At 41.7% G+C, this 72,089-nt stretch overlaps 3 protein-coding genes across 3 annotated transcripts in view; 2 read left to right on the top strand and 1 right to left on the bottom strand.

The window, feature by feature from the left end:
• TMEM273 (transmembrane protein 273) overlaps nucleotides 1–8,781 on the top strand; it is a 17,084-nt gene extending 8,303 nt beyond the window's left edge. Inside the window, exons 5-6 of the mRNA XM_026050523.1 lie at nucleotides 7,032–7,058; nucleotides 8,219–8,781. Of these exons, the coding sequence (XP_025906308.1) occupies nucleotides 7,032–7,058; nucleotides 8,219–8,261 (70 nt within the window). The 3' untranslated portion in view covers nucleotides 8,262–8,781. The remainder of the gene's footprint in view (nucleotides 1–7,031; nucleotides 7,059–8,218) is intronic.
• Nucleotides 8,782–27,278: 18,497 nt separating this feature from the next.
• VSTM4 (V-set and transmembrane domain containing 4) lies at nucleotides 27,279–56,209 on the top strand. Its single transcript, XM_026050463.1, has 8 exons — nucleotides 27,279–27,359; nucleotides 32,213–32,611; nucleotides 37,310–37,378; nucleotides 38,859–38,966; nucleotides 41,617–41,650; nucleotides 46,735–46,847; nucleotides 47,698–47,759; nucleotides 55,064–56,209. The coding sequence occupies exons 1-8, from the start codon at nucleotides 27,305–27,307 to the stop codon at nucleotides 55,187–55,189; spliced, it is 966 nt and encodes a 321-aa protein (XP_025906248.1). The 5' UTR covers nucleotides 27,279–27,304; the 3' UTR covers nucleotides 55,190–56,209.
• A 7,706-nt stretch (nucleotides 56,210–63,915) lies between these two features.
• Nucleotides 63,916–72,089, bottom strand: part of WDFY4 (WDFY family member 4) — a 103,229-nt gene continuing 95,055 nt past the window's right edge. Inside the window, exons 57-61 of the mRNA XM_026050535.1 lie at nucleotides 70,706–70,885; nucleotides 67,865–68,047; nucleotides 67,361–67,448; nucleotides 65,194–65,305; nucleotides 63,916–64,164 (exon numbers count right to left, since the gene is read on the bottom strand). Coding sequence (XP_025906320.1) covers nucleotides 64,098–64,164; nucleotides 65,194–65,305; nucleotides 67,361–67,448; nucleotides 67,865–68,047; nucleotides 70,706–70,885 — 630 coding nt within the window. The 3' untranslated portion in view covers nucleotides 63,916–64,097. The remainder of the gene's footprint in view (nucleotides 64,165–65,193; nucleotides 65,306–67,360; nucleotides 67,449–67,864; nucleotides 68,048–70,705; nucleotides 70,886–72,089) is intronic.

The raw sequence follows: 72,089 nt of genomic DNA, 5'->3' as shown, positions 1-72,089 counted from the left end.
TATAGACAAAGAAAGGAGCGATGACTACAACAAAAGACTGAAACAGAAAACATCAACAGTGTTAATCTGATTTGTTGAGGATGTTTGTATAGCTGTTCTGAAAGTAACTGTTCTGAAGTAGCTGTTCTGAAAATAACAAAAATAACAACAAAAAACGATTCCCCAGAAACCAGTATTGAGGTATTAATTGTATAAGCATTACAAGTACTACAGTATTAAAAGTACTGAGAAGTCTCCTCAAGAACATCCCAATTCTGTTCATTTTTGTCAGATTTATTCTTCCCTGTAGGCCAAGAGAATAGTTTCCCATTTATTGAGGTCACCAGAGAGACAAGTGTCAATTAGGTCTGAACTGATTTTAACTACTTGCTTCAGTTCCCTGTAGAATCTAATTCATAGCATTTTTTAGGGTAATGGCTAGGCCTGGAAAATCCTTTGATGAAACGAAGTCCACCATCTGAAATCACCTGATCTTGGACTTGTAGCCGCCAGTCATACAGGCAAATGAATCCTTCAGTGATATATAATAAGCAAAATATCACCTCTTTAGAACTGGAGACCTATCATCTGCAGACAATTTTCTGCTCAACTAGTGATAGTCATGGTTTGTTCAGAAGAAAAGCTTAGTCCAAATGAAAAAGCACTCATTGAATTCATGTTCAGACAAATTTTGTTTTAAATTCCTTTCCATAATTCATACAAGTGCCTCAATTCTCCCAATAATTTCTCTCCCTGGTTGGGACAGATGCTGAGTTGGTATCACCCAGCACAGCGCTATTGCAATCAGTGTAGTCACATGTGCTTATGTTCCTGGAGGGCCTCGATGTAGACAATCTTCACTTATGTTAGATTCCTCATTAGCTGATAATGATTTAACTAGGATATGATAAGTTCATGTTTACACTTAAATCAGGAAGCATTCTGATCAATCTCTGCCTTGATAGTTTCCAAAATATTTAAAAGAGAAGTGTTTCTAGCCCCACATGACATTGGCAGCTCATTGTGAAGTAATTAACAGCATTTACCACTTTATTTACACAGGTCTATAGCCTTATGATTTAAACAATCAATTCATAATGGGATGCCCTTAAACTCAATGGGGTATTTACACATACTCAAGAAGTGTAAGAGGTTTGAGGCAGGCTGCTGTCAACTAACAAAACAGTAATTTAGATGTCAACTGACAATTATTTAATGTCCCTTTTTTAATTAATAGCTCTTGTCAGTCTCAAATGCCATCTTGGTGTAAGCTTGCTAAATTATAATGCCTAGATTTCATGCAAGTTTAATGTATTAATAAAAATGTCTGGGCACATTTAATGTTAGCAATATTTTGAGTTAACTACAGTGCATGGCAGCCAGATTTATTTTGACAGAAGGAGACAAAGAGAGAGGCATGCAGGGACAAGGAGAAGGATGGAGAGACGGGGACACAGAAGTTTACTAAAGAGGAAAAGGTACAGATTTTAAACCTGCTGCAATAGCAGAAAGGTATTTATTGTCTGAAAGCATCCCAAGTAACAACAAATACCAAAACTGTCCATGAAGCTCACTGGGTTTCCTAGTCACCCTTGTAAATCACTTGGCATGAGATCAGGTTTTAATGAAATGCAGAAGTCATTTTGATATTTGAAGGAGGAGAGAAGGACCTTGGCAGCTGCATAGCGCAGGTGCCAAGCATGTCAGTGATTTTCTTTTGCTAGACAGAGTAGCCTCTAGATATTCTCTTGTGTTTTTCCATTAGATTTCTTCCAAGGGACTGACTTTGCTTTCTTTTGCTAGACTATGCTGGGAAAACACGGTACTCTTGTGAGTCAGACTCCCTTTAGACAAACAGAGGAAGCTTGGAAATAAGCTCAGTGCATCTTTTAGGCTGTTTTCTGCACAGAATCATAACTGCTCAGCTGCACGTCACAGTCTTTGCACTATTCTCAGCTAATGCAGAACTTCCATTAAGTTGGAGCACGCTACGTCTTTTAACTGGAAAAGCCCTCTGATTTTTTTTTCCCCTCATTCTGACCACAGAATATATCTATGCATTCCAGGCATGAGCAATGAACACATGTTGTAACACCAAATTTTTATAACCAAGGGTAATGCCATCGGGCAAGTTCTAGCCTGTAACATACTTCCTAAATTACTATAATTGAAAATAGTTTCCATGGAAGGTAATTCTCCTTTCTCCCTATGCCCCCATGAAACAAGCACAAGAGATCACTCCCACGAACAATTATATAGTGCTATATGTGATGTCCTGGTGAATTCCCATGTGTGCAAGGGCTCATCACAGCTCCCAAGAACATGCAGTGAACTCGGGTGTGCTGCCTACAACAAATGGTGTCTCCACACAGGGATATTTCCCTGGAACATCAGGTCCAGATCAGCATGCGTCATGTTAGCCAGCTTGGCTCATCAGATCTGAGTTAATCAGGAGCATTTTAGTCCAGCCACTTCTGTAGGTGGTGCATATGGTGACAGGCCTGCCGTTCTCTGCCACTGAGCCTCCTCATTTAACGGCAGTGAGTGACACCTGCAGAGCACAGCCACGTTCTGCACAAATCTAGAGAGACTCTCAGGATGCCGGCAAACTGCAAAGGGCCTTCAGTTGAACTTAGTATGGAAACCCATGTGAAATGATAACCTTTGAGGCTGAGACAGACTTCCAAGTCATGGCTCATTTCTTCCATCTAACCGCCCCCTCAAAAGCCAAGGAGAACCAGTCATCCCTTTGTGAAAGCCTCCAGTCTGCACGTTGTCTAACTCTAAAAATAGCACTATGGATTAAATAGGAGGTGAAATCATCCACTTGGAAAATATAAACATCAGAGATGGATGACACTGCAAAGACTAGGCTGGGACTAACAAGCACAAGTTTCAGTGCAGAGCTGAGCTCCTTCCAAGCAGCAGGGTTGTATCAGCCTTCGTATAGGAGCCCCAAACCTTTTTCCTAGCATTTGGCCATGCCTGAGCCTATATCCAGCTTCACTGACAGATAGAGATAGTGAATGTAGCAGGGTCTGATCTAATGATTTCAGAGCCTTCAAGCTGCTTTAGAGTGAGACTGAAAGAACATACTCCTATTCTGGAGAGGAAAACAGTTCTCAGTTTTGTTTAGATCTATATAACACAGACTGGTTCCTAATGCAGCTACCAAACAGGAAGCCAATCAAGCAGACAGATATAAGTCTGATATTGCACTGATTTTATCAGTTGCAAATGAGAGGTATAGCTTTTCTGATCACTGGAGTTTAAACTCACAAATAAATTTAAGAGGAAACCTAGTTTTGATACGGGAATACCTGAAACTGGGGCCAATATTCACACATTCAAATCTGTAGGTAAAAACTCATTTAAACAAAGGAGACCTTGCCCTTAGGAAGAACAGTGCAAAAGGGAAAAGGATTAGGATTTACAGTGCAGACTGCGCAGGACACAGGGCTTTGAAATGCATCCCATTGCCTCAGATAACTATTCACATGTAACTTTATCTGTTCCCTCTCCACCCAGTGAAGGATACTGTCTCAGCCACTCTACTCTCCATTGAAATCATATCTGCTTAAGATGCAAACATATAATGCCACGCTACTACAGGCAAACTCACAGGCAAAAGTACTTGAAATACCAGGATGCTAAAAATACATCTGCAAAAGAAATCTCTTTTTACCAGTTTCTACTCAGAGAAACTAAGATTTGTTCTCCAGAGAAGATTTTCATACAAAAGGAGTAGGAAACAGTGACTGGTACTGGTTGCTCTAACCCATGCTCTTTCTTGGGAACTCATGGAGCAGGCCAAGCAACTTCAGTGCTGCTGGTCCTCCTGGCAGGAGCTGTGACCAAAGCAGCCTTCCCACACACCTTCCTAAAGTGCCTGATAACAACAGAAGTGAAGCATCAAAGAAAAAAGGATTAGCAGTGACCTGCTAGTCACCTGAAGGTTTAGGAACCCGCAACAATCCAGGTCCACAGGGCCACCGAGTGCATCTATCTTTGCTTTCCTAAAGTAAACTTTTTATTTTTCTCCTCTCCCAGAAATATTCCCTTTAGAAAACTCTGGGGGACTGTTTTTCTGGGATCTGGAGAAAGTCAGCCATTAAATTCATCACAATCTTCGGTATGTCTGGTGGCCTCAGATAAATTTTGAATGGTTGATCGTGAGTTTTTATGTTACTTTACATCTTTCTCCCAGGAACTTTTCACAAGGTCATTCATTCCTTAACTAATATGTTATACGAACACATCAACAGATCAGCACGCTTTTCCTAACTTATTGTTTTACAAGAAAGGGAAAGCAAAGCTGGCAAAGACACTCAGTCCCTACACTCTAAGTCTAAGTAAAGGACTTACATTTGTGTAAATGTAAAAAAATGAGCAAATGTCCCCAGAAATAGCTAGCTCATCTTCTTGAACAGATACATTTTCAAAAACAAAGTGTAAATAGCCATTCTATGTAGAGGCAATAATGACAGAGAGAGAAAGCAGTACACTGGATTTTCTACCTGATTCTGTCTCTACCCAGTCTAGTAGAACTTGTTCTTCTGCCCAGCTTTCGACATGTTACTATGTCCAGGTTATCCTTTTTGTAAAATGAAATTCATCTTTATATCAATACTCAGAAACAAAGGCATTAAGCTTTGCACCATGTTAGGGACACAGGGCTTTAAAAAGCAGCAGTAAGCCGATCTACGGGCATCTCCAGGCCTTGGTTTCTCTTAGCACTATTCCTGCATGGAATGAAAACTTCACCTACACACACACAGGCAGTTTTATATACATGCATCTATACACTGGCTGGATTACTAGGAGCAAAATGATTCATTTTGCCCTTTCCAGGATACAGCATGCTTCACTCATGCTAGCTACCAGCCTGAAGGGCAGAGCCACTCTTCTAGCTATTTTTGCTCCTGCCTGGCTGCTCTCCACATGCTCTGGGAAAGCATCTGGCCCAGGATTCCTCTGCTCTCTGGAGAGCTGGGGCTGCCTTTCCAGTTGACCTTTTCACAGCTGTCAAATGCAGAGGAATCCTTATTCCTTCCTACTCCTCTGCACAACTGTTTGAGGCTAGTCTTGAATAGCTCTAAATCATTTGATTGTGAGAGTTGGTCCCAAACTGCTGAGTCAGGGGAATGCATTCGTCCCGATACCCAGACACCTGTTGCAGGCAATTCCAGAGCCATTTGGTCCCTGCTGGCCAGCGGGCTGGTGCCACTGATTCCAGCAATAACTGAGTAACTCGCCCTTTCCCTGGAGCTACTGTAAAACAGAAATGCTTCTTCTACCCACCCTCTTTGCTACTGCCAAGGGACATGCAGGATAATATAGATGCTAGAAGCCACGGAGCAGGTAGACTCGCACCCCCAAGGAGGACCTTTGCCATTCAGGCCAAGTAGTTTCATGCTAACTTGGGCTTGTCAGGAGAAAACAGAGATGATAACAGGGGTTTAGCTAAGAATAAAAGTGCTACTGATGTGTTATTGTTGAATAACTTTAAAAAACAAAATCTCCCAAAGCAAAAGATCCACACTTCCACAGGTCTTGTCTAAAAAAATAAAATGCCATCAAATCAGAGCTCCTGCATAGTCCATTTCACAGAATTTCCTGCATCCTCTTTGAGTTTGAGTAAGCTAATTCATCAGAGCAATTGGCAAGCCAAAACAAATGAGAAAGTATTACAGAAAGTGATGCTGACTTTCACCTTGTAGTAAGGTAAAAGCAAAAGCTTCTACTAAGCTGCAAAAGCTTGGGGATCACTGAGCTACTTCTAAGGATTTATAGAAGTTAAGCAGGGTGAAAGCTGTCAATATGGGTGTAAGATGAGTTTAAAGCCACTTCACAGAATCCTGCAGCTTAAAAAAAAAAAAAAAAAAGGAATTATAAATAGGAAAAAAACCCCCACTACACTGGTTGGAAAGTAGTAGGTTGTTTGTTTCTGTACTTAAAAGAAATCCCTGACACACTGCCAAACCCAATTTACTGCAGTCGCAGAAACGCTTGTGCTGGCAGAGGAAAGGAGGAAAGAAGGAGTTTAACTACTTCTCTAGTGGCAATGCTGCTTTTGAAGTGTCTGTAAACCAGTGTCTTTGGATGAGCTTGCTTTCCTGCAGGCAGGGGTGGAAAGAGTCAATGTAACCGAGGATGGTGCCACCCCCAGCGTAAGTCCTGCTCTGCCCTATCCCACCTAGGCCTTTCCCCTCTCTCCTAGTGCAGTAGCCCTGTGGCACGTCCACAGCCTTAGGAAACGGCTCTGCTGAAAATCTACATGACATAAAGGCAATATATTTTTTAGAGAAATAAGACTATTTGAGAGAGATTAGCACGAGGGGAATGGTGACTGCAGATCCCTGCCATTTCCCCCTGCCCAGCCTGGGAAGGGGACCGTGCTGAGCCAGCATCCTTGAGCCAGTGCTGATTCCCTCCCGCTAGCTCAGAGCGGCTGGAATTGGCATCCTTCTTTCCTCCAGACTCATTGGCAGTTGGCTGCATGTCCAGTTCCAGCTAGAAAGGTGAGACTCAGGTCTTAGCTGTTTCTTAAGAGCACTAATGGTTAGTGCAGTGAATTTCACACTAACAGAAAATTTCAATATAGCTTTCTTCTTAAAAAAAAAAAAAAAACAACAAAACACATGAAACACATGTAACAAAGTTTCGCTCAGAAAAAGGAAAGTAAGGAAAGTAAGGAAAATTACAGGAAACACATCCCTACTCGCCAAATCTCTGAAGAATTCTCTTCTTAGCAAAGTCATCAAAATCACTTCAGTAGTATTGAAGGAAGGGGACTGCAATGAATACAAATTCCCAGCTGAGTCATGAGATCCAAGGATATAAACAGCTGAGGGCTGTAAGGCACAGATGGGTCTTATTTCCAGCCACTGACACTAGATGGAGTAAAACTGAATAAAAGACTCAAGAGCAGTGAAGAAAGGAAGAGAAGTTCCTGTATTTTGCCCACTCTTAACCTGATGATATCCTGAATGTTCATTTTGGGTTAGTGCTCCTGCAGTCATAACTAACGTCTCACTCTCTGTGCGTTGCAGGTCCAATATGGGATCAAGCCAGAACAGGTATGTGCCAGAGGATGGGGGGTCTGGCTTAGTGGGAAGGTGCAGTGACAGCAGACGCACAGTCAGAGTATTCGCAAAGCCAGGATAACAGAAAGGGACAAACAGGGAAAAGGGAGGCAGCAATAAGGGCTGTGGGGTTACCTGGGCTCCTGTGGAGCCCAAAGCCGCCAACTTGCCCACAGTGGCACCCACAGACAGTCCGTGTAGCCTAAGGCAGGTCCCTGTGGGGCCTGGTCCCGCGGCAGACCTGCCATGCCGGAACACAAGGCCAAGGTGTAACGTAAGGCTCTCCGCCCTGCAGCATGGCTGTGCCGTCTTGCTGCTTGCTGTCCCGTGTCAGCAGCGGCTCCAAGGAGGACCCTCTAGCAGGATAGATCCAGGAGCTGCTCCCACCGGGTAACAGGGAAGTACCAGTGAGCAGGGAAAGTGGGAATTCCTCCTCTGTCTGTAACTCTGCTGTAGGATAGAAGTACCAGTGTTTCTCTCCAGGGATTACTGAGGTCCTAGACAAAATCTTGGCACCTATGACAGCTCAAGTTCAATAAGGCAAATCCCTTCTTCCTTCTAAAGTATTGTACAAATTTAACTAACTTTCACAGTCTTCAGAGGAAAGTAGATCAGCCAGTACTGCCACTGCTGGCTGCTGGAGAAATGAAAACCCAGAAGTGAAGCCATGGGGCAAAGCCCCACATGGAGGCAGCTTCAAAGAGATGCTTAGGCCACCTGGCTCCCCCTTGTCCCCCGCCACAGTATGAGCAGCCCTCCCAGGCCTAAAACACACTGCTAGGGTGGGCTCCTGTGTGACAGGGGGGAGAGCAGCTGGTGGTCACCACCACAGCCAGAATCACACTTCTGGTCTGTTAGTTTATTCAGGGAAAAACAAATGCTCCAAAGATACAAGAAACACCTGGAGAAAAATAAAGGTAAGTGGAAGGAACTTCATGAATGTACATACAGTGACTCCAACAACAATTTGACAATTTTGTAGATTCCCTGTGATTTTTATCTCCTTGTCTCCCAATTCTGCTTTTAAAATGGTGCTATAGATCATTGCAGGGGGGAAAAAGGACAGATTTTACTGTTAACTCGCAACACCTTTTCCTTTTTTCTTTTTTTCTTTCCTTTTTTTCCCTTTTTTTTTTTTCCCCCCCTCTATTTAGAGACGTCAACGTACCAGGGCAACAAAGCATAAATGATCAATAATCCTTTTGCAGTCAGCAGTTACCTGGTGTGAGGATCAGTGGCAACCGCTTGTCTGCAGGCAGGACTCTCGCCAACAACAGCTCCTTTGCTTGCTCTCTCACGGAGAGCCTGGCGGACTGATTACAGGACGAGTTTGCAGAGTTTGCCAACCTTCTTCGTCTACAGCAAGCCTGCAGTCCCCAATTCCGTGGATATCACCAAAATATATGAAGAAAAGGGATGAGGTCTGCTCATTAACAGGCCCTGGTGAGCCTCAGATAAGAACGTGATTGATTTCTAAAATCAATGAAATCCAGAGTAATCAAAAAAATAGCAATGCATTTCAGCAGCAGAATTCACAGCCAAACTTGTACTTCCACTAAGGTAAATAATGAAAGAAGTGACTCAGAAAATCAGTGATCTGAGATCAAGCAAAACAAGATTTCCCAAGTTTTTCAGGAAAATATTTAGTGTTGATCTAAATCATTCAGGCTAAAGTGATATCTCTTTTTAGCTTTAGGATTGGCTTTGTTTAACTTCAGGTCATGATACTAATTTCAGTCATTTTAAATAAACTGTGGTCACTTAAAATGAAAAATACCACTTTGCAATAAAATTTTAATGTTTTGGTTTTAGAGTCTTGAAATCAAAACAGTTTTTTATACCCAAAGTATAAAGTTTCTGGACATCTGAAATAAAACATTTCCTCTCAGCATTCTACAAACGAGCTAAGCTAACATTTCCAAAATCCTCCTATCCTTATTTTTAATATAAAACAATTAATCACTAAATTCACTCAGAAGTTGTGCCTAAACCCAGTCTCCTACCCCTCCATTCTTGCCTTAGTTCAGTGTATTATGTGGACTCTGTATTCATCAAACTGCTCTGCCTAGTTCCAATTACAAGTCTCTTATAGGACAAGTGATAAGAAGAAAAATGAGAACATTGTCTCAGAACATTTTAAATAGTTTAAATGACTATAAATTCATTAAACTCACGTTGATTTGTGAACATATCCCAACTCTTACAAAAAGACTATGGTAGAGTTTTTATATAGTTTATAGTACAGAGTTAGACTTATTATGAAAATAACTCTATAGATGCAGATTTTTCCTCTTCTGATTGTTCTAAGCCTCGTTTTTATTTCAAAAATGCAGCAATTCACGTAAATATTTGATCATAACAGACGTTATCACCACGAGGCTCAAGAAAAGCATCATTTTTTTTTGTATTTCATACCAGGCTTACTTTCATCTCCTAAAGACAGGGCGGCAAGTGTCCACTGTGGGGGCTTTGGGAGTTCAGGACTTCTGCACTGAGCAGCCTCTGCTCTTTTTACTGCTCTTCTCAGGAAACCCAGCAGGAACCAGAGGCTTGAAAGACTTGGGCAGATGGCTGGCACATAATTAAATCATGTCACAGTATTGTATAGGCAGAACTGCAACACCATACTGTTACAAGACAACTCCAAAGGGGATGTGCTATTTTATTGCATCTCTAGCCGCATCTGAAGACCACAAACTGTAAATAAGTCTAAATTCTAGGTCACATTGATGTCTGTGGGCATGTGGATTTTTTAATCTGTCATCTAGCATCATTTCCCAAACCAACTCATGAGTCAGTTTCTGCTCTCACACTAGTTTCAAATCAAAATACTCTTCTTTCCCCCCATTTTTTTTTGTCACCATAATATAGCAGAAGTTGTTATTATTATTTTTTTTTAAATAAAGAGAATGTTAAACTGAAGCCCAGCCTGGAAGCTGGGTGCATTATCAAGAAATACGACTTGAAAAAAATGTGGAAACCCAGGCCTGCATCCAGCGCTCAGCTTTCTGACTGTGCTGCAGGCAGAGCTGCTGAGCCCAGCCTGGTCCAGGGTCAGCGCCCTGGCAGATCACAGCAGCAGATATCCCAGGATTTTGTTTCTATAAAGAATAGGCTACTGTGCTAACTTGTTATTGTAACTGAAAGGATTTTTTTTTTCTGAGCTTAGTAAACCAGGTAATTTTCCAAATGTGAAAAGGGAGGTATATTATTTATTTCAATTGTAATTTTCCATATTTTATATAACAAAATGTAAAGTTTCTTTTACAGAAAAGTGATATATTGGAATAATTTGCATGTATTCCCTAGGTGTCTGTTACCCAGTTCTGTAGCACTGCAGTTCATTAGCAGCATTTGCTAACAGATAAACTAAAGCTGTAATGTGATTCTTGTAAGTAATTGTGTATGTGTATATTTGTAAGTGAATAAACCATCTTGTAAGGTATCTGTTAATTGATTTGCTTCCCTTAGTACCATTTTAATTAAGACTTGGAACAGAAGTGAGCATGTGGTCAGGGAGGGAAGCTGTTACCTTGACTTATTTGTGTGAACAAATGCTTCTCTCACACCATTTCAGTACACTACAGGAAATAAAGATAAAAATAAATAAAAATATGGTAAGTTACAAGCAGTAGAGGGGCAAGACCTAGGGAATTAAGGATAATAATATTGATCAGACAAATGCAGTAGGCTGGAAAAGAGCTGATGAGTTCGCCAAACCTTTTTCTGTGTGCCATGGGTGTGGGAACAGCATGAGCAGACGTGAGAGGCAGAGCAGGGGGCCTGGAGCATCTGCACGGCTCTTTCTGCAGCCACGGAGAGGATCTGGCACCGTTGGCAATTGCCAGTGCCTGCGAGGGGCTGGCAGCGCCTACTGCCCCACAGAGCCTGACCCACGTGTGCCCAGCTGTAGCTGCCAGGCTGGCTCTGCACGGAGCTCAGCCCTTCTGCCACGGCACAGCCGGGCTGCGCTGCCAGCCCCCCCAACTCGCCCTAGCAGCACCGCTTGCAGCAGCAGGAGCGCTTGGCTTGGGGCCAAGCCCCACAGCACCAGTTTGGATACAACTGGCAATGGAAAACTGGATAAAAGGGAGGCATTTTGGAGGCATTCAGTCAAAAGACAAAGGATGTTGTTGGAGGGCTCCGCTAATTCCTGAGGGAGGTTGCAGCCTGGGTACTGTGCAGCGAGTGCCTGGGACAGCACCCACCTGCCTGTCCAACGTGGGCTCCCTCCACCCAGCTTCCCGCAGCACGGGGCACCCTCAGCAAACCATGGATCACTGTTGGAACCACCCAGCTTTGCTCAGTTCATGCTCACATGGGGATAAATCGGGTAAAATCCCAACTGACCACCGTGGGTCTGCACGTGCAGGAAAGCAGGGTGTAGGGGAAAAAAGTGCATCTTGCAAATCAGACCTCACTGATCTACATCTGCTCAGAGAGGTGCGAGTGACACGAGAGTGTGGTTTGGCTCTGCACAAACAGGATGGCAAATTTCACAACTGTCAAAACAAACATGCTCAGCCTGAATCCTTCTTTGCTTCTCATCCCTAAGTGAAGAGTCAGACACTTTAATCAAGAGCATTATTTTTCATTTTCTTACAACTACACTTAGTCACATGCAAGAGAAAAAGACCATAAAATGCCTTAACACATCAACCAAAGACGAGAAAGCAAAAGCAAAGGAGGACACACCTCCGATAAACTGGAAGCAAAGGGCTTTTTATACTCATCTACAAAAAGAAACGTAAATGGAGTCTGAAATAAGCTAAGGACAAATAAGTATAACGCCGTATGATGGCGTAGCACCTGGCTGAAGAAACCGTGTTCCTGCAAATGCAACACCTGCTGATACGCACCCCGAAGACCCTGCTGGCCTCCCGCAGGCTTCTGTGGCACCCAGCAGGCTGCCAGAGCTCGCCGGCGCTGCGTCCCTGCACGTCCCTACCAGCAGGGCACGACAGCAATCCACCCTGCTGCCCCTGCGTGAGGGCAAGTCACGCACTTCTGAGGGGGAGGAAAGGCCCGTCCACAATTATAGAGTGCCAAAGGCCATGCAGGAAATCGTAGGATCATTATGGTTGGAAAAGACCTTCAAGAGCATCAAGTCCAACCAGAAACCCATCCCGACCATGCCTGCTAAATCATGTCCTGAAGTGCCTCATCCACACGTTTCCCGAACACGGCCAGGGACGGTGACTCCATCACTTCTCTGGGCAGCCTGTTCCAATGCTTCATCACTCTTTCTGTGGAGAAAATTTTCCTAACATTAAGCCTAAAACTTTGACAGAGCAGAGAATATAGACAGTGTTTTCCAATTCCAGCATGGATAGCAATTATTATTACTAATCATTCTTCTTTAACATTCCCTTCCCTCCAGATTGCTGCTTTCTTATATGACTAGGTGTTATGTATTTTACCCTATTGAATATATGTGCTCTTTATTATTGTATCTAAGGTTTTAAACCCAGAATGAACCCTGTACTTTTGCTCACAGCTAGAACAAACAGGAGTCCCAGCAAAGCCCAGATATTTCTCTGGGGTTGATCATTCTGCGGAATAATAACGCTCCCAAACACTGCACAGGCAAGTGGGCACCATGCACAGATCCTGTCCTCTGTGCATTAAATTCAATTCAATTAAACCATACCTTCCCTCCTACAGGCCACGCAGCCCTCACAGGAGGCTGGCGATGCTTCCTTTGCATCCCCCACACACCACCTGAGTGTCCTGATGCAGGAAATCCAGGGCCTTTGATTTACCCATTCGATTCACCTCTTTGCTATCAGGAATCTTCCCGAGTCAATAGGCAATTAAAATAATTATCTTTAACCATATTTTTCAATTACTCCACAAAACAGAGAGAAGACTCACAGGACTGGGAGCAGATGCGAACATATTCTGCTGCGATAAAACTGGATCAGATGTGCCAGGGAATATAAAACACTGAGCGTTCACCTCATTTGGGAGTAACTCCGGTATTTTTTAAGCTGCTCAATTTTTAAACTTATTAGAGTATTGCAAGAGAAACAATGAAAAGCTATGGAGAAGGTACACAGGTTCATATGGGGACACCCTCCTTGAAATAGATGTAAAACACAAAATCGCTGCTCCAAGGACAGGCTGCTGCCTGTTCACCGATAAATTAGTGTGTTTAATTCATATTGATCACTTACCAGGCTTTAGAAGCAAGATGATGAAAACAGGTAACATGCACAGAATTCACACATTAAGACAAAAAAAGTAATTGGGCTCTGTGCTTGTCAGGATCAGACAGAAAGATGGTCAGCTCAGCTACAACCTTTGGGCATCTAAATGAGGAAAAAAACATTTTGCACTAAAGACTCTCCCTCCCGTTTACAAGCCCAGCTCAGGTTCTCCACAGGGAAGGAGTGAGAGTCTCCAGAAGACCCTTAGCCACGCTCTGTTGCGGAGATTAGACAGCTTCCCAATCAGATCCAGGCAGGGCCACAGCTGATTTTAATTTTTCCATTGAGTTTAACTGAAAAATAAGTTCAAGCCATGGCAGCACCTTCCACGAGAACCATAAATGCCTTCCCGTGACTAAGGAAAAAATGAAAAATTAATTTCATGTCCTTGATGACTCAGTAACTGAGACACAGTCACTGGCCTAGAGGCACGTGGCCTTTGCAGGCATCCTTGCCGGGAAGGGGATGCTCTTGCTCTGAAACGGATAGAGGCTCAGGGAATAGCCTAGGAAATAGGGGAACGAGCTCATGCTGGGCTGCTGCTTCTGCTGGATGTTCCATCCACAGCAGGATCCCAGGAATCACACATAGCTCAGGGTGAGCCCAGGAACAGTACCTGGCCTCAGAGCAAACACCAGCTGCTAGATCTCTGCTCCCTGGCCTTCCTACTGACTTATTTATTATCTCCTCCTGTATAATTTGTCATAATCTCTGACTCGTCAGGCCAATTAATCATGCTTGGGAAAAAATGAGTTTTCTCACAAGGAGATGATCTGTCTCTGACAAACAAGGGATAATTCAATTATCCTCCTTTTCTAAACATTTATTAACTGGTTTTGGAAAATTAGTCTATTTTGTAATTTAGCTATAATTTAGGAAGATTTAATAGGTCATTAAGCACACCAAATTCTGTGTTAATATAATATTATGCCTGTGATCTTAATAGCCCCAGAGTCAAGAACAGTATACATAATTGGCCTGATTCCCACATGGAAGCAGCTGACAGGAAGTACACAGGACTCTAGAGAAAATTTCCTTAAAATACCCTATTTCTTGAGTTAAGTACATGCTTAAACTCAAGTGCAATAGTGGGATATGTTCCCTGACTTGGGTAAGAATTTAAAGAATTTGGTCAGAAATAGAAATTTCTTTTTCTGCAGAACTTTTACCTCCCATACAGTTGCATTGCTAAGATGGGTTTTACCTCTTCTCATAGTTCTCAGGCTTCCTATTTGCCATAATAATTCTGTAATTCTCAAGGAAAATCCTAGTACTTAATGATAATACCTAATTTTGACCTATCAGCTAAGAATCTCTTCTCTGTTTCATTCTGGAGGAAAACCTAAAAGAGGATTATGCCTTTTAGTCCTTTAGGACAGTGCCAATTGACACTAATGTAATAGCATTAATGAAATCAATGCGACTTTACACTGAGGGTAAAAATTAGCCTCTTTCATGCTGAGGAAAATTAAGAGCAAATTAAGTCAACTGAGTTGTGTGGATTTTAAATGGTATAAGAAGAGAAGCAGACCCTGTTTTAAAACAATATTAATTATTGTACTATAGCAGGGTAATATAGACACTTCATCTACACTGAAAGTGAAGGGTAGACTTGAGCAGAATGAACCTTATGACTTGGTGAGCTTTCCACACATGTTGCTGGCAGTAGCTCCACTGTAGTTTGGGTTCAGAGCATCTTTGTTCTTTGGAAGAGCTGAACTCAGGATATTTCCTGGTACACCAGGCACTAATCTGCCTATGGAAGATCCTTCCACACTTTGAAAATGAAGGCATGGAGCCACCATAAAGTGCTGGGACCTCCTCCCACCAACTTTCAGATAGACGGGCCAGTTTCAGCCAGGATTTGACTGAAGGGCAGAAGCCTTCAAGACAGTTATGATCCACTATGTTTTATGCAGACAGGCAGCTAGGGAAAGACCATATTAGTGCCATCGCTGGTTGAAAGAAGGTTGTGAGCATCACCATATTAGAAAACAGAGAATCCAAGTGGGAGATCCTAAAGAACTTGTTGGAAACACTTCAGTCAGGTGTTGACCCCTATTAGACACCAGAGAGCCCACCTTTCAGCTAGAACACCCTGTCTCATGGATCCTAGTGTCCAAGACAGACATAAAATTCCAACCAAGGCTTTTTCCCAAGGCTGGGGCAGTCTCCTGACTGCTCTCATTTAAAGACCTAGCTGTGGTCATACTTAGCTAAAAAGTCCATCAAGCCCATGATACAAATTGGTTGGGACCAACAGTTCTGCAGCTCCCAGGACATATTTGTTTACATGCAGAGCACACATCTCCTAGCATATGTAGCAGTAAAGCAGCCACAAATTAGACAGGCCAGTACAGCCCACCAGTTTGGGGCAGCCAATACATGCCAATCCTCTGGTAAATTACATTTAAGAAAAATGAAAGATTTTTATCACATGCAGCTGCCTTTCTGACCCCCTCTAGCTGGAATAACTGTATCCATCTACTCTTGGGCTGACCAAGAAAAGCCTTGAAGAAGTAAGATCTGATTTTCTACCTAGGTTGAAAACATTGATCGAGGAAACTCACACCTCTGGTGAAAAGCCAAATGTAGTAACCACACTGCCATCACATCCTCATTTAGGTGGAAAAAAGTTTCCTTAATTTTATTTCTTGGTTCAGATACTCCAAGAGTCATTAGATGTCATGCTGTTCACTAGTTTAAGCCATAAATTTCTATTTGAAATAAATTGCATAAAACAGAAACTTTTTCAGGCATTATTTCAAACAGCAACAGAAGGGATGATTCTGCAGACAGCTATACCAGCAAAGACTAGAGCGACCTGGTGGAATTACTGCAGGAAAACTCAGTGCAGATAAAAAGGCAATATAGCCTATTTATTTTTTAATTTAAACTATTCCAATATTTAACTAGAAACTCAAATTCAATAATTATTACCACTAAGGGATCTATTAGGCAAGGAGTGCCCTGGAGAAAGCCCAGCCGACCTCAGCGGGAATTCTGCCCAAATAAACTTCCCTTTGAAGAAAGCAGGACTACTCATACGCCTGCACTCACGAGCCAAGGCACATCTCTAAGATCTCGTTCATTCATACCCCAGGGTGTCATTAGCTACAGAAGCGAAGCTTTAAAAACTACTGGGACTGATTCCTTCTGTCCCTTCACTGCCGGTACAGTGTCCATTAACACTCTGCAGGCATCTGGCTGGATATGGGTAAACTCTCTGTTTCTTTCTCCTCTTCTAACCCAATGTAGGGCATAGGAAAGGGGAATGGAAAGGTAAATGTGCTGGGCAAAACGGACTGCTCACAGCGTGTGTGGGGCTGTGCCTTGAAAACGTTCTGGTACGAGGCGTCCGGAACAAAACGTTCACTTGGACAGGGGCTCCATGCAGAGCAAAGCTGTTGAGGCCGGATGTCACCCGGAGAGTCTGTCCGAGTCCCAGGCTTGGCATGACCTGAGATCAGAACGTGGTATCAGGAGGGAATCAAACCAAAACATCATTCTGGAAGAAGGAAGAAGGGAGTAGGTCAATTCCCGACTAGTGAAAAACTACTGGAGAGATCTACACAGGGCTTCACCCTACAACTGCAAATAATGCATGCTATTGGAAAGATACTAGGCAGAAAGTCAGTTTATTTCTGATAAAAGTTGGATCTGAAACACATGGGTTTTTAAACAGTTTTCAGTTAACGTAGCCAAGAGCCTAAATATGAAAATGGATTGCAGAAACCCAAGCAGTACTGTATTCCATGCAAAAATGGAATGCATGGCCAAGATTTTTAAATGCAGAGGGAATAAGGAGATTAAAATACTAACAAATGTGCAACTGATTTAAAACTTGAAGGTAAGTTCTTTTTTCTCCCTGGAGGGATTCGCAAGGGAACTGGGGAAGACAGGAGGTCACCAACGAAGTCCCTGATAAGAGAGCAGATCTCTCTGGCATGTAAGGGACACACACCCACGTGTGCATGTGTGCATGTACACACACATGTCAGAGACAGACTCATGTAAGACTCACAAATAAACTCTGGCAAATCTGACACTTGGAATCTGCCAAGTGAAGGAAGTCACGCAGACTAGGTTGGAGCTTACAGAGTGCAGCCTGCTCTGATACCGTGACCACGATGGGAAATAAAACACACTGTAAGAGAAGAAGGCAGGACACAGACTGTCTGTACTGCCCAGAGTCCAAAACATCCGTATGTGACCCAGCACACAAGCCAAAACCTTGCCCAGAGTTTAAAAAGATGCAAGTGCCATAAACCCCCACAGATTGGCCATCAAGGCCTGGCAAGTTCAACGGTGGTAACAGCCACACTACAACTTCTGTGGAAGTCTGGTCAGCAAGGCTACAGAACACGGCTTGGCTACCACGTGTGACGCTTGCTAATTTTGTCTCTCGCACTTAAGTGAATTTAATGCCAGAAACAGTTATATTAACACAACATTGATGATAAAATAGGCCAAAGGCAAGGCTCATTAAAGAGCTGTAAGAATTAGATGTATGGACAGTTAACAAAGTGGAAACAGGACAATTTTCTAAGATGAAAAAGGAAAAATTTATTGCTGCCTTCATACGGCAAGTCTGATGAAGACAGAGCATCCATCAGAGAAGGATAGAGAAAACCAAAATCAAACAAAAAACAAACAAACAGAACCCAAAAACAAATGAAGAAGTCTTGAAGACAATTTTTAGGGAAAAAATAGAAAAAGGGAAGAGAAAAAAAAAATAAAAACTCAGAAGCTCTCAAGAGTAAAGGAGGGCCTCACTTAGGCCAATTTCTCTGGTAATGAGGGCACGTGGAAGAACCAGTCCCGCTGGTGGATGTGGCTGCTGTGGGGAGGGGAAAAGAGAAGAACTTGCAGGAAGCCCCTGACAGTGCACACATATTTGAAACCATAATATGGCTGAGGGCATTATTACTTTTAAGTACCTTCACACATTTATTAATCTACAGAATGTGCAGCATTTAAAAATGGAAAGTGCATAACTGCAAAGAACTGCAGATGTTAGAAATTAGTGGCACATTACTCATGTTTCATCATAAGAGAAGTACGCATTATTTTAATTATAATGGCTAATAGAACATATGCCTTAAACATATATAAAAGCATAATGCTTTCTGTGAGTCAGTGCTTTAAGTATGGTTTTGATTCTATTTATTTTCCTAAGTTTAACATTGGAGAAAGAAAGTATAGTTGTTACACGCAAATAGATCAAAAGAAATGGAGAAACTCTCCATGTATTATCAGAAACATGTGTTTTGATGGTAGGCATTTGAAGTTGGCAACTGGAATGTTATGATCTCCATCTTGACTCAAATTGTTCCTTTGAATGACAGCATTTCCTTACCCTTGGGCTATACCATGTATAATTATGGAATATTTCGGAGCTTGCACTGAGTGCTATTTCTTTTAAAAGACAGTGTCTTATCCTCCCCTTTTCTCTACAAATTTTGTTTTTTTCTTTAGAGTCATGCTAAAATCCACTTCTTGAAGATGACTTGCAAATGCCATAGTTTGTATTCTGGTTATTTAGCAGTGGTCATTATATACCATGGTTTCCTTTCCTTTTTAGTCAGATTGTTGACTGCCTTTGCACTGACAGCCAGAGAGGAGCTTGTATAAAAAAAAGAAAAAAAAAATCAAGCTACAAGAAATAAATCACAGGCAGACACTGGACAAGCCACTGATGAGGGACTTCTATGGACCATCTTCTCAGGGCTCCAGTAAATTGCTGCAGTGAGAAATTACCCTGTGACAACCTTCTTTCTCCCCTGCCAGCCAGCAAAACAACAGAGCAGGGGAACCTCCTGTCCTGCTGCAACTACCAACAGCCACAGAGACACGAAGCCAGGGACAAGCAGCCCGTCGGTGTAGGCTGCTTAGTCCCAGCACTGCTCTTGGACCTCCTGCTGCCTTCAAAATTAACCTTTTTCAGTCATGCTCACGTTGCCACCCTGTCGCTGCCACTGTGCTCAGCCATTGCCTAACCATTCCCCGTCGCAACCTCTCACTCCTGTCATTAATGATCTTTCACAGACTTTAAATTAGTAGATGACAGACTATTAATAGGAATAGAAATTTTCTGTGCACAGGTTCTCCATCTGGAGTGTTTTTTTTTTAAAGCCTGTGCAAATATTAGTCAATAATTTTAAAAAAAAAAATTTTGTCAGTAGAAGACTTCAAATCCAACCAATGAATCTTTAGTGTCTTCATAGGTAGGAAAGATCACTTGCCATGTGTCCAGGGAGTTCAAAGTTGTCTTGTGCAGTTCTAGAAAATCATTCATACAGATTTTCTGTCATTCAGAAAATGCAGAGAAAAAGAAAAAAGGGGAAAAAAACAACAAAAAAGCAAACCCTCCACTTTCTATACTGGCACAAAGGAATTTCAGGGATGCTTATTTGTAATGCTGCCCACGTTCTGGCTGCCTGCACATACTATTGTTTCACGTAGTCATGGAGCCAGCAAATTAGACAGGACACAGGCAAAACAGATCATGCTGTTACTTTTCATCAAAGTCATTACATTTAATGGGTCAGGATCGTCTCTCTTGCACCAAAGTTCAAAACAGCTCTGCACCCTTGCAAGGCCCCCTGCACTCCCTGCACAAGCAGCTTTGTCTATTACTTTATCATCTGAGCAGTGGAATGCAGGGAAAAAAACATCTGACTGGCTATTTTTTAAAAATATGCAGTACGAATTTGAGAGTTTACACAAGGTTACTTTTGAGACAGAAGAAATACAACCAAGTTTTGTGATATGGAAACCCTACGTCCCATCTATGCGGCCAAAAAACACTGCTAAGAAAAATGTCTGTGTTTGGTTGTAGGCTGTATCCAAGTATGTGGTATGTACAGTATGTGAAACGTGGCTTCTTACGCTCTCTGCAAGGAATCACTTAGCAAATAGCACCTAAACTTCTGCATTTTAAAAATAAAACAGATAAAACATTTCTTTTGCTTCCTATTTTTACCTTTAAATGTATGAAAAAATATACACAAGTTTCTACACCCAATAGCCATCTTAAGGAGGCGCCTTTAACTTGTTAACACATCAGCTGATTTTTTTTCTTCTTAAGGGCAGGTATTTATACATCCTCATCTACAGCATGCTACCGAATACATCCTAAAATATTTATGAATTGTGATTGCCACGAAAGTCAAATATTTTGTTTATTCAAAGCTGTGCCAAAAAAAGTATTCAGAGAGATTATCTTAGAAACTGCACAGAGTTAAGTTTTTAAGGTCAGGGACTGGTGTATCTGCTGCTATTACTTTTCCTCCAGGTCCATCCAGATCATGGGGTCCTGCACGGAGCCACTGAGCCTGCCTGGCACCCCTGTTCCACATGTGCAGATTGGGAGGAGTACTATGGATAAGGTGTATGGATTTCATCTTAATAGTGCACTCAGATTCACATTTAACTGATAGCATAGCTTATGAAGGGCTGAGCAAGAAGGAATAATAAAGGAGAGAGTGGATTTTATTATTAGACAGATTATGTCCTCAAGTGATAAGCTGAACCAAAGAAAAAATTGGTTCCCCTTGATTCTCTTCCAAATACTCTTAAATTACTTTTGAAGATAGATATTTTCCAACACTAGTTACTACTAAGTTGAATTGAGCAAAGTCTAAATACCTTGCTTGAGATCTCTGAGTCAACCCAACCCATGGCAGCATTGCTGTAGAAGCTGTTGTGGAAGAAAGCAGCAGTGAGGAATCCAGAAGCATGAGCAGAGCAGACCATCTAACCCATGAGCTCACAAGGAGCTGGTAGCCACTGTGCTCATCAACACTACAGGCTTCAGCTGAAAGGTCAGGACATTGCACTCATCCAAAGTATGATCACCACAGATGAATACACACTGAAAATTCATACTGCTTACACAACATACGTCTAAAGTAGAAAGCTCTTTGGCACCTGGACTATTTATTTTTCATTAACCAATAAAAATGGTTTCACTCCATTGCTTCAGACCTCAAAATATTTTAGTAGCACTAACCACTTGGCTTTCATAACAAACCAGCCTAGGAGGTGGGTAAAGGGCAAGCAGGGATTTTATTGTCTACTGCCAACTTGCAGCCTGTTGGGTTGCAACATGCTCCACGCTGGCTGCATCACTAAGCAGCAAAGAGTCTTTCTGTAAACTGCTGCTTAAGGATATCTTTGCAAAGTAAGTTTCGGGAGCTGTAAAAAGAATGTAATTACCACAGCAGGATGCTGTTAAAGGCCTGAGTCTTAAAGAAATTAACATATGATGTTTTATGATCATAAACAGTCAAAATTTAAAATATGATACAAAAACAAGGCATATCTGCTAATACTGTATTAGCAGATATTAGTTCATTACTTCACTGCTCCAGAGGAAACATAACAACTTGCTTCATCCATAACTCTTCTTGAGGCTCAGAGATTCCCCTTCTACCCCTTCTGAACCCTATGTAGCATGCAACATTTGACTGGAGCTTGCGGATCAAGCCGCCTCTGGTAAAGATCTTTACTGTGAGCACTTTTTAAGATCAGCAGGTTTTTACTTCTGTTTTAGAGTTTAAAGGATCTGTTTTGAAGTTAATTGCTGCCAAAGCATAGCAGCAGTACCATTCTTTTCTGACAACAGAGCAAAAGGCTCTTCCAGGGACATTCCTGAGGTTAGGGAAGGATTCCCTGCTTTTCTGACAACAAACGTTGTGCTGTGCACTCTGTGGGTACTTTGTTTCCAGTCTGTTTCCAGCTATTATCCCAACTTAAGAATAGCAGGAATGGCAGAAGGTCATGGGGGAGATAGTACAAAATGGAGATAGGGCAGCATCGATGTCCGAATGACACTAAGTAGGTTGGAGACAAAAAGTTATTCCTGGGAAGTGAAGAGCTCAAATGTCTTTTCTATTATGTGTTCAAATATTTAATAATTCTACTAGGGAGACAGCATAGAGATAGCATAAAATATGGCTAGAAAATAAGGCCATAAAGGCTCTTCAGATCTCATTTAATACAACATCTTTCTGAAAAGTTGATCAATTTTAAATCTATTCCTACCCGATGGTTGTCTTACCTACTGTTGACCAGTCGTTTATTGTCCTTTTTGGCAAGAGTCTTACAATACTTGAAAATTTATTTTGCCTCCTGTCTTCTCTGAGAAATCTCAGCTTTCCTTTGTTTCCCCACAGACTACATTTTCTAGAACTCTGATCATCCTAGTTGGGCTCTCCTCTGCCTGCCTGCACAGCAGGTCCTCATGGCTTTTTTTTCCTCCAAGCTTTGAGATGCTCAAAACTCTGTTCTGCTGGATGTCAATCTGGCAATTACAGATATGATATGTACATAATTATAATCATAATTGAGTGGAGCAAAATATCACTTCACTCACCTTCCAGAGATGCTGCCAATTCTATATCCTGGTATGAGACATGTGTAATTTTTTTTCCCCAGTGTGGCTACTACTTGTGTCTCAGTTGTGAAGTTCAGCTCTTTCAAAGATAAATTAGCATTTTCTAACACTCAAATAGAAATTACAGAATTAGTATGAGTTTCACAGTCAATTTTCCAGACAGACTTCCTTAAAAAGGCAGAACTTAAATGAATCATAGCTCTGTAGCTAGAAGTTATAATAACTAATACATAGGAAGAATTACATAATACCAGTTAAAGTGATACTTGAGTAGTTTTTTTGTCTACCTTTTATCTTAATTAGAACCTGAATTCCACAACTATTTTCATGCTCAGACTTTACCTCTTTCTGCTCAGTCTCTGTGGCTGGGAAGGTCAAATTAGAAATACAGGGTGCAGGGAAGGGCATTCAGTGAGAATGCATAGCCAGAACATAATGCCCTGAGTAGGCTTTGAAATCTATCTTAACATGACATTTGCTTACCTCCTGCAAGATATGAGGACAGCTAAAAGCCACATTTTAATATCTTCAGAGAGCAGAGCTGAGACTGCAAAGGACTTTTTAATGGGCCTCAAAAAAAACATTGCTATGTATCGGTATCGGAAACTAAGACACATCTTTGTACTTGAAAATGCCACACGCAATAAGACCTCATCAGGTTTCAACATCCTGCACACATCAAAGTATGTAGAAAGTACAAAGGATGTATCACATGACTGAGGCTCTAAACGCTCTTGCAAAATATCCTAACTTCCAGGATTAAGTGTCCTACAAGCTGGAACCACCAAATTTGAAGCATGGGCTAAGAAAAACAAAGTAAATTCCCTACCCTATTATGCAATCCCTGATATAATCATATAAATAAAAGTAGTAACAAAGACGAGTTCCCTGAACTAAAAATATGCCTTCCTTTGAAGAAAAAGAAATGGTAAAATGCAAGTTACAGCATCATATTTAGGGATTTCACCTCTCCAGGGAATACAACCATATGACACAAAACTCCAGATCCTACTCAGATACATCAATATCATTTATAACTCTGAAAGGAAGAGGGAGAGATTAAGGAGGAAGGACATAACACTTACAGAAAGAAGAACTTCAGTGACAGCATCAGACTGCCTATCAACTTGCCAATCAATCAGAAATAAATGTTAATGAGTAAATCAGCATCAAAGCCCTAAAAGCAGTGAAAAGTCTGATATAAACCTTCAGAGACCCAGAGCGCATGATGCTGACGTTTTGGATACTCTTGTATATGCAAGGCTGGATTTAAAAAAAGGTATTCTCCTTCCATGCTTGACAACACAATATCAGTTGGAATTTTACCATCTCTAATCACTAAACATTGGTTTATAATTAGGATACCCTAGCCATAACAGTTATCAACTGCTGGATTCTTAAGAACATCTGGACATGTCTCTATCACAAGATTAAGGCAGGCAAGTGCCATCTCTGCACCCCATTCCAATGAGGTTTGGAGATAAGCTGCAGCTGCTGCAATCTGTCCAGCTGAAGAAGAGATGTCCAGAGACAACTCACTGCTGCAGATGGTTAGCAATCCCTCCCTCATCACTGTGAGCAAACACATCTCTGCATAGCAATGTACAGAGAAAGGAGCAACCTGCCCTCTTACCCCAGTCTTACGCTCAGTGAGAATTGCAGCCCCAGAGAGCTATTTCTTCCCATGCTACCGTGCAGCCAAAACATTCCCTATGAGTTACAGTGGAAGCTCCTCTGTTCCCACACTGTGCTGCAATGTTATAACAAGTGACTCACATCAATCCTCCAGAAGCTTTTGGAGGCAGATTAGGGAGTGTTAGTGGGACCTCCCAATAGAAGACAAGGATGTGACCACCAAGAAGCTGTGGTGACCTCTCTTTGCAGCTGTGACTCTGCAAGGAGGCAAGAGAGATTCGCACAAGGGGCTTTACCTGGAGAGTCTGAGGCAATTCAGTAAGAGGCAGCAAGGGCTCCAGACTGTGCAAAGAAGGCTGTCCGAGCTGCATCAGCTGCTGAGTATGCACTTTGTGTTGAACAGATTTATTCTGACAGGAAAGGAGGGCCCGTAGGTGCTGCCAAAGCTGTGAAATCCGTATCCTGTGGGTCAGACACTCAGCTTGTGAGCATTGGCTTAGGGAGCTGTACTGTCTCGCAGAGCCATGGGCCTGGCCTGTGGAGGAAAGAGAAAAAGAAATTGCATTGTCCATCCACGTGGGCCTCTGAGATTTTTGATGCATGGACTAACCGTGACTATCTTAGGTAAGATAATCTTCAAAAAACAGCAAAGCTTCCACTGCTACATATGAGGGAGGGAAAAATTTTAACTGAAATAATGCAAAACATAATTGCAACCTTTCATCCAGGCTGCTGAAGTATTTCAAATCCTCTAGTAAACCCTGCTAATCTGGGCGCAAAGGAAGTTTATGGATCACCCAGCTGTACTTGGAGCCAATTTGCATAAAATGATCCAACAACACAGCAGCAGATCTGGGAGATCAGCAGAACGTGTTTCTCCATGGCTCACTAGCCTGACTAGGGCTGCCTGGCCCAAAACACTGGCAAAACATAAAACTATGAAGATACTTCAGGTGCTGAGCTGCACAGCGAGTGCAGCTGGCAGTGGAGATCACGGCAAGGGAGAGGCCTGTGCACAGCAGCCTCTGTGCTCCTGGCTGTACACAGGAAACATTCTGAGAGGGCAGTATCCTCGGAATATGTTTATTTAGGGACAAATCTAAAACAATTTCAGCCTAAAGCACTTTTAAAACCACTTTCTGAAATTTAAAAAAGGGCCTTTGAAAAATTAGGAACACCACTGGCATTATGGTAATGAAGGTCCTCTCATCGTGGTAGAAACCAGCTAAATAACAGAGAGAGCCCACAACACACAGGACACTGCCAAAGAGGCAGAGATCTCAAGTTGCAAAACAGGAAGAAAACTTTCTCAGCAAATTGTAAGGCATATATATATATGTGCGTGCGTGTGTGCATATATATATATATATATATATATATGCACACACGCACACATATGTGTAAGAGTTTGTCTAAGGCTCTGTCACCCTCACTGTTAAGAAATTTTTCCTTAAGTTCCCGTGGAACTTTTGGTGCTTCATTTTGTGGCTGTTTCCTCTAGTCCTATCAGTGGCCACCACTGATCCATCCAGTCTAGTAGCTTTTCTCCAACAGTAGTCTATAAACCCTTTGGAAAAGAGTATTGCAAAAACAGTATCCTTGATTTACCTCTCAGGCAGCACAAGGATTTCCTGACCCAGAGCTTCCCCCACACCCGACCTGTAATACTCTCATGAAGAATGACGCCCTCCCAACACAAACGTCTGATCCTGAAGTAAAAGAACAGCATAAGGCCCAAAGGAGCCATGCAACCAGGAGGTCCTGCTCGGAGCACTTCTGCTCCAGTCCGTGACAGCAGCGCTCACTTTCATAAGGATTGGACTAAGGCTGTGCGAAGTTTTCTGTGACATATCAAACTAGGCATGTTTTATCCTGCCTCAAGGATTACTGGGAGAGGCAAGCAGCAGCTAGACCAGTATTAATTGCCCTGTCCAAGGAAACGGTAAATCTATATCGTTCACACTGCAGGCAGGATGAGTACTAGAGTCAAGCATAATCCCACATAACTGTTAGTAGAAGCCTTGAACCCATGCCTCCAGAGATGGATGTGTTCCAAGCGATAAATCCCAGGAGCAGCAAAGGGGAAGGGCAGCAGCAGGTTCCCAGGTATGATGATCCCCCTTACCCAAGCGAAGTCTTAGTTGAATCGCTCATGCTGTGGAGAGGCTGTGATCACAAACCCCTCGGGATGATGGTTCTGGATTGGGAGGGTTAGTAACGTGGTGGGGATGGTGAAGGTGGCCAGCAGTTGTGAAGCTGCAGCACGGAGGGTAAAATCCTGCCAGCAGCGGGGCGGCCCAGCACAGGTACCTGAGCAGTCTGCAGCACCCGGCCCTGCAGCCGCTGCGGGGTCGCTCCTGCCTCCTCATCCCGAGGCTGCCCCAAGGACCCCACGGCAACTGAGCTGGCCACTAACAAGCACCAGCACGGAAACGACACCCGTGCTCCAGGGAAGAGGTGGGACAAGGGACACAGTCCTGAGCACATGAGGTATCTCAAACACGGCTAGAAAGGGGGAGGGAAGCGCCACACAGCCTGCCCACCCCAGCACCCCGGTGTGCAGGCCGCCCTGCTGCCCATGAGGGGCCGTGACAGGAGCACCCACCTCGGCTCCGCACACACGGGTGGCCTTCGGGCAGGGTGTGCTGGGCACCATGGCACGTACAGCCACACAGAGCAACCCCCAGCCGCCGGACCGCCTGGGCCACCCACATCCCCTCCAAATGGGATGGAGAGGAAAAAAAAGGGCGGGGAAAGGGTACGCAAGAAAAAAAGAGAAGCAGAAAGGGCAGGACAGTGAGAAGAGTGGGGAAGGAAGGAAGGAAGAAAGCAGAAAAAAAAATAAAAGAGAAAGAAAGGAGGAGAAAGGGGAGGAGATGACAGGCGAGGGGAGAAGGGAGGACGGGGCGGGAGGAGGAGAGAGGCCGGGGGAGGAGAGCGCTGAGCAGCTCGGCAGAGGCGCGGGACGTGACGGGTCGGGACGGGACCCCCGGGCCATGCGGCTCCTGGCCGCGGCACTCGCCGCCTTCCTGGCCGCGGCCCCGGCCCCAGGTAAGCAGCACCACGCGCGGTCCCCCTTTCCTTCTCTTCCCTACCCACCGTCTTCCCCCTGTGCATGCCAAGGCACCGCTGCCCCTCACGGCAGCTCCCCAGGCCCGCGGGGCGCAGAAGGGGCTCAGGGCTGCTCTGCCCCTTCGCTGTGCGGCCCTGGGGGGCTCTGCGCGGGCAGCAGGCCGGGCACGGACTCCCCGGCGCCTCTGAGCGCTGCCCAACGCACCTTGCCGTGCAGGAGCCGGCGGGAAGGCGGCCTCCGCGTCCCCCTGTGCCCCACGGGACGACACGATGCTGCTCCAAGCGGCGCTGGCAAAGTCGAGGCTGAGGGGACCTGGGTGCAATTTCTTCACGGGCGCCGAGATCCCACAGGCATCCCCTGGAAACCGATCCCCTAGGTCACCTGGAGAAAGAATAAGGGAAAACAAATCAACTTCACCAGGACCTTTGTGCCTCCAAAATGTCAAAGGTCCACTGACCAGCTTTGTATTCTGCAAAAAGGACACAGATCTGAACATCAAGGTACAGGGAGGGCTGAGGGGGCTGCCTGCCTGTTTGAGGTTAGCAGCAGAGGCAGATTTGGCTCTCTCCATCGCGAGGCAGGAGGCAGCAGAGCCCTGGGTCAAGTCCATCTTCAGTGAGCACACAAGATTCCTCAGAGCAGGAGCCCCCAGCTTGCGAGAGTTGAAGGCACATCCGCTGGGCTGGGACCAGCTGGCTGCTTTCGGTGATCTTTCTAGCCAGTTCCTAATTATTTCCATTTAAACAAAGAGCTTTGCTTCTTCCTGGCTCATCTGCTCTTCTTACTTTTCAACTGCTGAAAAGTCATAATAAACCAGGCCTTGACAGCAGCATTGTTCACGGAACGAACTACACACAGATAAAAGCCACCCCATACACTTCTGGTCTGCAAAGCCAAGATTAGATGACAACTACACTGAGCACCTGCCTCTCCTATCCCTAAACTGTTGCAGCAGAGATAGACAAAAAAGTCCCTTCTTTCTGCAACCCAAAAGCTGGAGTGAAGACCCTGCCTGGCAGCTGCCATGGATGAAATAAGGGTGTTTTCAAAAAAGGGTTTAGTTCTAGCCCTTCCTCTGTTAATCCTTCCCTAAATTCCAACAGCACAGCAAGTACCAAAGAAACAAAAGCTAAAATCCTGGGATGGAGGCAATTAAATAAGCTGGTTGCAAATATGAGACACGTTTGATGGTTAAGCACACTGGAGAGGAATCCTTAAGTCTTTGACTTGCTCTCCTCCCCTTTTCTATAAATAGCTTCCTTTTCAAGCAGGAGCAGGGCTAAACTCTTGTGGTGAGCTCCACCTGAACTGCAACGTCACCCATGCTATCTTGGGAAGGCAGGAGAATAAAAACAGTGATTCCTTGCTGGAGGCGGGAGTCTAGGGTCTAGAAGTTCAGTGCTGTGTTGGCCATTAGACTGTTCTCAAGTTGTGGAGGAGTCTCTGGTCTTGGCAAGACTATCACATGATTAAGTCTCATGTTAAGGCTGAGCCAAAGGCAGCTAAAGACAGGAGAAACATTTCCACTAGAGTCCGGGAACCCTCACTGAGGCTCTTCTTTCCCACATAAGAGGCAGCAGACCTGTTCCTCTAGCACTGCTACTGATCCAGCGGCAGGAGTGGAAGGAGTCAAGTAGATGCTTTCTTGTTTTATATAAAGCATCACCCAATCCTGCTCAGCATGAGGATGTGCTAAAAGCACAAGGAAGTATCCAAGGCTGCGCTCATACATCTGCAGCGATGCGAGTCACAGAGGGGAGAGAAGCACAAGCATTTCTTCTGATGACACAGATCTTCAAGCAGCTGACCCACTGGAATAAATGGGCTACACTACAAGAAGGATGTAGGAATTGGTATTTCATTATAAAAAGACACATCTCCTAGAGAAAAGTAGAAGTCCAAGGTACAAGAGACCAAAGTTTATATGAAGGTAAACAAGCCCAAAAGGATCAGATACTCCACAAACCACACTTCTCTATCCTCTTGCACAGGCTCCCATCACCACGTGTCTGAACTCCTCTGCAAGTTTCTCTAGGGTACTTTTTTGCTCCATATTTGCCTAGATTTGAATTAGGCCAAAGGTGCTTTTGCCTTTTATTTTGGGATACTATTCCACTCTCAGTCCTAGCCAGCTTTTTCAAACAAGAAGATTGCATGTCAGGAAAATGACATAATTGTTTTTCTTGAAATGTTTCATGACACATTTAGATATCTCAGTAAAAATGCCTGTGCTTTTCATTTACTGAAACCACATTTTTATAAAAAGTTTATTAAATATGTATAATAATAATAAAGAGAATACCAAACATTTAAAAATCCTTAACGAAACATATTTTCTGGCTAGTACAGCTTCAAAATTCAACCTTATTTTGATGGTAGAGGCAGCCACTTTATCTTTACATCTCCCTGTAAAGCATGAAGACCATGTAACTCCAAGTAATTATCAAAGTCTTTAGTGATATTCAACCTTAAGTTTTAATTTCCACTTCCTCTTCTACCTGTGTGCTTTCCACAATTCAAAATAATATTTTATCCTGGGACTCATACGAATAGGCACACACCATGCACAGATAATTGTGATAATCTAGACCTTTCTTACCATCATTTCTCATACAACATATTTCATTTTCTCCTTCATAAATTAAAAAAAAAACTTAGAAAAACTCCACCAATCAGTAGAGTTTTCTATTGAATTGACCCAAAATAATTACTATACTATTAATTTTAGAGGCTTCTTCTTTCAAAAACTTCAATGCAACTTCTTTAATTTAGTGGGCTTACTTTAAGTGATGTAATTTATCACTCCATTTCACAGCTTCACTGGAGCCATAAAACCAGCACCTCTGACTCCAATACTTCTTCAGAAATGCATGGAAATACTTTACTTGCTTATTTTGAAGATAAGTATATGTTTGTGTTTCAGGAGCTGATGTCAGACAAGAGTTTCTGCCAAAATGCTCATCCCCTTTGTTAACATGTTCCTAGCTGATGTACTGGAAAAGGGTCCAGGAATGAAAAATCCATTCTCCCAGATTTGTAATTCTCAGTAGTATTTGAGCACAGTACACTCACAAAACAGGAAGCTTAATATTCACATTTTAGAGGCATTTCATGCTTTGCAGAGTGTATTGTGTGGAGTGCTTGGTCACTGCTGAAATATGGCTCTCTAGTGCATGCCTGCAGACCGTAGATTACACATTATAAGTAATTTAGGGAACACATTGACACAATATAAATAGATCAGTCTTTGATGTCAGAACAAAAATAGATCAGTCTTTGATATGACTAATAAGAACACTCTTAATAGTTAGGAAGTAAAAGAGTGGTGATTCTCATACCTCAGAAAATCAGTCAAGTATAAATCAGCCAGGTCAGGAAAGAAGAAAGTCTTTCTGCAGCACAGAGATGCAGACCTCTGTCAGTCTTCATCTATACTTGGTTAGAAACACAGCAGAGAGAAACAACTAGTCTAAGCTTCATGATTCAGAATAGAAAAAGAAGTCAGAAATGAATGGAAAAAAAAAAAAAGGAATAACTCTTTAGTCTGATATAATATCATGTCATATTTTGTGAGCCACATAATGTCAGATTAAATTGAATTTGTAGTCACAGGACTAATTGACAGATCTAATCCAGATTTCAGATGATCCTTTGATTATAACACGGAGACTATGACAAGTAGAGTAGCATTTGAAACAGATGATACTGGGAAGTGTAAAGAAAGAAGCTGATTTGGGAAACACAGGGAAGTTAGTAGAGAAAACTATCCTTCAGAGAGATGCATCTGAGGAAAAGTGTAATTTAAAATTTGCACTAAAGAAAATAAATAAATGTGAACATGCACACCAAATATAGGACTTTATCAGATCACCCTAAGGTTGGAATAGCAGGCAGGAAAAAAATGAGAAACAAATAACCAAAGTGGAGTGGAACTTAGTAGGCTAAGTCATACACTTGGGGGATTAGTAAGCATTTCTTCAATGAATCAGGAACTGAACCACAAATGACAAAGAGGGAAAAACACCCAAATATATTATTTAATTATAAACTCACATACAATCCCATAGGGAAAAAAAAAACATTAAAAGCATAACAGAAATCTAGGATATATCACACAAAGATTTCTAGGTAAATCTAGGAAGTATCATGTCCTTTTCACACAACACTGAGCTGCTTTCTGTCTGTAATTCCTGCCACACACACATTAATATAAATAAACAAAACTCAAGATGGAATCAATGCAGAAAAGACCTATGAAGACCTGGGGAAGTGGAGAGTCTAATTTACTACAGGAGACTCACAGAGTTTGACTTCTTTAACTCAGGAAAATGAAGGCTGTTGGAGACCAGATGATTCCTTTCTACATGGAGTCTGGCAACAGGCACCAAAGGGAAAAAACACTGTTTAAAGGATAGAGTTGGCACAGGAACAAATGAGCATAAACTGTCTAATAAAAGAATTTTGACTGAAAATTATTAGAAAGACTCAAGTCACTAGCAGAGTCAGGTCAGAGAAGGTCATGGTCATGAGCCCTTCTGGGCTCTATTACTCCAAGCAAGTTGTAGATAAAGTTTGTTCAGACAGAGAAAAGACTATGAGATGTTGGGTGTATGATGGGAGGGACCTACTCATTTTAGTTCTATCTTATTAAATATAGACAGATAGGACAGCAGAGCAAACTCATTGAAGAAGGGCCTTTACACAGCCCTTACCATGTGCACAACATAACGATGTGTCCAACATATCTGCGTGGACTTACATGCTGGGAGAGCTTAGGGTGCTTTTGTGGTGGCATGGAGGAGTCTCACGATCCCTGTTCTCTCCTTTGCAGATATCTGTGAGGCTTTAAATGTGACGGTCTCCCCAGGACCAACAGTGCGATACGCTGAGGGAGACAATGCTACCCTTTACTGCCACATTTCTCAGAAGAGGAAAATGGACAATTTGCTGGCTGTGCGGTGGGTCTTCGCTGTATCACCTACCCAGGAGTACCTGATGATCAAAATGACTAAGTTTGGGTCTGTCCAGTATTATGGAAATTACACTCACCATTTTCAGAAGCAAAGACTTCGTCTTCTTAAAGAGAAACATGGAACAATGTACAAATTTCTTATTTTAAGCCTACAGCCAACAGATCAAGGGCATTACATATGCAAAGTGCAGGAAATTGGAAAGCACAGGAATAAGTGGACAGCATGGTCAAATGGCACAGCAGCTACTGAAATAAAAGGTAAGAAATCACCTATTTCATTTTTCTTTTCCTATGATCTCTTTTTTGTCCCTTCTGTCAAGTTCATCCATAAGACATTTGAAGTCTTCTAGGTTATTTTTAATTGCTATACGTGCATCTCAGAAGAAAATCTAATACTCAGCTTTTTTATTACATTACAATTTAAACATTATTCAGTCCCCAGTGACAGGGGATTCAGTCCCCAGAAATCTTCTAGATTTCTAGAAGAGAGCCCATTTCTCTCCGTTACATTCAGTTACAAGTCTCTAGAACAATGTGAGTGGGAATAAACAAGCTTAACTATTATCTAAACAAAAAACGACAGAAGCAGAGAGAAATTAACTATTTTTACATAAAAATATGAAGGTCATCTAGAAATAGAAGCTTTATATTTTACATTTATGCTTTGCCTCGCATATGCTCATTACTTTTACTTCTAGTCTACATGTAATTTGAGTTGCATTCCTAATATCACTTCAGTACTTCTGTTTGTACCACTGTAGCCAGAAAGTTGAGCTACAAAAGCAGTAATCAGCCCATTTATTTTGAACTTCAGATAAACAAATGACCAGGAAGGAATGAAGGTTTCTAAATCATAAATCTCAGGCTGGAAATGGGGCTTCTTTTCAAGATGGGTCAGCTCAAATCTAATACTACCACGTCTACACTTGCAGAGAGTGCTAAAACAGGATTTTAGAGAACAGACTCCCTTACAGAGGTAACTGTGCTGAGCATCCTTACTGTCAGCACAAGCTGACAAACAAGCTCTTGGCTTGTGATTTTATAAATAGAGTTGATTTCCCACAGGATCAACTCCAAAGATAATACAAGAAGCGTGACCGCTTGGTCTGTGGGTCTGGAAACACAGAGATCATGCAAGCCAAAATACAAATATTCAGAGGTTTATCCAGCAATCACAGAAAAACTTGTGGGAGGAAAGAATACTTCATGAAGTTTCCTTCATTGGTTTTGATGCTAAATTTATTGCTGAGTTTAAATCACAAGGGTTATTCAATTGTTGGCCCTAGCTCCACTGACTACAGGTATTTTCAAGATGGATTCAGTCTATTTATGCAGTCTAAAATCAAAGCACATTCCCTCGAGTGCTAACTTCACTGCTGTCATTAGAGCATGTGTATCTCTTTTGGATTATAAACACATCAGGGAGACATAGGGGACTGTAAAAGATGATCTTTGCAAATGTGTGATCCTCTCTGGATAGCTCTCAGATGTCACAAGCTGTAGCTTTTATCTATCAGAGTTCCTGCAGTATGTGAAAAACACAGTATAACAAAAGATAAATAGCTGCTTTGTTTTGATCAAGAATGTTTAAGACTCCCTTGATAAATCATGGCATTAACATAATGTAATTAGCTGCTTATTACTACTGATGATGAAAGATACTAATAGAACTGAAGTTCAGTTTGGATTAGCAGCAAATAGCATGGATCAGCTGTAAACAACAACAACAACGAACTCCTAGCCTAAACTATTTGATCTTATTGGTTCTCCAAACCTTGTCTGGGAAGCCTCCGAGACATTCTAACAGGATTTCCTTTGCATCCTGTTTGCAGACAGCCAGAAATTATTCAATAAAGCTCTGTCCCCCCTGAGTAAAGAGCAGGACTGAAGTCTAAACTGCCATCTTGATCCCCTTCCTACCTCCTCCAGGAAGGAACCCACCCCTCTGGCACCCAGATCGTAACTCTGTACCAACTACACATTTCAAAAACCTCAAGTCTTAAAGATGCTAGGTTTGTACAACTCTTGTGAAATTGGCTCACGGGTATGGAGACAGAGAGACTATGCCCATTAACACTCTCACTAAGGGAAAGCTGTAAGCAAAGCTGTAGGCAAAGCAGATCATAAATACAGAATCAGAAACAGGGGGACCTGAGACTCATAAACTGGTCTTTCTAAAAGTGTCTGGACAGCTGCATTGCTTCCCTTGGCTTCAAATATAATCCAAAGTGCAGCAGGAAACTTGAGATAAGACAGGAAGGCAGGACTACCTGTAGACTAAACACACTGACATAACACTCTGGGAGGGACCTTTGTAAGAAAGGGTATTTCACCTGGGTTTAGAATTACAATAAATATGCTAGAAGACATCTGAAAAATTACACATATTTAAAGGCCAAACCACCTTTTGCTATTAATTAGGCACTCTATTGGAAACAAAGAACTGCCTTAGCTAGCAGTAAGGTAATATATTGTAAGAATAAAAGACTTACTAATAAATAAGGACTACACTTGGGAGGGAAGGCAACTCTTTTCACAGTAGGGATAAAGTCAACGTTTCCCCAATGGTAACACTTGGGCTTTCCAGGAAAATTTTCCTGAACAGTTGATCTTTTTATGATTAGTTTAGTTACAATACAGTAAGATCCAAAATTTAAGAAGAGGCATCATATGACTTGCCTGAAGCATGTTGATACTAAAATTATATACTTCTGCTTTATTACATAAGGTAACAGTGTTCAAACACAAATGCTGTCTTATCTAGCATTTTGTTTCCATTAATGTGTCTGAAATTACTTCCAAACCCAAGATGGTATCTTCATGCTAGAGCACCAAACAAATTTCTTACAGGCTTGTACATCAAATGGATGCAGAAGTAGCATTTAGGTTCCTTTTTTGGTTCACACAGGAGGGGGAGGTCACTGTGTAAGTTAGAAAATTCCAGAGAGGATGGAGAAGGAAGCATGATTCTGCCTCTTCAGAGGCAGAGTATTTGCATGGGAATCAGAAAAAAATGTGGGGCAGGTCAGTATGTATTCTTTGCAAAGCACAAACTATAGCACTACTCCAAGCAAAAGATCTTTCAAAATGATTAGTGGATTTTTGCTATTTACTCCTATTAATTTATATCCATATCTATAAAATACACTATTAAACCTTTAAGTGGGAAAAAAAAAAATCTGTGTTTTGATATCACCAAGAAGTATCTCTCTTACCAGCCTTGCAACATCAGCACTCTAAGCTAGCTTAGATCTCTTTGCCAAATTCTACCTTCGACTCAAAGAATTTTTCTGAATTTGTTTGGTTAATGTTAACCTAAGACAAGTTAATGATCTTCATTATACTCCAGAACATAATAAAAAGTTAATCTGAGGAAAAAAATAAGCAGCAAGGTAGATTCCTTACTGCCTTCCTACCAGAAAACTCAAACCAATGCCTAGTCTGCTCTGAGTAACTCAACTTGTAGCACCTTCAAAGCGTCACGGGCAGTTGGGTGATTCCTCAAAGCCCATTATGCCGGGCACTATGCATGTCTCAGGAAGAGCAGTACCTGTTCAAAAGGATTTACAATCCAAGAGGAGACTACGTGTAGGACAAACTGAAGATTAACCAGACCTACAAAAATTGTACTAGTAAGTAGAAAGCCAGTAAGCAGAGATAACCACAACAATCTATTTAATTGGGAAGTTCTGGCAACAAGAACAAATTCTGAATTGCAAGAAACATTAGTAGCCTGTGCAATCTCCAATGGTAAAAATGTTGGAAGCCACAGAATTCAAACCTTTTCCCCCCCCCCCTTTTTTTTTAAACCAAAATGAACAAATGCCTTCTCTTTGAGGGAAGGTATTCCAAAATACTTGACTAAAATCTTAATGTGCAACATTTTTATGTAATGAACTAATAGATTTGTTAAAATATTCAGGGTGACTTCCCTACTAAACAGATGTTTTCATTATTCCTGAAGGTAGTTCCATATCCTCTGTGTTAAGCTCACACATCATATCCCTTCAGGACCCTTGTTAGTTATTTCCCCTTACCGTAAGGCATAGTTTTTAGTGGTTTGCCACGTGAACATTGTGTGGAAATTCAAACCTCATTGGCAAACTGGACAACATCACCAGACTCCTATTGCACTGCAACAATCTCTAGGGAAAAAAAGCAAGAATGTCAGCGAGTAAATATAAGCCTAATCCAAAGTCATCAAATAATGTCAGCATCCATAAACAGACTGACTGGTAAAAGCAGAGAAGGTTTTAAACAATGAGCTGGCAGTCAAAGCATTTGGATCCCAATTCTAGTTTGCGCCGCTGTTCTGACATTGACACTCATCCATTTGCCTATAGCTCTGACATCTGCTCCACCATGTAAAACTGAGAGGTTGCACAAAAATGCAGTCTTTGAGAATGCAGAGCCAGAAGTTCTGGCTAAACGGGAACAGAGAGTCAGAATAAAAACTGTAACATACAGCATTAATAGTGACTTCTTCCCTGGGATGCTCAGACCTTCGCCACATAGCTGTTTTAGACCTTAAAGTCACACAGCAGGCTGCTCTAAAGCTTATACTCTTCTGAAGTATCCTCTCTCTGAGGATACTTTCTCTCTCCTTTTTGTATTTCAATGCATTCAGCTTTCCAGGACAGAGGAGCTACACACTCCACATACACAGTAAAATAAATACACAGATGCATCTATTTTACATCTTCCCAGAATAAGATGCGAACAGATACAATCTAGCGAGTTAAATGACACTCCTTGGGGATGCCAAAGAAGATGAGATTTACTGGCAAACATTCTTATCACGACATTCTATAACCAAAGTGCATGGCTGAAAGGTGAGATAAGATCTTGGTGCACTGAAGTATTAAGCAGGGAACCATTTACTTCAAGAAGTCTCAACATTTTATGCCACGTATTTTCAGTTGCCTTCATGTCCTCTTTTTTTTTTTTCCTTTCCAGTGATTTCACCGAGAGCTTCAGATGATCCCATCTTCAAGAAAAACCATGAGGCTTGGAAGTTTTTTGAAGGTAAAGAGGCGTCTAGTGCTACTGGTAGCACACAAGACAAATGTTAGTTCAGTCCAGCTCCCCAAGCCAGTAGGACACTACTGCCACAATCAGGCCCGGTTTTGCTAGTTCCTGTGCAAACTCGGGCCTTGCCTCAAAAAGCATTTGCCAACATACGACAACTGCACGTGAAAAAGGAAGATAAGGCCTTCCCTGCAGTTTCTCATATCTGTATTATGGTCAATGGGGAACTAACCCTTGTCTGTAGTGCAGTGCAGACCCTTGTCCATGAAGCTGCTGAACGTGTCTGAAGCACCTTGTGCTCCCAGTAGCCTTAATGCTCACTGAACAGTCAGCATTGCAAGAGTGTCCTAAGCTCCCTTGAGTTTCAAGGCAAGCAGGGTTTCTGTGTTGATTAGTGAACATCTGTTACAGGAAACTGAAACGCAGAACTTGCCTTCCAATGGGATTTCCTTCTCCTCTTGTCCCAAGTATGTAGTGCCAGCAAAGCACCAGTGTGTCTGGCTGCTGCCACCCCACTGCCTGCCAGGTGGGAGAGGTCACTTGGAGGCTTGCCTCGACAATGGGGGAGGCCTTGTTGTTCAGATCGCAATTTATATTTAAATATTTTATTTAAATTCTATTTATTTTACAACTATATTATTTGACTGATGTAAAGAGAAAGAGGTTGTAAACAAAACACAGAACTGTAGGTCTCGATGCAGCATTACTGTTTTCTACACCACCCCTTGACCTCTGAGGCTTTGTTCCTTCTTTGTAAAGCAGGAAAGAAGTCCCTAAGGACATTTCAAGACATTGAATTAAGCATCCTTAAACAAAACACTCTAAATAGAGTTTTAGAAGAGGCAGAAATAAGTCATTAAACATTTCTCTGCTTCCGTACAAAATACTCTCTTTTGAGCTGCAGTAGTAGAAGTGCTGTCAGCTTCAGAAGTAATGTGTTAGGCACCTGAATGAAAGCCATAGAAATAGGATACTTAGGCTAGAGGTAGAGAAAGGGAAGAGAAAAAAAAGGGGAAAAAAATCAAGGCCGTGATGCTGCCAAAAGCAGCAGGTCACAGCCCTCCTTTCTTCTTCCCCAGCCACACAGCACTTCCCAATCTCCCCTTTGCCCCCTCCCCCCCTTTTTTCTTTTTTCAATAAAATAGCAAAGCTGTGGGAAATGATCCAGCTGAAGCTCTTAAACTCTTATGGTAGCCCCACCAAAAAAACAAAACCAAGCCCTCTCCTTCCTCCCAAGCTCCCCTAAATTAAATTATTTACTGGAACTAAATCTATTAGCATTTTTTGAGTCTTTATCTAAATTAAAATCGATCAAAGTAGCATATAAAAATTCTCAAGAGGGTTAAATGACTTCTCAAGTGCTACCCTAAATCTTCGGGGCAGAGGTCTATTTAGGTCCTGCACACCAAACTTTTGCTGTCTTGCAAGCATGAGGCATACAGCTACAACATTGAGTCTCCATGTGCTTGGCTTTCAGACCTGTATGTGTATGCAGTGTTTGTGTGTTCAATAGGAATCATCAGCGTCCTCCTTTTCACACTTGTCATTCTCTGTCAATCCCTTCTAAACAAGCGGAGATCCACAGGTAAGTGAAATGTCATTACATCATTCTTCCTGATCCTGGGATCCTTACCAGAGAGGGAAAAGGAAAAAAGGAGAAGGTGGCATATGCAGGAAAGAAAAATATCTCCTTGCTTGGATTTTAAATAGAAGCTTAGAGGGTCTTCTGCAGAGGTTTGCTTCCATCACACTTTCTTACCCCTCCCTGAACAGCTATCAATATTCTGGGGTGGGTTGGGGAAGAGGGAGGGAGTTGTTACCTCTGTTGTTTATAGCGTTCTTTGGGCCTAAAGTATCATCTCATGATTCAGATGTGCATTTTCCTAATATTTCACAGTCAAGGATTACCATTTCAATCTTCTCTTCCTCAGAGAGGGTTTGTGAAGAGGTTCAAACTGCATGGAAGCAGACCCTGCTCTAATCAAAAGTGTTGTTTTAGACCAGTGAAATAACCAGCACAAGTCCTTTCAATTTGGGAATAGTTCATGTAGAGACATCACCTGTAATTGAAAGCTGCAAGGAGAGCACATCAGCATGTGAAGCAGCCAGCATGTTCTAAGGTGGTTCTTACATTTTTTCCTAGTAGAAGGTTTGAAAAAGAGCTTGCTTATTCATTTGTCATATTAATGACAGGAGAAAATCATGGCCTTGTTACCACCTCAGCACAAGCACATGTGCCATGAAGGAATGCGTGACTCAGAGACACAAGGGAAAAGACATGCAAGACAAAACACAGATTTATAGAGATGTTTGTGCCTGACCACAATCATAATTCAGGCTCCATTTTCCTGGTAGCATGCTCGGAGTAACTCTCCCTCTAATTTAACCCAACTCCTGCTCTTGCCAGCAGGAAGACAAAACCAGCGTTACTCTTCCTACCCTGGTAAGTGATGACAAAGGCTGGGTGCCAGGAGAGCACCCACATTTAAGTATGTTGGTCATGGTGAGTCACCCTGAAGCCACAAGCACTAGACGTGCTGATTTATTCTAGCTGTTGCTTAGCAGACATCGGGCTGGTTTTGCATCTGGTTACATTCACTGGTGTAAGTGAATGTGCAGCTTGGAGAAAAACTCTTTTGAGGCTGACCTAACACAAGTTCAATATAGAAATAATACAGAATGTAATATGGAATATGCACATACAATATCAAGTCTTTTCCTCTGAGTTATTAAAACTTTTCTTCACAGCCCTAATATCTGATTAATTGCAGGCTTAAGCACTATTTGTCTAGATTTTGAACATCAGCCAGTAAACACTGGCAACACAAAACTTACAAATTCAACAGAAAAATAACAGAGAAAATCTTAGCCAAGAATCATTCAGCATGGAACTGATTAGATTTCAGGGCAAGACTTTCAGCTAGGACCACCTAATCAAAGTACTTTCCTGAGCCCACATTAATTAATCAAACATTCACTTAAGCAGTAGGAAATTAAATACTCCTGGAGGAGCTGAGGAAGCAGCCTCAGTGATGGAGTGTCCAGCAGCCATCTGCTGTTGGGCCAGAGTGGGAGGCTCAGAGCACAATGTGCCCCCTTGCTCCTCAGCACTCATCTACCCCCATCCCAAAGCACCATCTCAGGATTAGAGTCTTGAGATACCTGGCCTGCCAGCTAACAGCAGCTCTCTCCCATTGATATCACTAGATCAGTCCTTAAAACAGTCCTTCAGCATGGAGTACCAACATCTAAGTGTTCTCTTAGCTTCTCTCCATCTTGCGCACTCCATATTACCGTCCTGGCCTACAATAGGCAGATCCTGGTATTACATACACATATTACAAAGACTCTCCAGTGAAATCACAAGGCCCATCCTTCCTTGAGAAACGGACCAAGAAATTGCACAAAAAGGCAGTCATCCCTTGGCCTCATCCTGGGCCTTCAGCCAGACTCCATGTATTTTGCCATTAAAAGCAATGAGAATTTGCTGCCCAAAGAGCTGTGATTACAAAATACAAGATGCAAACAACAACTTTTGACAGTTATTCACTTAGACTTGAGATTTCTATAACTTGAAGTTTCCTGGAAATATCTTCTCATCCAGATTTTTCTTGATGATCTTGAGAACATTTCCTATTTCTCCAGGACTTTAAGAGATAACCACCTCAGTTGGAGTAGCCTCCAGTTGCCATACACAGATAAAACAGAATAAGTTGACAGTAGTTGATAACAGTCAGAGCTCCTCCTCCTCCCTGTGTTTTCCCACACTTGCCATGCAGCAGGGCTTGGGCTAAACACAGAAAATGCTCAGCCACAAAAAGAGCACCATGATGACCCTGGCTCCTCAAGGACTGCAGAGGGCAAGCTGTCCTTGCTCAGGGCTATTGATTCAAAGCAGCAGGAAGCATTTATACAGCTCACACATGCACTGAGCAAGAGGACACTGCCCTGAGCAGACCTCTGCTCTGATCTCTGGGCTAACTACTAGAATGCAAGCTGCCCAGCACTTTCACAGTAGATTTTTGGTGTTGTTTGGTACATCCACGATTCCCAAGCCGGCCTCTCTCTTTGAGTGAGGCTTTAATTCACAGTACAATATGCAGTTAGGATTAAAACTTCCTACTATAACCTCTCCACAATCTTAGAAGCACAGGCTTACCTGTAGTGTCCATTTGTAATTCGTAAACTCTGGTTGGTGTAAAGTCACATTTTCTGTTTTTGTTTTTATTTAACAGTGAAGCATTACCTGGTGAAATGCCCCCAGAACAGGTAGGAGATGACACTTCTCTTTTAACCCAAGGCATGAGCTCTGTTTTGTTTTTGCTATGTTCAGTGAAAAAGATGAGTTAAGCTTTCCAAAATGCCCTAAAGCCAACACCTTAGCCAACACGTCCTGTGTGTGATGAGTGGGCTCCAGCCAGACTATCTAGCTGTAGGTCCTGCAGGTGCTTAACCTGGCCTTGAGGCTCTGAACTGCTTTTTGAAGAAGTCTGATTTAACTCCGTGTGACTTCCCAGAATTTCCAACATCTCACCAGATGGCAATGAGTGTCCTTAACCATCCTACATAGAATAAAGCACATTACTGAGTTATTGCTATTAATTCCTGTACCCAGAAATGTGGAGTGAGGCTAGAAAAGAGACTTTTGTTAGGTCTGTTATCCGCTGAAGACTCTAAATGATGAGGAAGTCCTGTTGCAGCCATTCCTCTTTACCCCTGTTATATCACTGGCAACTGAAAGGTTTGATTTGTGTAGTGGTATTTAACTAGTTTCCAACTTAAGAGCTTTTTGAGATACAACTGCACTGGAATTGCAGTCAAAGAAAGCTAACAATATTTTACGAGCAAAAATGATTAAAGAGGATGCCTCACAGTAAGGCAAGAGTGCAGCTGTTTCCCAGTTTGCAATGACATAAAACACATGTTTCTGGTCTTATAGTTTAAATCCAGTATCACTAGGTATCAGAGAGAATTTTTCATAGTATCTTTTTAGCACAGATTCTAAGCCAAGTATTGCATGTCCTGGATCCTGAACTAGAGTATTTTTTATTGCATTCTCATGGGAAAATTGCTGTATTTATTCTAACCAACACCAGGGAGTAAACAAAGTCACAATAAAGCAGCAGAGAGTTCAGGAGAGGCCAGTACGAACTGAAACTTTGATGTTATTCACTAGACAATCTTTGTTCTGTGACCCTGACCAGCTATTGCACCACTCCACACATTCACAGAGACAACTCAACAATTTTCATTTTTCTCCTGAATGTTTGTTTTTTCCTTCTCATTTATTAGCTCCTGGGACAAAGCTGGTATTAGAAAACAACAGAGGAAGGGGCAAGGGGAAAATCAAGGTAGATTGGTAGAGAATACAAGAAGAGAAAAGCAATTGAAAAGATGACTGTCAAAGTGCTAAAAAAAATGGAATACGACAGTCAGATAAAAGGATTCATTATATTACAGAAAATGCCTCTCTGGAAATACACGTTGTAGTAGTGATACCACTGCAAACACCACATAGAGTTGGCTGAATAGAAGGGGTAAAACAACCCAACATGGCTTCTTCACTGTAAAATAGAATCTCTGGAAGCAAAATTAATGCATGATCCTAGGTGAATAAAAATGTGATCTAATTTCAGGGTGGCAAAATGTCCTAATGGAAACTGTGATCATACAAATGAATGCCTGAAGTGCATTGATTTCAAGGCTTTACAAATAAATAACTTTCAATATGTTGGCAGTATCAAGATTTTTAGTTATTTCCCAATTTTTATACCTTCTATTTTCCAATCTCTGCTTAAAACATGAGCCATCAAGTCCTTTGAACTTTTTAGGATTGTTCCCATACTTAAAGTTAAGCACGTGCCTAAGTACCTTGCTGACACTCTAATGCAGTATAAGCACATCAATTTTAGACATAAATTATCATCTATATTATGATACACAGCTGAATCAAAACATTTTTTTCTATTCATTCCTAGCCAAGGACCAAGAATGTGCTTCAAGGCATCACAATACTGGAATTATGGTACTGAATGACAAGTAAATCATACATTCTGGCTCAACCAGACGTGTAACTGCTGTGAATAGTCCCACTGATGGGAAGGAGGTGATGCCAGTTTTATGGGTGCAGGATATGGCCCATTCCTGGACCCATAACATTGCATAGGACTGTGGCATCAGCCCCAGACAAATGTCAGCAGGGCCACAGCCAGGCAGTGACAACATTTAGAAGTTCAGGGATAGTTTTAAGCATCAGAGGAATGGAGAGGCATAAGATGCACTCATCTGCCTGCACAGCAAAACAAGAAAAATCCTCTTAGTGTCCTCAGACCAACCTAGAATCTCAGAAAGCTTCATCAGATCTCATTTACACACTTGGTCAAATGGGGAACACATTTCAAGCTAGCTTCTCTTCACTTGCCTGTTCTTGCAAAAACGTTTGTCACTTTGCCATAGACCTTCAGTCCATTCCAACACACAACATCCACTAGGTCAATCTGACCAACTAGTTTGCAGGAGACTCCTGCAACTCAAAATGACTCTGCAATGTAAAATCAACCTTGATTAGATAGGCTCAGCTCCAAATCCCATAGTGATATTTCAAAGTGAGAGCAGAATCCAGTTTCAAAATTACATCAGCAGCCCAGTGTCTGTGCTCCCGCTGCAGTAACACCTGAGCTTCTCAAAAGATTTCATGCCCTCACATTCCAGTGGAGCTTTTCTTAATTGGAACCTAAGGAAAAAGTACTAAGTGATTTGCCCTGGGTCTCACAACATGGCCTGAGAAAAGAAAACTAAATCCAGATTTCTTCAGTAGTACATAGCAAATGTTGGGTTTTGGTTTACTACTTGACCAATAGCAAATTAAAGGGAAAAATAAGTCAGCTGAAACCCATTTCTTTCCCACATTTTAAAAATAAATACCTATATAAATAACACAGCTATTTCAGTTTCCTAAACCACTTAATTCTATTTCATGATTTTTTTTTCTTAAATATCCTCTTTGTTATTATCTTGCTTGTTCTTTAGATCACTTTGTCAGTTTTAGAACCAAAACTCCCCAGGAAGTAAAGCTTTGAAAATGGGATTTTTCTTCTCTGTCTTTTATGTGTTTTGGCCTGAATTCTTTGGTCATTCAGAAGCTGCTTTTCCAGAGACAAATCCTTCGAGGTGAAGGGCGGGGGTGAAATAAAAAAACAAAAAAACCCACATATATTCCCCCAGAAAGGTGTCCATCTCCATGCCCCACTTCCAGGGCAGAGGCCTAAAGCACTTAAGCAGCTTCCCTGGAGCCCTCCCCTGGCTCCTTGCACAACTGCCCCGTTTGGAAGATGTTAATGCAGTTCTCAGCACTTGGTGAATCCCCTCCTCTCCCAGACTCCTGAGGAAAGGGAACAGCTCAGCTCAGCTACCCCTAATACACACAAGGATTGTGTGTATTCCCTGTTCCCTTGGCACAGGAAAAGGGCTGCAGCCTTGAGCCTAATAAGGAGGTTAAAGGCCCAAATTACAGGAGCTGGACAGCTCTGTGGATGCGTTTCAGAAACACCAGGCGCTACCTGCAGGGAACTTTCCACAGGTGTTTTTTTCCCAAGCTCCTACCTTTTTATTGCTCTCAAAAAACACACCCATTTCTTCAAGAAATCACAATGGTGACACTGTTCAAATACAAACCAGGAGGCTGGAGGAGGAGCTGGAGATAAAAAAGCGACTTTCCTTTTAAACCTAGAACAAGAGGAGCGCACAAAGAGGCAGTGTGTGGGAGCCAAGGAGTCTTTTCTGAGCTGCCTTGTTCAGATGGAGGAACTCCCTCTGAGGCTGCAAGTGGAGCTGCAGCGTGTGTGTTAACCCCCTACAGCCCTGGCCCTTCACAGAAAAGTGTGGGCTACAAATTCATTTCTCTGTAGCTTCTCTGCCTCAGTGACAGAGCAGGAATAATAACTGATGCAGTGAATTGACAGTGAGCCCTTTCATCTACCATGCTTAAAGAAGCAATGTTGGAATAGTAGTATCTTAAGCCACACATCTGCCTTAATGACTTTGGATTGTAAAATTAAAAAGATTAAAACTTCATTCTCATCCTCTTTTTGGCATGTTTTGTTCTTTGCAGTCTGCTGTGTTTGGGCAATGGAACTACGCAGGACAGAATCATTTCCTGCTGGTTTTAAACATTTTCACTTTCTGATTTTTTATAGCAACAAATGGTTGTTGCGGGATAGATTCAGGCAGACTTTGAAATTATTTTTGTGCAACATTACATAGTTTACATAATTGACATGATTTATTTATAAATCATGAAAACATTCTACCTTTCAAACACTTTAAAATGTAAATTTATGTTTTTGGACTGAGTACATGGAAAAGAATTTAGCAAAATCAGCAAACCACAGTCTTTTCTAGTCTATGCAAGTGTAAATCCAGCGTGATTTCGCCAATGGCAGTAACATTTATTTTGACTTAAAGCTGTGTGAAGTGATAACATCTGTTATTTTGTTATTCTTGTGTGGGCAACAGCTGACACATCTTAACTTCCATTAGGACTTTGGCCCACTTTGAGTATTTTGTTCTACCACGGTACAAAGAGTGTTTCACTAGTGGAAAGAACCCATGGAAAAACAATGTGGACAAATGAAAACAGTTTGGGAAAAATGATTTTCGTAGAGTTCACTTGTCAACATTATTATGATGGAAACAGGTGAGATCCCTCTGTGTGATCCAAGTCCTGGCACAGAAGGGTCTCCTGACCCTTCATCTTACCTGGGAGGAGCCCATAGTCAGATGTACCTGACTTCAAAGTCACCTCCAGCATGTGAGCTCTCATAACCGACTGCTATGCACTGTCCTGCCTCACCTCTAAGATTTCTTTCATACCAGTTAAGCCAATACAATTTTACCTCACATTAGTTGCGGGCTAAGAGCAGCCACACAATCAGTTCCCAATGTTCAGCTGACAAATTACTGCAACTTGACAGCATATCCATGCCCGTAACTGCTCAGAGCAGGATGCACGCTACCTTAGACTCTGCAGATGCTGAGACGACCACACTAGTCTCTGGAAAAGGCTAGTTTTATCTGTGACAGATTTGCAGGCTGTTGGAAGGTTTGCATCTCACTCAAGGCAGGCGGCCTTTCCTGACCTACTGAAAACTTGCCCAGTTTTAGCCTAGAAACCATGTTGAAGATTTTGCTTTGCCATGTACTTCCTCATTGAGCTTATGCAAGTCCCTTAAACTGTACGTGCCCGTGGCCCTCGAGGGCACAATATGATCCTGCATGCAATGTGTCTACAGAGTAGACTGCCCTTCCTACCGTTGTCTTCATTTCTCACCCACACGTGGATCTCTGCTTTCCAGTTCAGGGGAGACAGTTACCAGTGTGACAAGCATGTCCCCACTGCAGCCCAAGAAAGTAAAGAAAAAGAAAGAAAAAGAAAAAGTGGAGCAGCCACCAGCCATCCCAGCAAAAGGTATGAAAAGGGGGGTGAAGAAGTGTTTCAAATCCACAGCACCAGTGTGCAGGGACAGCAAAGCATGGGAAGTCAGGACTCCTGTAGTGCCACTGAATCTGCCCATGAAGCAGCCTGCAGTGACTTCTCCCGCGGGGAAGAAAGGGCCAGTACCCACTGGTGGGACCTGGCTATTACTGCTCATTAACATCAGGTATCTAAAGGCTAGTTCCATGGTCCAAGGAGGTGGTGGTCTCAGCTCCCATTATAATCAGTGGAGAGCAAGAGCAGAACCTCTAGGACAATATTCTCCTCATCTGATGAGAAGATTAAAGTTAAACAAGATGAAATCTTACCTTGAGGAAAGTCTGCACCCTGCACTCTTCAGGAGGGTGGGTGCACTTGCAGGGGCTATGCAAGCTGAGCAGATAAAGATCACGCTTCAGAGGACCTCATTTTCAAGGAGAATTTGCAATTGACTTCAGGAACAGTCACACAAACTCTTGAGCATGTTTTCTGAGTTTTCTGCCAGGCTGCTCAATGGGACAGGGGACAGAAAGGAATTAAAGATTTACCATGCATTAGATCACAAGTGACCAGTTCTTAAGAGGAGTATTTGCACACAAGCAAACACAAAAGCTGTGTTTTCTATATCAGATTGCTTGGTTTGTGACTCCTCCTTTATAAGCCTTATACTTAATTTTAAAAAAAAATGTTATATGGAACACAGGTAAACTCTGGCAAAAAACCTGCATTTATTTGCTCCTAATCTGCTATTAATCAATAATTTATAAATCACTAGTTTATATACTAAAAGAGTAACAGTGAATTATGATAGTATGAAATGATCTCTTAATATTTATTTCCATAGCTCCAATAGCCAATAACTTTCCTAAGCCCAAGCTGCTGAAACCACAGAGAAAATTGATCCTGGTAAGTAGTTTTCTATAACATTATTTTCTGCATGTTTTCTCTCAGTATAATTATCATAACATTGCCACAATTCTCAGGTCAGAAATTATAAGCTGGTTTTAAAATCACACAAGTCTTCTTTTTAAGTGATTCCTTTTCAAGTAATCAGTTGTCTTGGCCCTTTTCATTTTGAGCACTAGGTTACACTGGATTTTGTTTTCCAGCTTTTATTTACTTATTTACTTTACAATCACTGTGTCTATGAACTTTTTCTTTCTTAAATGAACCCTGCCACTGATTCTCATGTGCTTCTGGAACTTGGGGCATTGGAAAAAGTATTAGTTACTGGCAGCATCACAACTGTGTTGGTCAGACTCCTCCTGAGATGTTTCAAGCCAGAAATACGGGACCTGATTCTGTCCTGTGGCAGTGTAAGTCAGCAGGAGCTGAAGCTGCAGGCCTAAGAGCCATGTATACAGCTCACATAAGGGAAGGAAGACAGGGCAGTTTGTTGCTTGCGAGTCTCTGTTTGAAGAAGTTTTTGGATTTTGGCCAGACAAAATAAATAGACAGACCTTTTCTTGCCTTAGTAATAAATCAGTACTTGGTCAAGAAATCCAGGGGGAATAGGGACAGTTTCCTATAAACTGGCTTTAGCTCTGTATATGAAGGGCCTGCTCTCCTAAGCTCCCTACATAGAGAGCAAAGCGAGTCAGAGCAGAGCCTCTAAAATGCCTTTTGGGGACCCTTTTTCCCCTCACTGGCACAGAGAGCCCAGGCTGACTAACTTCCTGACCTTGGCACCTGAGTGAAGGTGGGTACCTAAAGTTAGGCCGTGTGAATAGTCCTCGCCTCTGAGATGGCTTCACTGCAGGTGAGGATTAGCATTGGGAAACTGCCCACCAAGAGCTAGTAATTTTTTTCTAACATTTTAAGCCACGGTGTAAACCAGGATATCAACATATCAAATTCATCTAAGTGAAAGGGTTTTTTTTTAAAACTGTCAAAAATTTTCTCAAGTTTAAAATTTTCAGTCTGTTTGGGGGTAATATATGCATGTATCATCATCATCCTACCAAATTCCTGCAGCATGAAAAAAGTACTGATTATGCAGCTGGGCTTTTTTCACTGGCTCTGCAAAGGTACTTGGTAAGAGTCACTGGAGACACACATTTGGATTGCTACATTTCTGAAGGCATTCTGCAGCCCAAGGATGTTTCCACACCATGGCACATGGAGAACATTCCAGAAAACCTGAGCAAACAGACTAGAGTATAAGGGAACATTACAAAATGATTCCAGTGTTTGGGGAAAATTTTTGTAATAACCTAAATACCAGCAAAATTATTTCCAGAGGACATGTGCTTCTAGTTTCTTGAAAGATGTTTATAATAAGCTAGAGAATTTCTTTTGTTGTTAATGTGCTAGAGTGGGTTGGAGTATAATTTTACAAGAATAAAATAACCTGGATAAAATATGGACATAATCTCAATGAAAATTTAAAAGAAAAAAACCTAATATCACATTCAAAACCACAGCATTGAGTAAAGCCTTTTAAAAATTCTGCTGAATTTATAAAGTTTTGCTTTAGCCAGAATAACAATTTCGTGCTCCCCCGTTGCAAAAATATTCCCCATCAGTGTCATTCTCTATTAGCATCAATAAGAAATGCGTACAGATCAAAGGAAATAAAGATGCTGAAATGCAAAAAGGGATTTTTTTTATGGCATACAAGAAACACAAAGAGTCATTAAGAAGACAAATATTTTAGGGGCCTACAGATTCTGCTCTCGAAGGACTGTTCAGCTGTAGCCATAAGTGCTTAGTTTAGTTGGTAGAAACACAACTTACACTTCCTCAACCAAATTTTCTGGTAAGCTTTCCACTGCCTCCTAGAGATTAACTGGGGTGGCCCAGGAGTTTCAACCTTAGAATATCAACTGAACAAAAGAGTTTTAGGGCCGTTTCAAGGCTTCACTTATTGCCCATTGCAGAATACTTACTAGCTCTGCGTGACTTCTAAAGCAGCACGATTTCAGTGACCATAGCTAGTCTGTTTAGGAGGCACTTCCCATAGAGCTCACACAGCATAGACAGCAGTGTTCATCTCCACAGGGATCACTGGACCTGGACCCACATGGCTGCAGAGATTTTTATGAAGCATCCTTCATAAGCATGACGGTGACAAAGCACTGGAACAGGCTGCCCAGAGAGGTTGTGGAGTCTCCTTCTTTGGAGATCTTTAAAACCCACTTGGACGCAGCCCTGTGCCACGTGCTCTAGGTGACCCTGTGCGAGCAGGGGGGTTGGACTGGATGACCTCTGAGGTCCCTTCCAACCTTCGGCATTCTATGATTCTATGATCCTTCATAAATTATTACAGACCTTGTTCCCAATGACAGAAACTTTCCTACAGAGTGAAAAATAGACATCTTAGGGGAAAGAAACTGCCCTTCTACTCTTTTCTATGGTAGTGCCACCAATAATCACACTTCCTACTCCATTTTTTCTCTAATATCATATTTCTCAGCCTTAGCAGACAGAACATGATGTTGCTTATGAAAAGAGATATGCAGAGGAAAAAGATAGGATTTCCCTTAGTCTGCAGGCACTGTGTGGTTTCTTCCCATCTGTGCAGAGGGAAGCAATGGTCTGTCCCTTTGGCCAAAGCCCATCCAGGTGGCCTGGACAGTCCTGTTTAGACACTTTTTGCTTCTGCAAGCACTCAGGTGGTGACACAGGATGCTCCTGAGCTCTGCCATCTGGACAGTATCAGCACTTTTCCTGTGGAGCCCTTTACAGAGAACAAAACAGGATGTTTCTCAAATATGAAATGAAAAAGACTGAAGATCTCTTTGGCCTGTGCAAGAGAAAGGAACAGAAAACGGGATAGCCCTGGTAGGTGCCTGCCAAGAGAGAGTGACCTGGTGGCATTAGGCCACAGTTGCACGTTCTGCACTATGAAGTAACCTGGAGAGAAGAGCAATTCCTAGTGGCTGGATCAAACAAACATCACCACCACCTTTTGTCTCTGCACCTTCCCAGCTGGCTTTCCCTGCATCCATAGTATGGATTGCACGCACCAGTACAGTGTGGTCCTCCTATAGATGTCAAAGAGTCATGTATTGGTCACCAGTCCAGGAAATATCTGCATACAAAGCACGGTTTTATTCTTGCTGACCTAGTGCATTCACCCACAAGCCAAGCACATGCCTTCTATTGAGGGTACAGATTCAGTTTGAGTGCTTCTGCAGGAAACGTTAGTTTAATATCAATATTATATTAACTAAGAAATTTATTGGGATGTGTATCTCTAAAACCCAGAAAACTCAGAGATGACAATGCACTTTGGACTAAAAACATTTTTCTATATTTGGACACTTGTTAAGTTCTTTCTGCCTTATATCCTGAGCAACTTCCCCAAAATGTGATCATGTATACCCTGAATTCCATGACCAAAGTCTGCAGCACAAGTTGCTAAAATAGTAATATCAAACCAAACTGAGAATTACTTTCTGGATCAACAAGAATTTAGGGTAAAACACCCTTTTTCCCAAAAAAAAACCTAGAATTTCACATTCATTTCTGTCATCTTTATGATAACTGATGAGAACATGAAAGTGAGTGCAACAACACATAGGAGAAAGCTGGCATCAGGTGCTTTTCCAGACAACTTGAAATTCTGAGGCTATTAAATGCCTGTTTAATTTCTTATTATCCAAATTATGAATTTGAATAAGAGTGACCTTAGTTAAAAGTTTATAAACTCTCAATTTGGCAGCGTTCACAATAAACATCCTTGAGGCCTCCTAGAAATTACCCAGCTAATCTTGGGAAGAGTCTAATTGACACTTCTGGTAATTTTGACACAAACATCAGAGTCATTTTCATTAAAATACAACCCTTAAAAGTCTTCTCTAGCACCTTATACATGACACAAAGTCTAGTTTTTCAAGAAGGGTGTCATAGCCATAGGAATCTCAGTGACCTCCTATGGAGAGCCAGGGTGGGAAGAGGGGTGAACAGCCAGTCACTCGCTGTCTTCCTTGTCTGTATCAGTCCCACCTATTAGTTATTTAAGTTATGCTATTGTTCCAAAAAGGAGGTGGTGGCAGGATTCCAGGTCTACATTGCCAAAATATTATCCAGTCCAAATGAGAGATAAAATCGTGGAATTAGTTTTCTTTCCCTGCCTATTTAAAAACCTGGTTTTGGACAAACAATCAAAATTAAATTAAACATACGGCTGATAAATGAAGTATAGAAGAACAGCTGAAAAAGGCAGGACGCCATAGGTACTTGAAAGTTGTGTTGGCTTCCATGCCCTATTATTACACAGCCTTTGCTGAAAACTGTATACCCTTCACAATTTTGAACCTCCTGTGTGTTTCCTCATATTTTCAATCAAATTATTACATACTAGAAATATGCATAAGGGAAATTATTCTACACATTTTATGGTGTGCTGTTGCTTGTAGCAGTAATTGAAGTACCTTTTCCACTTATGAAAGTACTAATTTTATTTGGTTTTATTGCTTTTCTAGATGCAATTATTTATTTAGTGTGTTTCGCCTTTATTAAATTATGTTTACTATAGGAACATCATAAAAATGTATGAAAGCAACACATCAGCCACTACTGCCCAATGACCTGTTTTGGGGAATCTAGTGTTATTTTTCATATCCAAACATAATAGAATAAAGTAAGAATAAAGAGATAATCTACGCTGAAAAACAATGCAATTTTGAGATAATATAATAAAACACCTGGACAATATGATTTCATAAATCTTAGTTCTAAAATTTACATGAGCTGGGCGTTGGGGCGACTATTTTAGGACATGCAGTATTTTCTAAATGGAAACATAACACAAAACACAATTAAACAGCAAAGGGGAAAGCATACACAGATTTAGTTTGCCCTGAGCACCAGGATTTCTATATAGCAATGAAAATATTTCACAAGATGTACTGGCCTGGTTTTAGTAAACGTAGAGTTTTGTGCTGGTAGTGACCAAGAGCTCATTTGTGAAGTTTTGAGGGATTTGTTCTTTTCATGTCTAGCATATCGTTCTGGTTTGAGGGTCTGAATTGACTCCAACTGAACTGACTCCAGCAAAACTCCCACAGGCTCCATATAAAGAATACATTTGCTATTATGCATTGTGAATAAAATCCTGAATTATTTTGTTCAACCTCTTCTTAGCTTTATATTTCATACTACCTACCAGATCGATGAGCACAGATAACGGTGAAATCTCAAAAAGAGCCCTTAACAAATCTAAAAAGGCAAAAGCAAGTTAAATGCCTAGAAACTGAGGGTGGAAAGGTCAGGCTAGAAAGAAGAGAGAAAAGCTTAATTAAGCAGTTAATGAAGAGGTTTTTTTTTTTTCTAACTCCTTATTCCAAAGCCGAGGCGGGACAGAAGCTTTTTTGAACATTGCATTTTAGCTCAGTCTGAACATATAAGAAAAGGAATATGTGTGACTTTGTGTTACAGATAAAGTCAGGTTGTGTGATCCACAGCAAGTCTTTTTACATCCTAAGGTTAAAGGATTTCTGGAAAACATGAAACTTTTGTTTAGTCAGCATTGGAGAATTTGATGGAAAATGAGGATCAGATGCTGAAATCAAATGGGATGACCCATGCAAACAGGGAAGAGTTTGTGAACAATCAAAACCAAGGAGTACAATTTTGCAGGCACCTAGCTCTGAATAGGGCCTTACTCACATGTACAGATTAAACGCCTTCAGCAGTAGCACCTGCATCAGCAGCTGCAGAAAGTCCTTCAGGATCAGAAGAAAAAAAGAGATGAAATTCATGCTTGAAAAGTGTAAACTGATCCACCCAGAGGGAAACAATCTGAAATGCAGATTGTGAGCAACTGTTATGGCAAAATGAAAAGATTCCAGAACAGTGCAAAAGATGGGAAGCAGTGGAGCCCAGGGACCAATTTCAGAGGATATTAGGTGCTTATCTTTTTAGCCAGAAGACAACATAGTAATTATTCAAACAAGAATCATTTATGTTAAATTAGAAAGGCATAAATAGCAGTAAATGGAACAAAATTACATAAGGAAAACCCTTGGTGTTGGAAAATATTGTCATTTTCTTCGTGATAAAACTTAAGTACTTTATAGAAGTCTTCTTTTAGCTCATAAACTGAGTCAGTTTTAAATTCATGACTTGAAACAATCTTTCTTGAGCATTGAGAGATTGGTCTCAGAGACACAACCTTTCCAGTAAGGTGTAGTCTTATGACTGTAGCAAATTCTATGGCTAAGAAGTTTTAAGTGGATCCTTTTTAGGCTTAAATGTGAGGACCCAAACCATATTCAGATAGGCACCCAAGTAGATAAGAGAACAAATTTCCCAGTTTTTCTGCTGCACAGAGCATTAGTATTTCACCCTTCTCCAGGGAGCAAAGACTTTAAGCTTCAGATAAAGTGAAATAGATTTCAAATCCTAGGGCTCCACACACAACTCTGAAGAAACTCAGCTGTTAGAAGTGGGTTTGACACTAACTACTGATTCCAGCTGCACACACAGAGGAACATAATTCAGGACCTTTCCTCCTCTAAGCTACAGCCCGAGTCTGGATGAGGCCCCAAACAGCAGGAGCTTGCAACGCCTGGCATATCTTCCTTGACCCACATGCAATTTGCTCAGTAAATCCCCTTGGTAATGTCTCTGTTAGGTATAGTTTTAATACTAAAACTCATCCAGCACAATACAATGAGATGGTTCCAGTCACAGGGCTCTTTTTCTGAAGTCAGCAAGCCAGACAAAAAGTCATGAAATCTCACAGAGCTGAAAGTAGCTCAGCTACCCCTGTTTCTGCCTTGTTCTGCACATCCCTAACACACTTTCTGGTGCTGCTATGAAATATAAAGTGCAGTACTGTGAGTGGGTGTGATTAAGGATGTGACTGTTCCAAGGTTTACACTTGAGAAGCAAATCTGGCGTAGATGTTTTAAACTGTGAGATCTGCAATAACTAAAATTATATTGGGAAATTTGGGATTAAATTAGGAGCTGAACATTCTGCTAATGTACTTCTTTCAAAACTGTAACATGTTAATTGGCAAATTAAAACTTCCAATGCATAATTTTGAAAAAAGAGAAAAAAACAGAAGTTAAAACCCTTCTATTGTTTTTCTTTATTTCACCTATGAACCAAATCTAATACAGGGTGGCCAATTAATACTAGAGAAGAACTATTAAGTATGAGAGAAAAAAATAAAGACTACTCTACAGCATATGTAACGTGTTTTACAATCAGGGACAAAAACTTCATAACTGTAATTTGTTGGTTCTCTTTCCTAGCCAAAAATCACAGAGGAGAACTTAACATATGCTGAACTTGAACTTATGAAGCCGATCCAGGAAGCCAAAGGCATTCCCAGTACGACAGTCTATGCACAGATACTCTTCGAGGAGAACAAGCTGTAATAGTTCATGCCTGTATAAATGTCCTTTGTCTGTGTTCTATTTAATTCTTGCTGTGCTGTTTATTTATAAAAAACATACAAATGTCCTTATTTTTTTACCTCCATTCACATGCTTCTATATTTTTATGAGCCTTCTAAACAAAGTGCCATTGAAAATAATCATAGAAAAAGCAGCTGGTCTACAACTGACATACCAGAGAAAACCAAAGTTTGGTTTTCATATTTTCATTCCACATTTCCCCTTCTAAATGCCATTGTTTTTAAAACCTACATTACTTATATTAAGTGTTTGACATCAAATATTTTAAAATAATCCAAGGGAAACATGCAAATTTAAACTAAAAGGATTGTAGAAAGAATATTTAAAGCTTTTTTGGAGGGGAAAAAAAGATCGTTAATAGAAAAAATTGGTAGTGATGAAAAAGTTTCCCCAGAATACGGACACTGTTCTTGGCCTTGCTTGAGATTGGAAGTAATTTCATTTATTCAAAATGTAATTTATCCAAAAGTCAGACCAGTCACTAATCAGAAGCTACTGAGGATTTTGAAGTAGCCTTTGTAGGGCTGGGGCTTTGAAAATCCAAACCAAGGTGACCCAGGTTGCTTCCTCTGTATCTGTTGGGTTGTTCTAGGGATGGGGCAAAGGGCAGCAGGGCGCAGTTCACAGTTGGGACCCATCACAGGAATACGTAGTGTCCTGAGCTCCAGTAGAGGAGACAGCAGACAGCTGTAACGAAGGACATGGAACAGTCCATCCATGCAATCCATGCAAAACCAGTTCAACAGTTAAATCTAGTTAAACCTTCCAAAATAAAAATACAACTCTAATACATTAAACAGGTCACTATTACATTGAGCTGGTCACTTAGTTGTGAGGACTTTCTCAAGTTTGGCATATAATCATTCCTTCAAAAAATAATTGGGCATTTTGTCCTTTGTTTAGAAAATTTCTCTACTGTATATGTATGCCCAGTATTTTAATGAATACCCTTATTTCTGTATTAATAGACTATGTATTCTTGTTTATGTTTGATATCTAACCCCTCCCCGCATAATAAATAGAGCTAAATAAATTATCTTTTTAGTGAGGGAAGTCCTCTCAGTTTGTCAAGGATTTACTGCTTGCTAGAAGATTATATGAGAATATATATTAATCTCCTAATAAGCACTTAAATGAACCAACAAAGTGGGAATTGATTTCTCCATTCTGCAGAAAATTCCATGTTTTTAAAATGTCTTCTGATTGTGATTAACATCAGGCAACAACATAATCCTGAAAGGCAAGAGAACAGCTGAGTGAAAGGAGGCCAGAATTACTGCTTAGGCCAGAACTACTACTACATCTTCCTGATCCTTCCTTATGCTGTGTCCACCCAGATTTAATAATTCCAGATCCCATTATTAAAGGAAAAAAATCTCTATGTTTTCCTCTTTGATGAGCTATACATCTTTAAGTACCAGAGCAACTCATTGCAAAGACTACAAAGAAAATACCATTCAATATACAACGTGCTTTAGACGACAGAATACTTAGGGTCTAGTACCTTTGACTAGGAAAACACAGCTTCATCTAGGTCCTGAATGTGGCTCGCTGTTCTCTTATGACAGAAATTCCCACGAAGGCTCCCAATATCTTATTAAGCAGCACTTACGAGTCTGCAGAGTCATGTCATCTTGGTTACTCCTTCTGTTGCCATGGGTAAACTGTGGCCTAGTGCTGAAATTTTAACAAAGGCAGCCCTATTAGCTTCACATTTATTTACTGTCAGATTGTTAAATGCTAATATACTATATTCTGTAGCATTAAATAGTGCTAGAGATGTTTATAGCTTTGGTTAGATGCACCTTGTTCCTGCACATTAAATTTTATTACCAGAATCCTCCATCAGCAAGTAGGACTAAATTGCATTAGTGTTGCCAGCTTTGTGGGGGGTTCATTCTGCAGTCCAAGAAAGGGGTGTTTTATTACCCTTTACTACAACTCTGTAATTTCTAAGTGTGGTTGGAATGTCATTTTCTCTGTACTTACAAGCAAACTATTTCTTTTAGAAAAACTATAACATAATTATGGGGTTCTCTTCATTAAGAAGTTTAAACAACTTGTGTTCTTAGGGTTTGGCCAAGTTCTAGCACAATGGGACTCACACCAGAGGTGTGTCTCATTTGATGTACAATTTTATAGGCCAAATTTTGCTTTCTTGAGGATTTCTCTGAAATATTTCCAACAAGTAACATTGTAGCAAGTGTATTGCATGTTTCTTGCACTCACCTGGTGTGTTTTGATCCACAAGTGACAACTCCATTTCATCTGCTTGGTTGGGAGCTAGAGTGATGACTCTATGTCCATGCAAGTTTTAATCTCAGAAAAATCCATCTTCACCTCTCAGAAAAAGAGGAAATGGAGATGAAGGGATTGAGATATTAGCTAGTCCATCACCTCACCTCAAGGTTGAACTAACTAGGTCTGAGTTAACATGACTCAGGTCTGGCACAGATTGGTCTAACCTGCTCTTAGAAACCTGCAGTTCTAGCTCCTTCCCAAGATCTACTTCTACAGCTTTCATTATTCAAAATGTCAAAAGACATTTCCCTTTCCTCTTGACAGCCTTTTTCATGTTTGAAAACTGTTAAATCTAGTGATGGGAAAACTAAAGAGAGAATTAGCCTCAATTCTCATTCTTCTTATAAAGATCAAATGACTTCTGATAATACTTTCTTGGAAATACTTACAAGTTAATCCAGAGAAAATGGATCCCATCCCCATCGGGGAATGAAAAGGGTGGCAGTTAATTTCCCAGCTCCAGCTTGGAGTCCAATCCAAACTGGGGGAAAGCCTGCTAAGTCACCCGCACAAAACAGGCTATAGCTTCAAGTTCTGGCTCAAACATCTCCTCCCTGTCTGCCTCAGCCCTGGCAGCTGTTGTGTAATCCAGCACTTCTGCTGAGCAGCTAAATGCTGAAGCAGTGGCTCTAACGACTGCAAAGCAACAGATTGGACAAAAATCCTATCTGTCCTACCACTGTATTAGGCATACCATCACCATACCAGATAATAATTATCTTATTATTATACAAAAGCAGCTAACAAGCTTGTACTATCTCTCTTGGATTTCAGTTAAAAATAAGTTTAAATCCTATCTATTTTGTCTACATTTTATTGTAAATAAGGGAATGAAAGCTAAGAACCCTAAGATTGATTTAGGACCCTTTATACCGAGAACCCAGTAGGACAGGACCAAATTTGGTGGGTTTGCCTTCCTCTTCKGAGCTGGCACGGCCTTAGGCACAGTTCAGAGCAGGTACAGTCAATAGATACCTACAGTATCACATAACAGCCTCACACCTTCCCTTGAGAAATTAGCTGCTAATCCTGTTGAGTTACCCTCAGGAAAGAGGAGGGTTCCAGTAACTTTCCTGGCTGCTAACAGGTCTCTCCCGATATTGGGGTGAGACACAGCACGGAATAGGGCATTACATAAATATACTGTGTAGTTAAACATGGGGATTGGCGAGGCAATTGGACTCCCATGCCATACAAGCAGATAAGGATGCTGCTGGCTGAGGCTCAGCTGTTCTATACCATTTCCCCAGTTCAAGCTCTTCCTGCTATGAAGAGAAGCTAGAAGAGATATTTTACAGCACCCTATGCCAAAGGAGTTTTTACCCAGCCAGCTAAGCAGGTTTACAACTCTTATCCCCTACAGTAGTCCTTCAGATCCCTCATACAGAAACAGCAACATTCAGCTCTTTAGCCCCTTCTTCCTTGCTTACTCTCTAAGAGCAGTCAGAAACACAAGAGCTCTGTTCTGCCAGGGAACTAACTCAAAAGCCAGAATGAGTAAATCACTGTGCACATGATGATGGCAAATGGCAAAGGCCACTTCTATGTATCACTATAAAAAATAACATTAATTGGGATGCTTTGCAATTTCCTGTACAACCCATAATTAAGTTAGATAAGAAACTAGCAGTGTCTAAGTGCTATAAATGTCTAAATTAAGTTATTTTGAAAGTGCCTGGCACTTTGACATTTGAGAGTTCAGAGTAATTGGGGTATTGAAATAAAATTGCTTCTGTTATTTAAAAGGTCATTATCTTCTTCGGGTAGATATATGAGGACTATTTTCCACTCTACTGATCCGTTCTATTTGGCACAATTAGACCTGCTTGAGTAGATTTCGAGCAGGCCGCCTCCCACTCATCACAGTCCCAGCACTGCCTCAGAGAAGGGCCTGTAAATATACAGCCCAAACACGGAGAATATATTCTGCTCATAATGGGGCACTGGAGAGCTGAGAGTTGCCCAGAGCTTCAACCAGACACCCCCAATAAACACCACACTGCGATATCTAGCAAGGCTACAACTGAGTCCTTAAACCACTCTGGTCAATAAATGTGAGGCTAGGGGCACAGGTCCGTGTGCTAGGCAGGCAGACAGCACTGACCAAAGCTCTGGAGCAAATCAGCATTTCACCTTCCTCACTAAATGACCCACAGCCTGGGTAGCATCTCTGGTTATTTCAATAGCACCACTGAAACCCCTTGCCCCACGCCATAATACAGACAGGACCATTGCTTACTTACCAGATCTTCTGCTCTGAGACACTCCCAGTTGACAACTTGGATAAAAGGCAGTCAAGATGGAGTTATTTCAGTTAGTCCTTCATTGCCAGTAAAATAAGAAGGAGCACAAAGACCTAGAAACCAGCTGAGGAAATTTAACCCATAACCATCACATCCTCCTATCAGGGAGACTGTGGAGACCGTGCACACGAGTGGCCAAAGAGCATTCTCATTATTCTATTCTAGGGGCTTCTTGGGGTGAAGGAAGAAGGGAGACAACTGCAAACACCTTTGCAGAGCTACTTTTAGCTGTGGCACCTGTTACTGCTGTTGCCACCATCTGTGATGCCGTGAGAGCACATCTTGCAGCCTGAGCAGCAGCAAGGCTGGTCCACACAGTCCTAGAGCCTCAACTGGAGGCTAGAGGAGAAAGAAACAGTGCAGTCTGGCCTTTGGTGCCCACAATGAGCACCAAACAAAACTTAGTGCAGCAGATTTCTAGGAACATCCTGAAGCTTGGGAAGAGCTCTGATGACCTGTCATTTATAGCCAAAAGCACAGGGAAAGCAGCCAGCCCTTTAACAGCTCTGTACCCTTTCAGATCTCCCCCTGAGCTGCCTGACCTCAGTGACAGTAATTACAGTGTGCACATGCCTGCAGACTGACAATGATAAGGCAGAAATTAGCCCAAGCCCTGCGTGGTGCGTGGCTGAGTGTGTGCAACCAAATCACGCCAGTTATCCGGCTCAGCGCTGCTTTCAGGCAGACCAGAGAGCTGTGGCAGAGCACAAAGCAACAGGTCCCACCATCCAAGACTTGCAGTCTTCTCAGCAATGGCATTTAGAGCTACCAAGATCTAGCTCATTAGGCTATGAGTCCCAGACAGGAGGAGGAGAAAAAAAAAAAAAAAAAAAAAGTCTTTCTAGGTTTTCCTAGCTCATTGTTTTCCAAAAGGCATGAGCGTGGATAAGCAACTGACCCAAAAGGCAAAGAATATCTTGCAGGACTAGGGAGACAGCCTGGAAAGCACTGTTCACTTCTCCCCACCATGCCCTACAAAATCTTTCTGCTCCAAGTTTCCTCTAGTCCTTCCTGCTGTCAGAGTTCTGATAAGTTGGGATTAGAATGACAGTACCTCTGTTTTTGAGGTCTTCAAGGTCCCTGTGTTTCACTCATTTCTCAAGACCCCTGCGAAGAGCCTAAAGAACAAACACAGTTTGCCAAGAGCAGGCTGGATCAACACCCCTGAAAACCTGGCTCTTCCTGTGACTGACTACCAAGCAAGAAGAGGCAAGAGTGCCAGAATCAGGTCCAGGACTTTTCTGGGCTCCTCTCTGAATTCTCTTGGCACATTTCTCATCAGAGATGACAAGCAGGCTACATTTTCATAAAGAAGGGTGCACGTCCTTACTAATGGTTTTAGCTAACAAAAGCTTCAGATACTTCCTCTGTGACAGCAACATGAAATCCTGAATGATCTGGTTACCAAATTCCCCTTGTAACAAGCTTTTAGATCCACGTACGAAGAAAGTCTTAACAGCAACAATCACACAGGGTACTTTCTTGTGGGAGTACAATCTCTCTGCATGGATTTTTCAAAGAAGACTTGAGCAAATTCTTTTTTAATGAGGATATAAAGGCCCTGCAGTGCACAGGCAGCTCTGCAAATATTGCTTGACTAGCTTTTATTAGCCAATAGAAAAGTACAGAAATCAGACAGTATTTAATGTTCACTAACATTGAGAAGAGCCCTAATGCCAAACAAGAAAGCAAGATGGTCTGTGCAATAATAAAATAAGCATGATTAAGGTGTTTTAGGGTTTATGGTCTCTGATTAAACTGTTATTTAAAGTCACATAAATGTTTTGCTATTCTGTATTTCTCTTTTTGGTCCCCTACAGGGCAGAACTAAAGACTGTGCCTTAATTCCACATTCCTTATCCTAATGGGATTGAATTTCTTTTAAGGGTAATTCTCACCCTGAGCTACTTACCCCTTGCTAAAGCGGTTTCTGAGATAATTACAGCACTCTGGTGATATTTTTACTGAGCCACTTTCAGCATAACTCCATCCTCACTGTTTGCTGTGGAATTGTTCTGCTTGCTTAATTTTTGAGCATATTCTAGACCTGCCATTCCTATGTCCCATGTGGCCATTAGACACTAAGTATCACATCAGGATTCTCACTGAGTAGGCACCATTACTACTCCATGGGCCTGGCAGCTAGTAGCAAAAGCTGCCTCCACATCCAGAGCCAACAATTTCAGTAACATGCATCCTTTAGCAAACACACGATGAAGAAAAACATAAAAGTAGGTATTTACAAAAAAGGTTGGTCTATTGCTAATTGCTCCAACATATTTTAGAAAATTCTAGCTTGCCTGCAAGATGTTGATGAGTTGGCCTTCTACCGATATTCTCCATCCAGGATTCCTCTCTCTACTGTACCAGGTCACATACACTGGCTCTATCTGGCTTTCAAAATCTTGCGACTGCAACACCTTTGTGCTGTAATTCTGCCAAGCAAGGACGCTTCTTCACAAAACTTATGATTCAGAAGTCTGGAGCTAAATAGAAAAGAAAGCAAGAGTTCCTCAAACTGGAAGATTCCAATCACCTTGTAAGACTACGGTCCTGACCAATGCCATAGAATTCAGAGGTCTGCAGCAAAAACTGAACAGGTTGGAGCTGCACAGCAGAACTTGCCTAGCTGATAGGTAGATGGCATTCTCATAAAGGAATTGTCACCAGAAGTTGGATGGTATTTTCCTTCATACCTGCCTAAAGTCATGCGTGTCCTCATCCAGAAACGGTTTGAGAATGCATTTGTACTGTCATCAGTTCATATAGCAATTTTGTGTTACTTACATTACTTACAAAAGCATTTTGTGTTACTTACATTAGCACTCTATAAGGAAGCTGTTTGCTACAGGAAGTCTTGCTCATTCAGCAATATAATTAAAAAGAAAAGTCATGAACAAAACAGGGCCCCTACAGGAGGAAGAAAGCTGACAGTGCAGTGAGAGGAAGCCCAGTAAACATCCCTGCCTTCTGTTCCTAATCCTTCCCAGCCTCTTCCTCTACGACTTTGGCATGAACCCTTTCTTGTGTTCCTTAATCTTTGTCCGTCCAGGATAGCACATAGAACCACTCTTGCAGTATTAAGCAAGAGTGCAGTGGAAAGCAGGACATTTTTGTGGCTCTGTGTCTGGGAGCGGGTTCAGTGTTATGAACACAAGGTCCTTTGTGACCACAACGATCTTTGTGTTCACCCAGCTTCTGACCTGATTAATCCATGGCATTCGGGAAGCTCCTCTGCCTAAGTGGCTTCCCAGACTTTGTGTTTGTAAGATGCTTTAATTCTTTACCAGGTCAAGGAAGGAATTAAGTTATCATCAGTATAGTTGCTTCAAATTCTCAGAAAATGTAAAGGAGCTTAATCTTTCATATTAGCTGCATGTCAGTGTCCCAACTGGCACATAAATTGGTTAGATTATGGTGTCAGCTTTCATATGCTTCATATTCCCCTCTTACCATGTGAAGGTAAATTCCAAAGCACATGTGACAGTGATATTCCAGACAGAGTCAGGGCAAGGCTGGAAAAGGCAGTGCAGGAAGAGAATAGAGACATTTACCAGCTATGCCAGATCCTCATCCTCACCCCCTCTATGCATCTTTGGTGCCTTGGTCACTGTGAAAAAACAAGTCAGAGCTTAAGGAACCTGAAATTGCTGTAACAGATGTTCACAATGTGGCTGGATGAAGACACCACCATCAACCTCTGACCATGTCCTACCCTCACTCTGTGATCTAAGTAACTTGTCTGCAGGAACTCTTTTTTCCACGCAATATTCCAGGTTCAGAGAAGGAAGGGAGGCAAGAGTAAAGATACTAACATATCTGTTACGTTAGCAAGAACAAAAATACTGCAACATGGGCATTTTACATCAATTTAAAGGCTCAGTACTTTCTGAAAGCTAAAATGAGAATATGTTAAATTTAAGCTATGTATCTCCTTGGCATCATCAAGGTAGATTTATTTACTAGCTTGAACCTTAACGTAAAGTACAAGACATGTCAAAACCAACATTTAAAATACAAAAGTTCTCAGGAAAAACTACTGCAAATTCTTATAGCATGTGTGCATTATTTGTCAGTATCTTCCCTCATAACTTCGGAGTCCATTCTCTGATTTCAGCCAGATTTGACTGCAGGGTCAGTCCAGCAACACTTTTGAGATTCTTCCCCCTCCATAAGCTTACAGGTTCCTCTGAATCTTGTGTCTTCTGAGGAGCAATTTTCTCTTCATCCAAAAGGTTGAGAAAAGGGTTCCTGATCATTTCTTCCTATCCATCCACAGACCAACAGCAGATTCTTCCCCACTCATCACCAACTAGGAGCTTGGAGAAATTTCTTGAGAAAGACAGACAGCAATAAAAGAACAGTGTTTAGGATACAAATATGATCAGGACTTTCTCTTGTCTGTGCAACAATTAGGACAACACAACAGTGAAGGGAGCAGGTTACCTTGAGCGTTAAGTCTGAAGAATGACATGGATTAATACTCTAAAGTCTGAACCTGGAATCAGATCCAAACGTTCCCGAGTTCAACATTCCCGGAGTCAGCTGGGGACAACCTAGCCAGATCTGGAGCTGTGACCCTTCACAGACACCAGGCATTTACCAGTGTTAATTGAATCTGCTGGTCAGATTCAGGATTCAGACCTGTTGACACAATCACAAGGCTTCACACACCTAAATCTCTGCTGCACGCAAGGCCATCTACACGGTGAAACTACATCTGAAACTTTCACATTTTCCATGCATGTGAGCATCCCACCTTAAGTGCTCTGTATCTGAGCATGCAGAACACAGGCATCGTTTTAGCAACTATCAAAATGCCAGCACTCCTGAAGAGTAATAGAGCAACTGTTGGACAGCACAGTATCCTGGGGTAGAAGGTGAAGACAATTACTATAGTCAGATGAAACTACTAGAGTGGAATTAAACAAACTAAAATGTTGCTGGCTTTGCAAACCAAATTTGGTTAAAGTCCTCTTTCGGCTGAAAACATCTTGTTTACATTTCATTAAGGAGCTAAGATCTGCAGCAACCCTGAGAATAACCATTTTACCACCACCACTACTACCACAGCAGTAGCTATTCACTTCTGCAACTGTTCTTCCCCTAAAAGCTGTTGGTTCCCCTTCAGTGTCTCCTACTTAACTGCTGACTACCCCCAAACCTTAATACAGATGGCCAGGCCATGTTCCAGAGCAGCTACATTTGGCTAAGACACTACAATTCCTGTGAGATTTTCAGAAATCTAAACTTCAGAACTAAATGAGACAATCTGGTGATTTCGGCCAGACCATGGAGAGACTGGGGCTGATCTGGTGCCCTCTGCCGGACACAGGCTGCCGTGCCAAGGAAGGACAGTACCTGGAGACAGCGAGCGCTGTCACGGCCGCGCTGGTCTTGCTCGGTTTTCCAGTCAAGGCAAGGCTGGGATTCAGTTCCCGATAGAGAACAAGATGTTTGCCACCCTTGTTACCTGTCGCATGGTTTAAAAATACATATTTAGAAAGCGTCTGGGGGCAGCACAGAAGGGATTGTTATTTATGGTCAGCAAGTTAAGTTGAGAACAAATATATTTAATCTCAGCCTGTGCTGTTGCAAAATAGGCCCATCCCAATTTAATTTGTGGCTATGATAGTTACATGTGCTGACGTGCGGCTGTATCAATTGTGTGCTAAATTGGATTTGTGTATTATTGCTTTCTAAATTGCATGCCTAGTTCAGCAAAATTGTTCATCAGTTTTCACTGGCTCTATGCTTAATAAGATGCCCCACAATACCTTGCTGCCAGGATATAATACAGCCCATAATTGCCTAGTAAAAAGAAATTACATAAAGCCCTAGTATTATCAACTTATCTAAATCTGCTCATAACAGAACCAATAATTAAATGCTGAGAACATTTCACATACACACACAAGCACACACACACATCCCTAACAACATAACTCAATCATAGTTACTTCAGGCTTTATAATGACTGTGTTTTGTTTTAATTTTATTTTCTTTAACGTGCAGAATGAGATGTGGGGTATCTGGCCACTTAAAATAATTCTGTAGTCAGTTGAGCAGTTTAGGAAAGCAGGACACTGCTTTGCACCTCTCTCTGCTTTAACAAAAAATAACATTGCCCTGTGTGTGTCTGCAAAATCATGCACCCTTATGCTCCTGTGCAAGAAGAGATATGTGTTTGCATACATAGTCAATACATATCTTCTTTTATGGTCTTCTCTGAAAAAAAGCACAAACAGAATATTCATCCATTCATCCAGCTTTTATATCCTGAATTGGGGAACTGCTTACCAAGACTTAATTTTATATAACAGCTAAAATCTCTTTTTGCCAAAAGGCATTGCTACACAATTATTCCCAAGTAGTTAGGACATGGAAATCTTGACCAGGGGAAGTTAAGCCCCAAAATTCAGGAAAACTCTTAGCTTAGACATTTGTTCATGTAAGAAGAATCTGCAAAATAACTACATAATGCTACATGATTTTTGGAAGGAATGCCCAATCTTGGCCTAGAGCAATCACTGATAAAGAGACCAGAATGACACTAAGTACGCAGTTATGGCTGTTAGATGGCTCCACATCTGGCTTTATGATATTCTTGCACCTTCCCCGGAAGCATCTGGCCCTGCAGAGAGCAAAGATTGGCTTCTACTGTGGTATTTCCAATATGCTTCCCTATGTATAAATGTTTTCACATCACAGTCCAAGCTACATAGATGCCAAGTTCCATGAACAGCACTTCTGAAGATCTCACTGCTAATGCCCAATTATTGCATAATATCTTTTTATGCAGATGTTACATCTATAGCTCTATCTTTATGCAAATTGTGTGCCTAAAATTGAAGCAATAGAAAATAAATGTAATGAGGATCACAGGAAATAAGTGGTATAAATTATACATACTAACAACATAATTCTTTTCCTTTATAAAATGTGTTGTGAACAGAATCAAGTTGGGCTGTTAGGACGTGTCTTTAAAGCTCCATGTCAGGTTTCAGCTGCTTATCTGTTAGATTAGAGAAGTGAGCTCAGGTTGTTTCACTACCAGTCAGCACTGTAGTCCATCATCTTGTCAGCCCCAGCTCTGCAAGAATTCCCAGGCTTCAGCTTCAGCTCTGCTTCCAGTGGACGACTGCACGGACCAGGGTCTCCTGGTGCCCTCCCACCAGCACAGGTGGCCTACGGCCTCATTCAAGGTGTCAAGGACAACAAACCTCCCTGGCCCAATGCAGGGGTAGGATCTGGCACTGCCCACTCCAGCACCAGGCCCTGATGATCTATTAGAAGTCACCAGCGGAGGTGCTAAGGAAGCAGCTTTCAGGAACCAGAACAGTTTGGTGTTTCACAGGTTTATGCACCAGGGGTTGACTGGTGGCTACCCTGTTACAGTGACATTGTACTAGTCATGCTGCACCATCTCCTTTAAATCCCTGTGCTCACACACCCTCTTCTTCCTCACAAAGAACAAGGCCTGCACTGCATAGCCACGCTTGTGCTCATGCCCACCCCATGGCTGTACCTGCGCTGCCCGGGGCTTCCGTCGTTCCTCTCTGGGATTTCAGATCAGCTGCTTGGCCTGAACCACTGGGGTACTGGGTCTTCCACAGCTGTGCCAGCAAGGAGGCAAAAAGGATAAAAAGCAAAGATTATAATGCAGTAGAATGAGAGACTTGGCTGCTTGCTACCCCAAAAGGGCTGGAAACAAGATGCTGCATTGCCAGAGCAGGACCTGGCAGCTTTGCCAGTTAACCAGGAGCTCAGCAAGTTCTGCTGCCAGGCTGAGGGCAGAACCAGTGAATTCCCGCTGAGAAAGCACAGCCTAATAAACCAACTCGTGAACTCTGAAACTGTGAGTTCTGCGGTAGCGGTCTGCTACCAATCTCTGCGAGAGTGGTACTACTACTCTCTACTACTACTACTAAAAGCACGTTCCACTCTGCACGTCAAGTTCTGCCTCTGGCCTCCACGGAATTTGGAAAAACGATTCCCTCCTCCCTCCCTCTCCTCCATGGAGGCCACCTACCCTCACCACTCCATCTGTGCTTCCTGTGACGATGACGACGCGCGTGTCCCAGTCCATCACCTCAGCGAAGCAGCAGCAAACCAGCCGGCTCCCTGGGCTGCAGGCCGCGGCCACGCTGACAAGGGGCTGCCCATTGACTGTCCACAGGCACAGCGAGGAGCCCGCACACGAGACAACGTCACCCTGTAACACAGGACGAGGGGACCTTCCAAAATCCTGCACTTACCTGCCAGCACCAAGTGGCCCAGGCTTAATTTGTGCCTTTATTTTGCTTCAACAGAAAATAAACAGAAAAATTAAAAAAAAATATTTTTTTTAAAAAGATTTTTTCCCCTCTGAAGAATTCTAACATTCTGACACTGTTGCTGCATTATTTTGCTACACGAGAGACATGTTTTGGGTTTCCTCAAAGCTTTCTGTACTGTTTGCTGGTAAAAATACTCCAATGCTTCCTTGCTATTTTAAGGAAAAAAATCCAGAGCAGCTTCCAAACACTTTTTATGACTTTTTTTTTCATTTAATAAACCCTGGAAAAGTTGTGATTAGGCCATGTAAAAAATAGCTGTAAAATAAATAAAAAAGTAATTGAATTAAAAGTATTTGAAACATCCAAGGAATTTTTGTATACAGTCTACTTAATTGTCTTCTGCTCTTGGAAGACTTAAATTAGATGCACTAACATTAACTGAAAAACTTTATGCATCAGAGCAAAACCAAATAATAATAATAATAAAACAATATCTACTCAGAAACCTAAGGCTGTCAGGCAGTGCTTAGGCTGCAGATAAAGTTTCCATCTTGGAAAGGCAACAGTTTTGTTTTTGGGTGACAAAGCTTACCGACATGAAAATTCAACCCTATTTTCAAACCTCATAAAATATCAATTGTTTAAGGATAGTCAGGTACAACCAATTCAAACGTTTATGCACACCTGCAAGAGATTCCAATATTTAGATCTCATAACCAGGAGGAATTGATTGCCTGAGTTTTAATATTATATATTTTAGTATAATTGACTTATCAAACAGTGGCTAAGCAACACCTCAGCAGGGAAAGGAAATCCAAATCTGGGTGAACAAATTCTGTTCATGTTCATCCAGCTCCATGAGATCAGCCTGAGAATTCATCTGTAGTAGAAGTATCTACCCACCAGGACTACTCTGTGATGACCTGGGACAGGTTCTGGGACACACCTTGCACTTCTATGTCTTGCTGACATACAAATAAACATTCTCTTAATCGTGAAATTGTGTTCACCTCCTTCGCTGCTAAACCTTCAGTGAATTCACAATCCTCCTCTGCCCCTCACAGGGAGCTTAATGCCATCGCATTTTTAGGTTGTTATGCATTTGTCCAATGACCAGCTCTGTTCAACAAGCTGTGCTCCAGAAACAGAAAATACCCTTTGCAAATGAATCTTCCCTTCAGTGCAAGCACATAGTCTTACCAGGGGGGCTACACATAAGGAGCAGTTACACAGGCATCATTAGGGGCAGAAAATGCACCGATCTAAGACCAAAATCTGATGCCGCAGTGTTAAGTGATCTTAAAAAAATGCATCAAATTCATCTCACAATATTTGATCAAGTTCCTACCTGAAATTCCATCCAAACTTAATATCCCTGCTAAAAACTAAAAAACAGCCAAATGCAAGAGGATCAGCAAAGTCATCTGCTTCTGGCAAAGACCACTGTGCCCTTAAATTAGCCATATGCATCTGGTTTAAATTATCTATCACCATACTTCACCCCTGCCTGATTCGGGGCCAATGCTCTTCACATGGAGGGACAAAATGCCAAAGATAAACAAGGACAGCATATTTGAAACACAGTTGCCAATAATTAAAGAGATTAGACTTTAGCTGCCTTATCTGTATATGAGCACATGATGCCCAGGCATTTGCTAAGAGTCAAGATGCTTTTCAGATCTAGATCCGGGATATAAAAATAACTGGAATTACAGCAAGCTTTTACAATCCCATTTAGACTGTAAATTATTTGGGATCGTATTTTTAATTTGTGTGTACATGATACAAATCTCAGGGGGTTGGGTTCTGTAGATGGAACTCATAGATGCTAAAACAAATATATGAAACAATAATCACAGAGCAAAGAGTTCCAGTAATGGACCTGGCTACAAGCTGTGCAAGAAGCTGGAATCCAGGTCTCATGTACAAGCAAGAGACAGAAGTTACAAACATATGAGCAAAATTCCTGGGAAATAGAAGCCTGGGAAAATTTATAACCAGAGTGTTTACAGTTAAATCCAATACAGGGTATTTTCCTATCAATAAAAAAGCCATTATGGCCAGGACAGACCACAATGGAAATTTTATTTCCACTGTTGGTAAATGAAACCGCAAACACTGCTATTAAGAGCACTCTTCCAGGTGAGATTAAAAGAGAAAACACAACAGCAGCATTGTCACAACAAGGGTATATGAAAGTTGTCAGCTGAAGTGATAGACTGAGGACTAACACCTCAGCTGTACTGAGATGACTGTGCTGCATGAATGTCAGGAAAAGTTAATGGAAGCAATAAGGTTATGGGCAAGCCAAATTCAGGAGCTACCAGAGCAATACCACCTCATGATTCTTAAAGAGGTTTAATCTTGCTATCCACCTATCCAAAGACGCTTCTACTTAGCTACTCAGTCTAAGATATTGCTTTTAGTGCTCCCCTCTCATCGTTAAGAACACTATTAGCAATCTCTGTAGAAAGGGGAAAAAAATCAATGCATCAGCCTCTCAGGATGTTTTTATGTTGGGAAGAGCACCCATTAAATTATCATGAAATGTTCATGCGTGCATCAGAAAAAAAGATGATAAATGAAGGTCTTACTGTTGAATCGTTGATGGCAACTGCAGAGATACTTGTCTCATGGGCAGGAAGCTGGACAGTGTATGTCAGCTGGTTCAGGTCCCAAATGATGCAGGTTTTGTCATCAGAGCCACTCACGATGATGCTGTAGGTCACAGATGCAGCAAGGCAGGTCACTGCCTGAGTGTGTCCATACAAAGCCTGGCAGGGACAAATCAACCAGTAAACCACAGTACAGGATATCACTGACTTTCTAGTGAACTATAGCCCTACTGCTACATGCTTAGTAAGAACAAGTAACCTGGTCATTCTCCGCAGAACTGAAAAGATTAAATAGCTATCCCAAAGTATCCTGTAGAAAAATCCATGTTCTCAATCTACAGCTGGGAAAAGCTGAGTCTACAAGGGGTTGAATGACTTGTCCCATAATACACAGTAATTCGGGTGGAAAAACTGAACTCTGGACCCGAACATACATTTTTGACTACTACAATACATTGTGTTCTAAATGTACATACATTTGGCACAGCCACTGATGACAGCACAGTCTGCAGGACAACAGAGAGGGGGGGGAAAAAAAAAAAAAAAAAAACTTTCGCCCCTTTCTTTAAAAGCCTTTAATGCTCCTGACGTATCTGCACAGCACCCCCAGCCTAGATGCTTCTCCCAAATCATTCAGGGTTTCATTTGACTCCCAAAGCTGAGGAGCTGGTTTACTCAGACTTCTCTGCTCATCAGAGGGGGAACTGACAAAACAGCCAAATAGCCTGGATCAATATTGAGTCTATTATGCTCAAACTCCTGCATTCACAAAACTGGGTAAGCAGCCCCTGCTGGGGGTGGCGGGTAGGGGGGGTGTGAAAAGACCTTCTGCTTAAAGGGACTTTTTTTGCTGAAATATATAGTTTCTGTACTTCACTGCATTCCAAACTAGAATGTCTCAGTCCCATGAGAGAGTTAGTAAGTGGATATCATCCACTTTATAGCACATTAGCTTTACTTAAGAAAAGTTCACTCTCAGTAAAGATGATACAATAGTTTTGTTCAGCAGAAAAAAACCAGCCAGCATAACACAACAAATTATAAAAAGGCATCATGTAATTCTCTAGAAGACATTTAGAACCACAGGTCTAAAAAAAACTCAGTCTCTGTAACAAAGAAAGAAGAAAGTAACACAGCGTGATCTCAGACCACTTTGTGGACTTGGATATCAGATGAATCACAATGGAATATACCAGAAAAGTTCATGCTAGGCAGTTAAAGAGAAAGAAAGGCACAATACTGTAGATAAAAGAGCCTCTTCAAACAGCTGCCTGATTATTAAACTGACTCCCTGACCTGAGTCATTCTGATATGAACAGCCTAAGCATAATCTATAACATTTCTATGCATTCCATTCCTTCCA

This window comes from Nothoprocta perdicaria, unplaced genomic scaffold (assembly GCF_003342845.1).
Source record: "Nothoprocta perdicaria isolate Ctin4 unplaced genomic scaffold, notPer1 scaffold_110, whole genome shotgun sequence".
Taxonomy (NCBI): domain Eukaryota; kingdom Metazoa; phylum Chordata; class Aves; order Tinamiformes; family Tinamidae; genus Nothoprocta; species Nothoprocta perdicaria.
Note: the sequence above shows the minus strand (reverse complement) of the source record. Positions and strands in the feature narration are given on the sequence as shown.

Coding starts and splice junctions, on each gene's coding strand:
- VSTM4 (XM_026050463.1), top strand. CDS start 27,305: ATGCGGCTCCTGGCCGCGGCACTCGCCGCCTTCCTGGCCGCGGCCCCG. Junction 37,379..38,858: donor GGCTTGGAAGTTTTTTGAAG/GTAAAGAGGCGT, acceptor CTTGGCTTTCAG/ACCTGTATGTGTATGCAGTG. Junction 47,760..55,063: donor CACAGAGAAAATTGATCCTG/GTAAGTAGTTTT, acceptor TCTCTTTCCTAG/CCAAAAATCACAGAGGAGAA.